The 72089-nt window shown below is 32.9% G+C and overlaps 1 protein-coding gene and 3 pseudogenes across 2 annotated transcripts; 1 reads left to right on the top strand and 3 right to left on the bottom strand.

The window, feature by feature from the left end:
• Positions 1–7668: 7668 nt before the first annotated feature.
• Positions 7669–10178, bottom strand: LOC120115460 (ethylene-responsive transcription factor RAP2-7-like). Of its 2 annotated transcripts, XM_039136180.1 has the most exons (9): positions 9448–10178; positions 9315–9340; positions 9205–9235; positions 9023–9110; positions 8796–8941; positions 8586–8630; positions 8396–8490; positions 8062–8306; positions 7669–7978 (listed from the first exon to the last, which is right to left on the bottom strand). In XM_039136180.1, the coding sequence occupies exons 1-9, from the start codon at positions 9975–9977 to the stop codon at positions 7733–7735; spliced, it is 1452 nt and encodes a 483-aa protein (XP_038992111.1). In that variant the 5' UTR covers positions 9978–10178; the 3' UTR covers positions 7669–7732. The 2 variants fall into 2 exon arrangements, with proteins under 2 accessions (XP_038992111.1, XP_038992112.1); XM_039136181.1 differs by lacking the exon at positions 8586–8630 and having other exon boundaries at positions 7671–7978; positions 9448–10176.
• Positions 10179–34000: 23822 nt separating this feature from the next.
• LOC120115528 lies at positions 34001–36996 on the bottom strand (annotated as a pseudogene).
• Positions 36997–54012: 17016 nt separating this feature from the next.
• LOC120115466 lies at positions 54013–62417 on the top strand (annotated as a pseudogene).
• A 6864-nt stretch (positions 62418–69281) lies between these two features.
• On the bottom strand, positions 69282–71366 carry LOC120115459 (annotated as a pseudogene).
• Between the last annotated feature and the right edge of the window lie 723 nt (positions 71367–72089).

Raw genomic sequence — 72089 nt, 5'->3', positions numbered from 1 at the left:
CCCACAAACAGAAAAATCGTCCATGAAGATCTCCAGAAAATCCTCAACCATATCTGAAAATATAGCTTGCATACAGCGCTGAAACGTTGTCGGGGCATTACAGAGTCCAAAAGGCATCCTCCTAAAGGCAAAAGTGCCATAGAGACAAGTAAATGTAGTATTCTCCTAGTCCTCTGGTGCGATGGCAATTTGATTGTACCCCGAGTACCCATCGAAAAAGCAATAGAATGCTTTGCCGGCCAATCGATCCAACATTTGGTCGATGAAAGGTAGAGGAAAGTGGTCCTTCTTCGTAGCTTTGTTGAGTTTTCTATAGTCCATGCATATCCTCCAGCCGGTAACAGTGCGAGTGGGTAATAGCTCATTATCCTCATTCGTAACCACCGTCGTGCCTCCTTTCTTAGGAACACATTGGACAGGGCTCACCCATGAGCTATTGGAGATAGGGTAGATCACTCCAGCATCAAGTCATTTCAGAATTTCTTTCATCACCACTTGCTTCATAACAGGGTTGAGTCTTCTTTGTGGTTTAATTGAATTGTCGTGGCAATCTTCTAGCAGAATCTTGTGCATGCAGATCGTGGGACTAATGCCTTTCAAATCGGCCATAGTCCAACCAATTGCTTTCTTATGCTGCATCAAACCACTTAACAAACTTTGCTCTTGGTTAGCAGTAAGGTTAGCGGAAATAATCACCGGTAAAGTCTCATCGCTACCTAAGTAAACATATTTAAGATGCCCTGGCAAAGTCTTAAGCTCTAGATTGGGTGCATGCACTAATGAAGGCTTAGGAGAAATGAATTCATCAAAATTCAGAGGTTCAAAATTCATACCTGATCTAACTTGTACTAAGCTAGATTGCTCCTCCAAAATTGGAAAGTCGTCGGACTCCACTAAGCTTTCATCATCCACCCAATATTCATTTTCTGCTAGCTGAATGAAGTTGTTCTGGCAAAGATGTTCAGTCTCTTCTTCAATTACTGAGTTCAATTCAGAAATGCCTTGGCATTCTTCAGTGTCATCAACATATTTGAGCGTTCTAAAAACATTGACAGTCACACACTGATCAGCCACTCTCATGGTGAGTTCACCTTTTTCACAGTCTATCAAGATACGTCCAGTGGCTAGGAAAGGTCTTCCCAGAATGATTGGTGCCTTGGCATCAACTTCGCAGTCCAGAATTAAGAAGTCGACTGGAAACACAAACTTGTCCACCCTTACTATGACATCCTCGACTCTTCCTTCAGGTTTAACATGGGATTTGTTGGCAAGTTGTAAAATAACTGAGGTGGGTCTTGCATCTCCTATGCCAAGCTTCAAGAATATCGATTTCGGAATTAAGTTGACACTTGAACCAAGATCACATAAAGCCTTTCCAACAAAATTAGCTCCAATTGAACAAGGAATAATGAAGCTGCCCGGATCATTTCTCTTTGGCGGCAACTTACTCAATGAAGAACAAAATTCTGTTGCCGTGGCAACAGTCTCTACTTTCCTCTTCTTGGTACAAATATCCTTCAGAAATTTGGCATACATCGGCATCTGTTCAACAGCTTCCAAGAGAGGTATATTGATATGGAGCTGATCAAGAATGTCTACAAACTTCTTGAACTGAACTTCATCATTGTGCTTCTTCAATCTTTGCGGGAAGGGTGGGGGAGGTCTAGCTTCCTTAGCTGTAGGCATAGAGTTTTCTTTTGCCTTGGCATCAGAATCTGGTACCTTGGCAGAATCCTCCTCCTTGTCCTTCTCAGAAACTCTATCATCTTGTAATTCAGCTTCAGTAGTAGGATTAGAATCATCATGCTGTGGCCCACTATCCTTGACTTGTCGATTGATTTGTGTTCCACTCCTAAGAGTTAACACATTGCAGTGCTCTTTTCCAGGCCCTTTAGTGACTTCAGTATCACTTGGCAAACGTCCATGCTGACGCTCTTACAATGTCGTAGCAATCTGACCAACTTGACCTTCCAAAGCTCTCAGAGACGAGCTATGGCTTTGAAGTAAGGCGCCTTGACTATGAAGTAAAGCTCCTTGATTCTTAATTGAAGTAGAATGGTCTTGCAGCATTGTCTTCGTAGTAGATATGAATTCTTGAATTGTAGCTTCTAAGGAACTTATGCTCGCTGAAGATGAAGCTCCTTTGTTAGCATTATGCCATGGCATAGCATTTTGGTAACTTTGAGGTTCATTGTGATTCTGCTGCCTAGTAGGTTGATTAGCATTGTGGGCTCCTTGATTTCCCCATGAAAAATTAGGATGCTGACGCCATCCAGCATTATAAGTGTTTGAGTAAGGATTGTTGCTGCCTCGATTGTAATTACCAACAAAGTTGATGGACTCATGGTTGGTTGGGCATTCACTCTCGTGATGATTGCCTTGGCATAACAGACATGCCAGACTAGTTGTTTTCACTTCCTTCACATCAGTGGAACATTGTAAGTTCTTCAACATATTAGTAATAGCAGAGAGTTGAGCGGACACCGAATCTTTGGCTTCTAACTCGAATGCTCCAGGTGCTCTCCTCCCACTCCCAAGTCTTGAGGAAGGAAATTGATAATCATTGTTAGCAATTCTGTCCAAGATAGCAAACGCCTCCGTAGGTGATTTATCCAGCAATGTCCCATTTGCCGAGGCATCCAGTAACATCCTCGTGGGTGCATTGACTCCATTATAGAACATGACTACTTGAGTCCAATCATGAAAACCATGATTTAAACACTTTCGAAGCAAACTCTTGTAACGATCCCAACACTCATACATGGATTCGTCGTCGCCCTGGCGAAAAGATGATATTTCATTCCTTAGCTGCGTATTCATATTCGGTGGGTTGTACTTCAATAAGAAGCTCTTGCAAAGATCGGCCCATGATTCCATCGAACCAGCTGGTACACCACTCAACCAAGCCCTTGCTCGGTCACGCAATGAATACGGAAAAAGCTTTAATTTCAGAAAATCCTCATGCACTCCTTCTTGGCGGAAAGAATCACAAACTTCCAGAAAATTGCGAATGTGCTGCCTGGCATCTTCAGTTGGCATACCCCCAAACTGCCCAATGGAATTCAACATGTTGAACATGACTGGTTTCAGATCGAAATGTGCAGCTTGAATTTCGGGTGCCACAATCCCAGGATTCAGATCATCCAACATCGGATTTAAATGATCTCGAATAACACGAGGCCTGATAGCAGGTTCAGCATTGTTTAATACCTCGGCATTCTGATTTCCGTCATCTTGACCAATGCCTTGGTTTCCAATCTGATACATATTTCTTTGAGCACGTCTTCTTCTTCTAAAGAGTCTTTCAATCTCAGGTTCTATTGGTTCCAAAGGCTCTTCAGAATTTCTTCTAGGCATACACTAAATAAACCTGAAAAATAAAACAAAAAATATCAAGTAAACTATACAAAAATAAAAATACAAAACAAAATAAAATGCTCTGGCAAAACTAAATAACTTCAGGCTGCCAATCCCCGGCAACGGCGCCAAAAACTTGTTCGTGTGTTGTGAGTACTATAAAATATACGCAAATAATGTGCAAGTATACACAATCGCTCAAGTAATATAATGATGACTGAGTATCGTCTCCACAGGGATTGGGTGAAATCACAAAAGTCTAACCAAAGCAATGCACTAAATTATCTAAGTATAGTTAGTCTTGATATATACAAATGTCACAGCAATGGATATGTGTATGCTGGTGGATGCGGATTGATGGTGTGATGGTGTAGCAAATGAAAATGCAGTGGCAATGATGGATGTTTAATGTTGAGTATGGTGAAATGTTGAGGCAATGAGAATTGGTAAAAACAGTAACTAAAAAGATAAGTAAAATAAGAAGAAAATAATCCTCACGTGACAAGCTTCCAATGAAATGAATGGTAAGGATTGGTCTAAGGTTGCTAAACTTATTTCTCAAGTATATCTAAGCTATCTTGTCTTTACTTACTCGACAGGGCTTTCCTAAGGTGTTCAAAAGAACCTAACAGAATAGGATGCCAAGGCATCTGCTCTCACTCAACGATGTTGGGCAGCCTACCCTATTGATGAAGACACCCTTTTTAGTCGTTGAAATCCTATCCTAGTCTCTTCCGAGATCTAAGGGATTAAGTTATAATATTCCTAGGCCGGTTCAAAACCCCTTGAAAATACCATAACCCATTGCTTATGAGGATCTTATCTTGCGTTTCTTCTGAATACTTACAAGTATTTTTAGTTTAGGATTCTTCCGAATACCTAACCTTCATCTAAGAGATGGACATTTCCATGCCTCTTACAAGCCTAGATGGTGAAGCATTCATAAGCAAAGCAAATAAAGAACCAAAATAAACTTAAATATACCATTAAAAATAAAGTTTAAACAACCATTCAACCAACCACCACCAAATAAGTTAGTTCATGGTGGGGTTCGAAATATCCAAACACAAAGTCATGAAAATTCGTTCCAACAACCCACAAAATAATATAAAGAAATAGCAGCAAAAAGGGAAATGAGAAGAAGCCTTCGACGCGCCACCGGAGGTCTCCTCTCGGCCACCATGAACCACCTAGCTCGCTAGCTCCTTTCGGCGCCTAGCTTGCCACTCCTTGGAGCTTTATCAATGGAGGAATATTCCAAGGAAGAAGAAAGGAAAAAGAGAAAATAAAAATCTGATTTTTCTGCTCTATGCGTGTGCTCACTCTCTCCTCCTCTCTCTCCCATGCGTGTCATATATAATAAATAAAATATCTAGGGGTAATGATGAGTTTGTTGGGTGCAAAATACCCCTCATACCCCTAGGATCACATTTTGTGCATGAACCTTATCCTCCAAATGGCAGTGGTACATTGGCAGCTCTGGCAGGCGGTTACAGCAGTCCTTCACGTGCAGGGACAGCTGTCCAATGCCAGCTATCCTTATGCAGAAATATCTTTTTGTCTTTTTCTGCGCCAAAAATGCCAAGGCATTTCAATCTGCTTTAGCAACGTGTGATGCCGCGGCATTACTTCCCAAAGAATCCTTTTCCTTGCTATTCCCTGCACACCATAGACAAACTGCACCTTTCCCTCAAACAGCACCATTGAGAAATAAAATAGTACAACCACCACAAATGCAACTATATGCAACTACATGATCCTAAAATGACTAAAATAAGCTTTTAAACAAACAATAACTTAAGTGAAAAAGGCTTTAAAAGTAGCCTTTTTAGGAAGTTAACACATACACACACATATATTATATACTTTAAAATATCTTATAATTAAAAAAAACTATATTTTGTTGGAACATATTTAAATAAGGGTAAATTATTAGTCGGAGAATTTTAATTTGTATGTTGATTTTAAACATTCTAATTTTAGCATTGAACTTTTGATATTGTCTTTGTTATTGGTTCTTTAAATCGTTATTGATGTGTTGATGAGACTATTTCTTTCTCATTATTTTGTCCGTTGCTAATTTTCATTCATGATAATATCAGTATCAAAATGTTTATATTTCACTCTTTTTTCTTCTAATTGAAATGATTCTTCACAAAACTCGCTCATTTTTTATTTATAAAAATCCATCTAAATCTTTAACATTCTAATGCTCCAGTCTCTTCCAACAAATACTTAGTGAGGTTAGTTTTCGAGTTATGTTGTTCGTCTTCTCAAAAGAGTGATTCTCACCGTTAATTTGGATTTTTGAACAAACCCCTCAAATAAAAAACCAAAGAAATAGTAGATATTTTTTGGTAAATTATGTCAGTAGTCCCCTTTGTTTTCGGTTTGACCGACTTTAGTCACTTGGTTTTTAATTAAGTATGTTTGATCTCTTACGTTATCGGTCCGTTTAATTTAAGTCACTCGTCCGTTAACTCATTAACAAAAGTCTAAGTTTACAATTAAAAAAAAACTCACGTGTTACAAATAAAAAAAATAAAAAAACACCCACTTCTTCTTCTTCTTAACATAAACACAATGTTTATAAAAATTCTAATAAAGCTAATTTTCCTTTTTGCTTCTTCTTCTTAATCTATAACATAAACGCATTGTTTATAAAAATTCCACCATAGCTAATTTTCTTTTTTGCTTTACATAATTTTCAATTTAAACTTAGAATGATTATATAGTTTTCTAATTTGTGTACATCTTCTCCCATACCGTTTCACAACTTCAAAAAAATGCATCATCAACCCTTCATTTCAACCCCTTCAATCTCCTTCTTCACTTTCTTCTTCATCAACTTACTGTTATTCGCCCAACTCCTCATATCATACACCCAAAATGCAACAAGTATTGTGCAGTGATATGAAAGTTTCCGCTGTGGAATCATACCGAACTTCATCTTTCCATTTTGGAAAGAGGATAGCCCTGAAATCTCTCACAATGAAGGCTTTGGGTTGATCAAATGCGAGAAGGTGGACGATGAGCTGTCATAAAAACCGGCGAGACTGAATTCCGATTGCTTTCCGTCGACCAACTCGGTTATAGAATGACAATCGCTAGAGAAGATTTGTGGGAAGAAATTTGTCGACCAGCTCCATTTTAATTTCTGTTTCAGTTTCCTTTTCTCGATTTTTTATATTTTGGTTTTTGGTATTGAATAGTATTAGCATAGTTAATTTTATGAATTTTAAAGATATATGGGACGATGAAACGAGATCATCAATATTTAAGGTAGTCGCAAAAGACATTAGAGAATAACGATGTTTTACAATGATGGAAAATGGATAAAAAGTGATGAAATAGAATAAAATATAGGGATTTATTCGATTTTGATCATCTAACTATTACTTTTTTATTAGAATCATACGTAATATTACGTTTTTGCTTCATTTTGATTACTCACCGTTAAAAAGTTAGCATATGTACTAACATGACATTTTAAATTTTTCTAATAATGATGTGACATGATCTTATGGTGACACATTAACATTATCATTAATCTTTTAACGTTGAGTGGCCAAAATGAAACCAAAACATAACGTTAGATATGATTTTAAAACAAAAAAATAATTAAATGACCAAAATAGAACAAACATGATAGTTGGAGTATTAAACGTATAGTTTACTCAAAATTCTAATTATTCGGCTTCCACATCAACACAATTAGCTCTAACCTGTCGTGCCATCCAACTATTAATGCTTTAACACAGAGTGATAATAATGAAGATGTAGTTTGAATACTCATTAAAAATGATAATAAGAACTAAAATAAAATAATTTAAGATCTTGTCTTAGTCAAATGTGTATTAAAAAGGTTTTCCTTAGCAACTTTGACGGTAGAGAAATGACAAATACGCATCGTTGCACAATTGCATTAAAAGTCTTTTGTATATTTAAAATTTAATAATTTAAATTTTTACGATATTTAATCCGAATTCCAGCTCTGTAAAAACATTAGTAAGCACATGGAGAGCAGATCATGCTGTTATTGTGCGAAAGAAATAGCATTAGAAATGCATGCATCTCATTCTCGATGTTATGCTCATTCTCTGGCTGGTGAAGATGCCCTCACCGGACTAATCCGAATCGGCTAACCTCGTGATGTTATTCGACTTCCGCAACATCTCATAACATCGAGACCACGAAAATGTTATGAAAGAAAGCTTTTAAGTTTTGCAGCATCAGCAAATGCAATGTATTCTTGTTGTTTTTACACACTTGAAGCAAATGCAAACTCCATGGATTTACTACGATTGTTACAGCTTTCACTCGTCAAACTTATACAATGAGCATTACGGAAAGTTTCAAAAACGTCGTGCTGATTTCAGCTTCTGTAATTGTAGTGATGAGAAGTGTTGTTTGTCGACGTAGCCGGTGTTGCAAGGCAAAGGTTCCGGCCAGAATCGTTAAAAGGGAGAGTAGTCGGTGAAGCAACGCCGGTGGACGAAGAGAATCCTGATGATGCTGCTATACTAAACGCCGGGGTTGGGTTAGTTTTACCATCCCCTTGCATTTGCCATCCCCAGTTCGAGAACGGAACAGCTTCAGCTCTCTTCTGCATTGCCCTTCCCTGTCATATCATCACATCATTCAATCATTACCTCCTACAATTATAAACAACGGGCGAGAAGCCAATCAAACGGACAGAAGTACCTCGTTGTATGGTAAAAGAGCACTGGGGTAAACACCGGACAGTACCGGAGGGTGCTTAGATATAAATATTAGATTGTGTTGAGGTTGTTCTCCCACATATGCAGAAGCAGAACACTCAAACGACAGCCTCTCTACCATGCCAGCACCGCTACGAAAATGGAAACCCCCTGCAGCATGGCTCCCGTTTCTTGCAACAGAAGGTGCCGAAATCCCGAGGCTCAAATCGAGATTGTGATGACAATTGGCTGCATACCGGAAAATTCAACATCAAAACGACCATGAACTCGTTTTAAAACGATAAATAACAATAACAGACTCGAAACTCTGTAAATACCTCCACTGTTTGTAGTCTCCCCTTCATAAGTACTTGGCTCAAAGTTGGTCACAGCTTCACTTCCATTACATTTCATGGCAGCCATATCATAAGCCCTGAAATCGAAAACCGAAAACCGAAAACAATGACAATCACATCCATATTTCATCAAATCAAAGTCTTGAAACATAAAACTATGATCATAAAAGACCTTGCAGCTTCTACTTCGGAGTCGAATAATCCAAGATCCATATACCTGCAAGCAAGGATCATAGATTTCACACCCTATACAATCTTTTCCCTCCTTACCACGACACGATAAGTTCGCAACTAAAAGCTTAATCTCGATCATCTATCGACAGACATACAATTAAAACCAAAAGATCAAACGGAAGAAAGCTATGGTGAATCGGATTCTCACTTCTTTCCGAGGAATTGTCCCATTCGAGCTTCCCATTGACCGCATTTATGCAAAGCTACCCCTCTGTACTTGGAGCTCCCCCTCGAGAATCCGTTGCTTCGTCGACGGAGAGAATGCACGAATTCCCCTTTACTCATGTGCTTCATCTGCAGATCAATACAATTTACAAGCAAAATCAAGCAACAGATTCATAAAAAAAGTTGCAGAGATCATGCTATGTCTTCTACCTGTTTCATGTCTTCCACGTAATCACTCAAAACGAAGTTGATATCGGCATCGACTCCCCGGAACTTGATCGCAGCTCGATCGTATGCTCTAAATAATATCAAATTTATTAAAAATAAGACCTGAATTAAAATTTTAACCAGATATGATACATATAACAACTTATCAGCAAAGAATCTCCCACCTGGCAGCATCATGGGCAGTGTCAAATCCTCCTGCAACACAGAATCCAAAATCAATGAAATTATTCACAACATCTTCAATTTCTCAACAAAAATGAATCATTCAAATTACCTAAATATAATTGCTTCCCGCAATCCCTATTAACAAAGAAACAAGAAAAATTAGAATAATTTTACATTTGAATATTACTAAAACATAAAAATAGCTAAAAACATTAGATAATTTGTATATGAATGAATATTACCATATATGTGATTCCCACCGGCCAGTTCTCCGATAAAATGTGACGCCACGGTACTGTGAGCTCCGGGACCTCGGCCCTCTCCGGTTCTTCCTCGGTGGTGGCTTTATCGGAGCAGTCGTCAGCTTCTCCTCACCGGTGGACTCAACATAAGATAAATTCAACCATTGGGGTCTACTAGCTAAATCTTTTGTTCCGAACTCCAACTCTAGACCCGTTTTTACTCCGGTGACCGGAAAAACCTGTCGAGTAACGAAGTCCGGCGAAGGGTTTTGGACCGTTTTAGCAATGGTGACGTCGTCCTTTTCCTTCTTTAAGATATCGAAAACGAATGCCGGTGAAGCTTCGTTGGAGGAATCCTCATCTTTTGCATTGGATAACGGAACATCTTCGTCGTTGATGATTGAAGATTTTGAAGAACCCGAATCTTCTATTAGAGTTAAATTCTTCTTCTTGTTGTTGTTGTTGATGATGATGATGTTCTCGTCACAGGATGACTCGCTTGAGACCATCTCAAGGTTAAGATCCAACATGGTTTTCTTTTTCTCCCTTGTTTTCTTCTCTTAAAACCAACGCTTCTTTCCCGGAAAATTTACAGAAATTCACGAGGTTTCTTCAAGAAAACAAAACCAAAACAAACTTCAAAAAGATGGGTTTTTCAGCTCTCGGTAACGGTTGATGATACAAGAAAACATCAACAAGACTGCATTGGATAAAGATGGGTTAAATAAGGGTGAAAAGATTTCAAATTTTGAAGGAAAAAATGAAATAGAAAAATGGAGAGAAAATGAAATAGAACTTGATCTCAAGAGAGAGAGCTTGGAGACAAAGAAGAGAAGTAAAAGGGAAAAGGAAGATGAAACAATAAAAATAAATAAAGGAGAAGATAGGAACGTGTTAACAGTGAAGGTAGCATAGTTAACACTTGCCCTTTCCCTTTCCCTTTCCCTTTCCCTTTCGGGTAGGGGTACGCATTTTGTTTATTTTTATTACAGTTTTTTTATATTGAGAGGGGATTTTTTTTGTTTTTGTTTTTTTAAAAGTATTATTATTATTTAATTTACTTATTGGTTAATTAATTAAAATATTATGAAGATCATTATGAGATAATCCTTCTAATTTAATATATTCTATCCATAATGTCAAAATCTAAAGCAATGGTCTTGTACTCTTGCTGAAAAAATCTAAGATTTCATCCATTAAATTAATGGTTGGAATTCTATTTTTAAATTTAATTTATGTTTTAATATATGATTATAGATTTGATCTTATAATATCTACAGTAAAAATTCATTACTTTATTTTAGATGATTATCTATTGTGAATTACCAAAATAGAAAAAAATTGTACGAACTTTGTTAAAAAAAACAAAAAAAACGCATGTAGTATGTATTGAAGATACATTTAACGTACGAATAAGTTTTATGTTTAATAAAGGTTCGTAATTGATTGAGTTTGATCAAACAATTTTGAATTGATTGAGTTGATAAGTATTACAAAAGTTTAAAGGAGTAAAAGAAATTTATATGAAAAAACAATTAATAAAATAATGCAGTTGATGGACCAAATTGAATAAAATATAAATATAATAGATTAAATTAAAATTATTGTTATTAAAAAATTGAAGTTGTATAGTTATTTTATAGTGTTAAATGAATTTTGATTCAAATTTAGTCAAAATTAATAAGAACCCAATGAAATAATAAAATCGTATAGAGCTAAAGAATTAATTTGTAAAAAGAAAATATTATTTCCAAAAAGGAAGAATTAAATTTCATAGGTATTATAAAGTGCTTTAAGATTCTGTAGTTTAAATCTGATTAAAAAGTAGATTTAAAACAAGCAATAGGTTTGATAAATAACAGAATTAATAATTAAATTATAAAATAACCAAATTATTCGGATAAATATAAAAAAGACGTTAATTGAAAATTCAATTTTTTAAATTGATCAAATTTAAACTTAAATTAGTAAATCAAATTATCAAACTATGATATTACTGTCTTTTTATAATCTGATTAAAAAGTAGATTTAAAACAAACAATAGGTTTGATAAAAATTTAACTCATTAAAATAAAAAATATTAAATATTAAATCAAATTATGATATTGCTGTCTTTTTATACTTTTATACGAAATTGAAAAAAAAAATCCAATTATCAAACTCATGTTAAATAATATATATATATATATATATTCACTGTATCTGTAATTATTATTAATTGAATTTTATAAAATAATATTATTTCTTCCGCTCACGTGGTGGTGTGACAAATCTAATTTTTGTACCATTGTACTTTATAATAGTCTTTATACCATATCAGAGATTGCATTTTAAGCCCTCTATTATAAATAAATAAAATTAAATTTATACATTTTATTAAAAAATAAAATCATTTATTTTTTATTCATTGTTGATGTGTGCATTATAAATAAAGTTATATTAATAAATTTAACTACTAAATTATTAAAATGTTAATAAAATGAAAAAGAAATATTCCTAACTACAAATAATGAAATTCACATGAAATTGGCATGAATCATTCATGAATTCAACTAATTAACCCTTGTCGGTACATCATGTGTGAAATCTCGTGAAAAGAATACAAAACCTTCAACCATGCATAGCACATAAATTAACTAAATCAATTTGGCCACCTTCTGCCGGTCCACATGGCGGCCGACCATGGGCGGCCAACGGAGATATCAACAGCCTAATCTCAAAATACAATGTTGACTCTTTATGTGTATATATGTATATATTATTTTACATTAATGTCGTGTGTGATAAAATTTGACTTTAGGCATCTCGTTCAAATTTATATAATCTGTTATATTTACCCTAATAAAAAGAATTATCACTCTACTCGACAAAACTCAAATCAAACTTTCGATCTTTTATGGGTTCAACTCACAATCTCCAACGTCTGGTCATCGTAGAATCGAGGTATATTATTTTTCTCATCCTTTTTATCTCCTCGTTTTTCAAGTTTAAAAACAAATATTACAACCCTAATAAATAAAAGGAAGTCCGAAAAATAAGAGTTTAAGTCTAAAGATTCATTAGCTTTTGCATAAATATAGCCAAAAAGAATTAATGGCATTAGACACTCAATCAAGTGATAAAATGAAATTCAGAAATTAAGTGACAAAACCAAAATTTTGAAAGCTTGATGACCAAGATATAAAGAAAGTGAAAGATGAGTTACTAAGTGCAAAGTGCACCATAATTTTATAGCTTGGTCCTTGTATAATTATCTTTCAATTTTATCAATATAGAATGAACCCACACCACAAAAATAAAAATTCTGGTTTGATCGAATAAGATATTATATATTTAAAGTTGATGTTATAACAATAAAAGAAGAAATAAACGTATAGATTTTATATAAAAAATTATTTCGGTAATATTTTGGATATAAGAGAAAAAAATTAATAGGTCGATGATAAAATACAACGGAGATTGTAAGAGATGCACAATAAACATACATGTATTATAAGGCGTATGAAATTCGAGTCTATTTTTATTTTTTTCCACCAAGAAATCGCATCTTGAGTTTTTCAGACTATTAAAATTAAATCATAATAAATATGAAAACAATCCAGATTTAATCATGTCAAATCATTAATAATTAAATAGTAAACGCAAAAGCATGTCTAAATTAATTGATATGTTGAAATCCTTCGGTATTTCTTTGGTTGAGATATTTCAATAAGATATGTTTTTTAACAAGATAAAAGTGATACAAGCTAACATATTTCTTTAGGACCACTACCTCTTTATATTTGAGTATTATGTCAATCTTTTAAGTATTTATAATTTCGTCTCTCACTAAATTATAAATACAAATTATGCCATGATACTTTAATACATATGATACATATAATATAATTGGTCACTTAATTTAATGTCATAAATTATGATAATATTATACATATGTGCACACATCCAACACGGACCGGACCATAACAGGATTCAAATAACAATCTCAAATACAAAATAAGAGTGGGATTAAAATTAAGGTATCAAAATTGAGTCTTACAAGTTTTATTTTTATCTAATTCGAATATAATATAGTTAAAACTCAAATGATTATCATAAATACCAAGGTTTTGAGGAAAATTCTAAAATCTTAAACAAATGAAGTAATATATATATATATATATATATATATATTGGAAATTATTTTTAATAATATTATTTTTAAAATTTTAAACTAATTTTTTCTTTAATTTATAATACATCTTATTATTATAACCAATGCTTATAAATTAAAATCAGCATTATTATTGTTATTAATTTGTTGAGTGAACTTTCAATTTTTCTTCAAAAAGATAAAAAAAATCATTTGTTGAGCAATCGGTCGTTAACGTATTAATTAGTTTGATATTGTTTTTTATGAGTTTGAACCGTTATCTTATTTTTGAGAAATATTGGTTTTAAAATCATTTTAGGGTTCATACGTGTGGCAATGAGTATTCCACTCAATTGATACATATTTTAAATCTCTTTTTAAGGAAAGTCGAACGCGTTGGGCGTTATTAAATTAAAAAAAAACTCCAATTAATTAATTTTTTAACAGCAACCCTCTTCTATTTGTTAGAAAAAATAACCTTCAGCTGTCCACGTAGAACTACTCCGCGTCCTACAAAACGTGTGGTAATGTCACGCGTCTTACAAGGCACGAGATACGTCCACGTGGATGCACTTTTCGTATAATGCTAATTAATATTGGTATTAATGACCTCACGTTGATCTACGTTTACGAGAATCGAATTGTCGCGATGGAATTTATTACGAGCGGTATTCCACGTACCTCGCATATTGAAAAACACGAGGTATGTTGTTCGCCAGCCCAATTCACAAGTTCTTATAGGCATGTTCGAGTGGTATTTTCGGGTATTTAATCTCATTTTTTTTTGTAATTTATAAGATTACAGGTGTAATATTGGAATTTATCTTTCAGTTGAGGCCAATATCGAAACATACGAGATATTGTAAGTTGGTTAAAAATCACGTTGAAAATGGTTCCAAAGCTTGTTTTGTGCATGAAGAAAATGCTAAAATGGTTTGATCGGCATATTCGAGAGGGGTTTCTAGTGTTTAATCTGAAAATTTTCATAATTTATAAGATTAGAGGCGTAGTATTGTAACTTATCTTTCAATTGAGAGTAAATATGGCACATACAAGACATTGTAAGCAGGGTAAAAATTGCATTCAAAATGGTTCCAAAACTTGGTTTCCTACATGAAAAATAAACTAATATGGCTTCATAGGCATATTCGGGGTGGGATAAAAATCATATTGTTAGAGGATAACTTAAAACAAATTAATAATTACAACTTAATTAATAATTTAAACAAATTTTAACATTATATTTGATTTGATGATATATAAATTAATCGATACGAGGGCTTGATCGATTAGGACATTTGTTCTTCGAGTGACCGGGATTCCTTCAAATACTGCATAGCTTCGGTTGTCTAGTTTTTTCTCGATGTTCGACCAAATCCTCGTCACAATAAATCCTTGTTGATCATGGACGACCCTTTCTCTCGTGTCGTAGTACAAAATATGGCCTTATTGTAAGTTCATCATCAACTTCATATGGATCCCTTTCATTTCCAATGGGAGGAAACTCATACTGATAAATATTGAATATGGTTTCAAGTAAGTATATGGGATCAACGAATTGCATGTAGCCAACCCGTACAGAAGAACAATAAGTAATGACGTGCGAACACAAATATTTGAATGTTTGGAATACTCCACAATTGCAGGTTTTGTCACGTAGATTGACGATGTATGCATTGTGATGTATGCCTTTCAATGGCCTCGAATATTTCGAAACACGAAATTTATTTTTTTCGCGAGAGACGTATGTCGCATTCATCCTGTTTGAGTGCTGCATAAATGTTTGCAATCTTCTGTGGAGGTCTGGGTGGATTTTATAACCACTTACAATCAAGTTAATTGCTTGCCTTTATAAGGTTGCAAACAGGGTTGCAAACCGATAATATATCGCTTTGACAACAGAAGTGATAGGCAAATGTCACACTCCCTTCAATGACAAATTGATCGTCTTAGCCAAGTTCGTTGTCATATGACCATATCATTTACCCACATCAAATAATAAAATTTATTTCTCCCTCGGGATATTAGAAAGGTAGTTGTAGCCTTGTTGATTCTTGAGTCTCAATTCTTGACATAGCTCTTTGTTAGGTATGACTAATATACCAGTTGAAGGACAAATGCTAGAGCGGAGTGAGTGAAGCGAACAAAATTATTTTGGTAATTGTATTGGGGTTGTTTTATATTATAAAATTGTAACCTAAGTGTTATTATTATTGTTAATAATAATAAAATAGTCACTCATCACTCTCGAGGAATTAGGCACTTTACCAAACCTCATTAAATCATATGTTCTTTATTTTCTTTACTGTTCGTTTATTTCTTGTGTTACGTAGCCTGATTTCCCAACACTCTTCAACCTCGCGTACGGAATGCTAATGGCCTAGCCATTAAAAATGTAATAGTTAATTATAAATAATAAATTAAAAGATATCTAAATCTCAAAAGAGTGAAAGATGTATCCATTCAAAGCATCATTACGTGTTCATTTCCGTTCCTAAACTTTTACAAATAATTTACAGCAATGTGGCTTAAACAGTACTGATGATAAATATGAGGGGGTTGCCAAGTCAGTCTCATATGCTTTATTGTGTATTTAATCCTTGTGCCTCTGTCATAATATCCCACTAGAACGCTCACACAAAACATGTGATAAAACATATTTGTGCAAGTACTTAAGGAAGAATTCCCAAGACTTTATGTTTTCCTTTTCGACTATTGTGAAGGCAATGAGAATAGTTTTTCTATTACTGTCTTGTGCAACCGCCAACAATAGTATTTATGTGTATCTGTCGTACAACAAAGTGTCATCGATCTGAACCATAGACTTGTAGTGGAAAAATGCATTAACACACTATGAAAATGTCCAAAATAGCGTGTGGAATTGGCCTTGTACAACACAATCATTTTGTACGCCAACACAGTTTGAAGTTTCACAACCGTTCCCGATATGTGTAGAATGTGATCATCATTCGCTCTCTTTGGCATGTCAATGTCATCTGGTTCTTCAATGAATGGTCATACCTCATCACCATCTAGACCAATATCCCTTATCGATTCCTTGTTAGAAATATCTCTGTCAAACTAGAATAGTTCAGCGTCATCGATTATGGGGATAATATGAGTAATAGTTATGAGTCGATCACGAGAATGCTCGTGAACATTACTACCAAGATCAAAGTCGATATCACCAACATAAGAATGTCTCCTCATAGATGTTGAGAAATTGTCGAATGGGTTAAACGTTTCATGTTCTTGCAACCTCATTTCCCGATGAGAAGATGATGCACCCACGCCATTACTATATGGATTATACGTTGAAAGTTGACATATTCATGTTAAAGTTAGCTAGCGGCGCAAAAATGCTGACATCGAAAACGATGATGCACCCAATTCATTACCCCAACTTTGTGTACTTATTAAGTTGAAGTGATTACGTAAATTAGCTATCAGAATATGAACATTATGATCAAAGTCAAAATATGCCCGTCTCTAATTTGAGACACTTACAACATCATTAGCATCAGAAAATTTTGCATATAGCTCAAGTGGCCCTCCTAATGAATATTTCATGTGACAATCGAACATCATGTCCATATCACCATCGTCCTCAATGTTGTATATTGAGTAGGTTAGTGGTTTTAACAACGTCGGTAGTCGATACTTCAACAGTTCCAGCTTTTTCCCACGACCATGTGGAGCATTGTTCTTGACTTCTTTCATAAACCTTTTATAAGTTAATTTCTTCAAAAAAGTTATCGTCATAGTATGTGCGAACTGAAAGACGGTGCCGGGAGATTCATCACGCATCATTTTGCCATCATAGTATACCAAAGTAGTAACACATTCTCTTCTCGACATGTTTTGAAAATATCTGCGATCATACAAAGAGATAACAAATATGAGTGAAATTATAATTACTTCAAATTGTGTAATAATTGAGAAGAGTCAAATAAACTTGCTTGAAATAAGAATTCGAATGGAAGTCTTATTTTTTGTAGAATATATTCTCGACGTGATGATGAAGGAACATGGGCCTGCAAAGAATAAGAATATATTCTTGAAGTCATCTGGAATGAAACTTGCGTTTAAAAAATGTGAGTTCTGTAGATATTCCTGATGTGGCAGCTGCTGATTAGAATTGAAAGTTTAATGTGTGAGATGACTAGTACCTCATTAAACCTTCTTCTTCTGGATAACTTCTATATTAAAAATGCACTCTCTTCCAATGGAATCGTTTAAAGAAACACCACAAATGATTTATCCTTTCTCGAAACACTTCTAGTTTAAAAATACACTCTCTTTTAGTGGCATCATTTTTGTCTCCCACGCTAAGAAATACACCATAAGTGCTTTGACAACATCAAATATATCGAAATATTGTTCGTCGTCAAGGAGAACCTACATGACGCGAGGTTCTTCCATTAGAAACGCTGTTGAGCTTTTGCTTTTGTATTTTATACCGACGGTGCCAAGAACACAAGGCATCCTCTTCTGGTGGCATCTAGATTTCCGCTTAGGCCTCTCGAGAAACTTCTTGCTCCATCAATTAGGTCCAAGCGAACACCTTTTGAAACACGATTTTGAGCTTTTTTCTTTGCATTTTGTACTGACGGTACCAAGAACACAAGTCTAAAACGATAATTTTTGGAGTTGTTTAAGCCGATATAAGTTATTTACAAAAAATATATGTACGTTAGTTTTCAATTTCTTTTCGTTTGAAAGCATTTTAAACGTAATTTGTACATCGCTTACAATTTCTCATGTGTCCATATCGATTTCAATTAAAAGATAATAATGTATTTAAGCTTAAACATTTCATAAATGTTTTAAAATAATAACATTATTTTACAAATTAATTTATTGGGTTCTTTTTAAAATAAATGTTTTTATTATACGAATTATGACCTTGCGTTTTGCATAGAGTGAGGTCTATTATGTCACGTTTATTTGATTCAAATTTAACGTACCTCACGTCCTGTGTCATGAGAGTTGCTTTCTGATACGTTGGATATTGTTTGACTTAAAGGGTCATGCCTTTTCAATATACCTCGCGTCCTGGGTAACGCGAGTTCCATATATGTCTCACTTCGGTACGAGTGAGAGGACGATTATAAACTGGGACCACTTTGGATGGATTCCTAAACCTACTTCAATGCAAAATGACAAAGAAAATATATTCTAATATTTTCGAATTATTTCCTAGAGAAGTATGATAAAAAAATCTTGTGCATGTGCTTCTAATTCTATAGTCGATTTCGTTAACATGCAACTGAGTTGCAAGAGTTTTTGTGAAGTTGCAAATTAGAATTACATTTTTCATAATGTTTCTATGAAAAATTTCCGCGTTATGTCGTGGAATCAAGCCGAGAACGTTTCACGAAAGATGTCTTGCTGCTAATAATCATGAAGCTTTATATAGAGAATACAAGTATAATTATTTTAGTGGAAGAAATTTAGAGTTCGTTCTACATTGTTTGAAGGAAGCAACAGATAAAGGTAATATCAACGTTATATATGTCTATGGCCTTATTCTAATTTGTTCTGTGGGCGAATTAAGGGATGAAAGACTTCAAATCGTAAGAGCTCTCAATCTCGTGAAAATAAATTTAGAAGTTATTCATCCAGAAATGAATCCATTTTTAGGCTTAATGTCGTGGAGTCGTCACAACATTGCCTTCCCAAGACAAATCGAAGCTTGCAATTGTCCTACCAACTATTCGTTTAATTCATAGCACCAACTTTGCCAAATGGACTATAACATATGTGTTTCTTATGCTTTATGTTTTTGGAACCATGAAGCAATTTTGTTTTGTAACATTTTACATAGAGCTCATCTTTATAATTAGTATTATCTATTTATAACAAACTAGTTTTTATGTTATTTTATTAAATATTATGTTCAGATATTGCATGACATATCGAACAATATACCTTATGTTTTCCAATACGCGAGGTACGCGGAATACTACCCGCAATAAATTCTGTCACAACGGTTCGATATCTCGTAAACCCTGCGTTCTGCGTAAGGCAAGATCATTACTACCAATATTAAATAATATTCTGTGAAACGTCTTGTATGACGTTGTCATTACCATGTGTTTTGTAGGATGTGAGGTAGTTTTACATGGGCAGTTTGGGGGTTATTTTTCTAACAAATCTGAGAATGCGGTTATTGTTTAAAAAAATAATTAATGAGGTTCTTTATTTAATAACGCCAACATATTGCATATATAATTTTGATATAATTTCGGGAAAAAAATTGATATTAAATTAAATAATCATTTTGATCTTTATTATTTTTAAAATATTTTGATCTTAACATTTCATTTTAAAATAAAAAGAGCCTTAAATGGATTGAAATCATTAGTAAATGATTAACGCTCCAAAATATGTACGTTTTATCTTAAAATAAAACATCAAGAGTCAAAATGATAAAAAGAAGAATATAATTTTTTAAAAATAATACAGAATTATTACTAAATAGTATTTACTCGTAATCATTATTAACAATTAATAAAGTCTTATAAATTTATGTTCAAATTCAATACCTAAAGAAATAATATTTTTAACCGCTTAATTCATAGATATTTTATCAATGAGACTGACTCTTAATTTAATATATTCCTCAACTTTAATGAACAATAAATAAAGGCAATACCTTGATTAAGGAACAAAACCTTATAAATGAATTCAAATGAAATGGTGGGGCAGTTGGGAATGATTTAGGTCTCCCCACCACCATTATTTTATGCAGCTTCTTTTCAAGCCGTCCAACCATTGGTCGGTAAGGTATAGAGGCCAGAACAATCAATGAAACAAGATATTTTTCTATTAAATTATATTTTATTATAAAATATCTTATCTTCCATCACCCACATATAAAATTTAAATAAAAATATTACTTATTTTATTATTATATATTAAAAATACCTATAAAATTAATATAATAAAAACGACGTGATAATTTATCAATATACTAATAAACAATTTAAAAAAAAACTCAAAATAAAATCAGGAAATATGAGAAAATGATTTGAACTTGAATATTTGATATAATTTTAATTCAGGTAGTTTTATATTAGTCTTGAATATATGCAAAGTAGTATTATTCAAATACTTTCAATTATTTAGCAATAAAACTCATATACTTTTGAATATGTGATTTCCAACTCGATACCTCAAGAGTGATATTAAATGTATTTTATTTAAAAAATTTGATTTATAAATTACAAAAGTTAAATATTATTTAAAAATAATACATTAAAAAATTATACTCAAATTATTAATTTATCATTATTTTTAAAAAGTTATAAAAACATTAAATTATTATAAATTTCATAATTATGGAGAAAATAAAAAAACCATGATGTGGAATATATATATATATATCAAAATATGAAATTGCCAATTTGGTATTCCCAACAAAGGGTATTTTAGTAATTTTGATGCAAAAAAGCCCACTACCAAATGTGTGGAGAGAAAATGAGTGAAACCTTAATGGAGGCAAAAGAGAGGTCTTATCAATTGTCACAATAAAATAAATTGGAGAAAACAACAAATCAAGCTTCGTCGCCAAAAAGGAAAGAATACCATGATGGACAAATCAAGGCCGTCCATTTTCCTTATTTGGAAAAGAAAACAGTACGATGATTTGATATAGGAGCACTTAGAATCTTTCTTTCCTCTTCAGTTGTTTCATACAATCCAATGTTGGAACCTTTCCTTTTAGGGTAAAATAGTACCTTAAAACATATATATTACTTTGTTTTTGGTTCCATTTTAATATTTAGGGCAATGAGGCAATCCCTCTACTTGACTTTGATTTGGGGTAATAATAAGTGAAAAATAAATTATTTGTTGGTTGTGAGATCACACCTTCTCAATAAAGCTCAATATGACCAAGTAGGACATCACCCCATTTTATAAGATTAATTTTTCTTTTTAATTTAAATTTAGATGATAAATATTCCATTCAACCAAACTTATAATGAAATAATTATTATTTTTATATATTTATAAATAATTATAAGAATACTCCTTTATCGATATTTGTTTTCAATCAAATCTCTATTTTTAGATCAAAAAATAAGATTTGTTTTTATTTGTGTGGGGTTAGTATGGGTTTTATCCAAAAAAAAATGGATCAAATTTTAGTTTAGTGTGGTCTCCTTAAACCCAAGTCATGACTAAAAAGATAGAGAATACTCGGGTCGAGTTTGGACAGTAAAAAATTTTGACCCCATCCAACCCATGTGCATTCCTAACTTAAATGATCATTCAAAGTTATAAAATGATCATTGAATTTAATTGAATTGTTATTAAACTATAATTAAATTTTATCAAATTACTAAAAAAGTTCATTAAATTTATAGTTAGTGGTAAAAGAGATTGTTATTCTCATCAGATATCTTAAGTTCAAGTAGTTACGTCTTTAGGGTATGTGTGAGTTGTCAATAAGTTAAAGAAATTTTGAACAAATAGTATTTTATAATCACCCCAGACTATTAAAAAAAATTCTAAAATTCAATGATAAAAATGATAATTTGAATATAGTTCACTGATCACTAATGCATTTTACCCTTATTTTCAAATTTAGTTGGTATGCGTATTTATCTTCTTATTTTTCATAATCAAAATAGTAAAATTTTTAAAACGGTCTTAGTCTAAGATCGAATTAAATTTGATTAATTATTGAACTTTTAGTCTAAAGTCTGTCTTGGTCCGTAAGGATTAAAAAACTCGTTTTACTAAAATTTATTTTAGTTATTAGTTCAAATTTATTATAATTATTAGTCCGATAGGTAAATATAACGATTGATTAAGATTATAGTTGTTCGAGTACTAAAATTTATAATATTCAAAATGTAACTGATGCATGATGAAGTTTAATCTGTCCTTATCTTCAAACTGTATTTTGATAGCGTAAATAGTCATTCCACATTTCATCAAGATAGATATGATAAGATTTTGTTACTTTATAAGCTAACAATATTCTTATTTAAGAATTATTTTGAGTGGCTTTTTAAATGATTTAAAATTTGATTTGGAGATGAATCGTTAAATATTTTATATAAACAATTAGAGTTTGAATATTAAATTTATAAATGAAAAAATTGGTTGAAAATAATTTTATCAATTCAACATTAGTTTAGTGGCACTGTCGTCGTTGCAACATCTAGAGGTAGTGCGTTCAAGTGTGTTATGCGTAATTTCATCTGATTAAGGAACTGAAGTTATAAGTAGTTACACGTAACTACTGATTTCGGTGATTAAAGATTTATTATTTTTTCTTGAGGTATCGGATTGAAACATTGTATATGTGAGATATATATGAACGTGTATTATCAAATAATTAAGAATATTTCGAACATATACTACTTTATATTTAACCAAGACTGATAAGAAAAAAAGGTGTGGATAATTTAGCCACGCTATTATTTGTACTAGTGTAACTTACTAATTACACTCAAATGAAATTACTAGGAAATTTAATTATTTTTACATATTTAGCAAGCATAATATAATTGCATCTTAATTTTTCATTCCAGGTTTAGTCGAATAAATTATAATTAAATAGTTAATATTATAAAATCTTAACGTATAGTTATAATAATAACAATTAATATTTTAAAAAGAAAACAATATATATAATTAATATTATATTATATATACTTACAGAAAATTATTTTTATTTATTTTAAAAGCTAGCAACATCGACAACAATATTCATAAAAATAAAGAGTGAAATTAAATGAGTATCTTTCTATATCGGGAATAAACAATGGAAAACCCAATATCAAGCAATCAATTCTGATCCAAAGGCAGCCAATGATTTGCTGGCATTCCTATGTCAAAAACACTATGGAAGAGGAGGATAAGAAGGTCCTGTCAATGGAAATTTGTCAGTCGCACGCGCCATGAAGCCCGTAACATTTAAAACGCTATTCAGCGTTTGGCCGTACGTCTCCGTGTGAACCACGCGGGCTGCAAAGAAGACGTCATTGCTTATATCACAATCTCTTTTAGTTCTTAATATTTTTATCTGTTTTTAAAGAAAATAAATAAAATTCTAACGTGGAATGATGGAAAGGTTGCATAATGAAATAGTTAATAGTAATTATAAAATTATAAATAAATCATATTTCCTAATACTATTATTATTATTATCATCATATTATCATTTAATTTGTTTTTTACTTTAAAAGCAAAATTTCTGTTTGATACAAATATTATAATTTTTATCAGCATTAGCTATAATTAGAGAAGAGAAAATTATACTTTATAAAATTTGATTCAATTCTATATTATTGAGTTTTTATAAAATTAAATTCATATTTCGAGAGAAATCACTTATAAATAACTAAAAATATATTTTTATGTATTTACATATCATTAATTAAGTTTCATAAAAGTATATGTAAAAAACATATAAGATATCATTAATTGGTAAAGTCGTCTTCATTTTTCAGTTATTTATCAAAACCATGTGCAATTAGCCAATTACCGACAACTTTGGTGACAGATAATATTCAGAATGAAATAAATAAAACAACATGTACCAATCAGTAAAATAAAAATTATAAAAGGGAAACATGCCCTCTTCCGTGTCACAAACACGAACCAAAATTTTAGGCCTTAATTTTAATCAGTCAATGAGAGAAAATATAAACACTTATAAATTAAAAACATCAATATATAACTAATGTAACATTTATCTTTTTATATCACTAAGAATATAGCACGTATGTTTATGGATTAGAGTTATTTTTCATTTCTTTCATTTTATCATTAATAAAATTTATTACTGAAGCCATAGTTATGCTTAATCTGGATATTATTTTTTTACCATAACATAAAATAAATCTAATAAAATTATTAAAGGCAAAAAATAATTTTATCGATTATCATCTAAAATATTATTACTTTCATCTTGTTTATATTGCCTATTGTTGATTTTTCACGTAGTTTAAAAAAATAATGTATAAAAGATATGTTGTAAAAAAATTAAAATGACAATTTTATCTTAAAAAATTAAAATTTATTTTATTGGGAAATTACGAAAAAAGTTAAAAAGAAAAAATATTGATTTTTTTAAAGAGACAATCTAAATGAGATAAATTTAAAACATAAAATAGACAAATTTAATGAGACCTAATGAATCTATTATTTTAAATGAAAATTATTTTTTTATGTTTTAATTTTTTTCTTGACAAAATTCATACAAACTCTTTTGACAAAAATATGAAAAAGTATTATATAGAATGAATAAAAAACTGCGTTACTTCACTAAAAAAAGCATTACTTCAAGCAATGAATAAAAAATTATATCTCACGACAACACATTGAATAAAAATGAATAAATAAATAAATAATATAATATAATTTATAACAAACTAATGGAGTGAGCGTACTTTGTCGGCAAGGGTACGAGGTAAAAACGCAGTTGGGTGACGTGGCTTCTTGCCCTCCTTTCGTACCAAGTCTTCGCCCAAATTCTCATGTTAGCGGTCACACATTTCCTCATAGTTACAGAATTGCCATTACCTCTACTGTTTTTTTTACCGCACGTGTTGTGATAAAGGGGGGAGCAAACCGTCCGTCACTCACTGTTTGTTTGATGGCTTTCTTTAATGATGAAAATAGAAATAACATGTTGTAATGAGGATTCTTTTTCCTAGAAAAGGCAATCTTTTGTTCTTTTATCTATTTTCTTTAAATTAAGAAACAAACAAATTACTTGGGTGATGAGTTCAAAATTGTTTAGTTTTGAAAAAAAATATTGTGAAAATTTTATGGAAACGCCTATACTTGAATTATATAAGGATTTAGAGTATTTTTATCATAATTATTAAATTTTGTATGATATCGACGATCTTGATAAAATATTTTTTAGACATTGGTTATGATTTATTCGCATGTTAAAAAAATTAAAGTCAAAGTCATCTATATCTACCGATGACTTTTAAATAAACTATAAAAATCCCCCTCTCTCTCTATATATATATAATAGAAAAAAAGAAAAGGTTTACAGCATTCGACGAATATTCTGAGCACCGTTAAGTATTATTAATTTAATTTTTAAAAAATAAAGTTTTAAATGACTCAATGTATAATTATGAATTAGTTAAAAATTTAAAGGTAATTTATTTAAAATAAAATATTAATTACATTATCTCTATAAATTTTTAACAATTTTGTTGGTATTTTTTAAACTAATTTTGTTATTTTTTTAAAAATATAAAAATAATGTAATTAATATTTTCTTTTAAATAATTTATCTTTAGATTTTTAACTAATTTATAATTATATATTGAGTTCTTTATAATTTTAAATTTTTTTTATAAATTAAATTAATAATATTTAACGACATTCATCGTCAAAGGTACCCAACGATGTTTGAGTGATAGAATCGTCCTAAAAAATATAACGTAAAATCCATGAAAATTCAAAATAAGAGTCGAATAAAGAAATCGGGACTTAAGGGTACACGAAACCCTTAAACTTAAAAAAAAATCATTGCATCCTTAATTCTTTTTACAATTATTAAATTTTTATATTTTAAAATTTCATTAATTCAATAACTCAATCAATGTTAACTATTATAGTAAACTTTTTGACGTAATTTATATCACGAGTCACATCAAATTATTATTAAGTGATATTTTTTAAAATATTACATTTAAATAATTTTTATAACTATTAGTATATAGTTTTAACAGTTTTTAAAGATTTATTTTTTCAAAAATCTTAAACTTCACATGACGAATTATAATATGTTACGTGACAATAATATCTAAAAGGGTACAAATAATTAATGATCAAAATTAATAATAAGAAATAATTAATTTAATTTCTTAATTGAAAGATTTAATTAATATAATTTCTCAATCTGAGAGGTTAATAATTTAATTATTATTTTAAAAGTTTGAAGGTTTATGCACCATAAAACCAATAGTTAGACAACTTGATGATATATGATTTGGATAAATTAACAACTTAATTGATATATGCATGATCATAAAAGTAGTTCTATAATTATTTAGAGTATTTTTGAAAATATTTTTTAATATTGAGATGATTATAAGATAATATATATTTAAATTTTTTCTTAATTATTTATATCGTACACACTGTACAAACATAATTATTTAAGGGGCTGTTTGTTTGCCTCTTAATGGAACCATTCAGCGTTGAATGCTGAACCATTTAGCATTCAGCGCGTTTGTTTTGCACCTCTGAATGATTCAGTGCTGGCTGAATGATTCAGCACAGAAGTGCATTCTGAATGATTCAACACAGAAGTACATTCTGAATGATTCAGAGCCATTATCAAACAACATGTCACATTCAGAGTTAATTCATACAGAGCCTCTGAATCATTCAACATTTGAATCATTCAGCGCTTAATCATTATGAAGTAAACAAACATCTCCTAAATCTAATATCTATAAGAAAAAACATATCCTACTTAACCATTAAAACCACTGATGATGAGTTCTAAAAAATAAAAAATTTAATCTTCATAATTTTGTATAATGTAATAATTTCTTTAGCAGACCTACAAAGCTCCCATAATTAAAGAATAAAGCAAATAAAATAATTTTAGGTTTTTTTTTCTTGTTGTAAACGAGTCAAATAAAACCTTTTGACTAAAGATTATAAAATAAACAAAAAAAATTCTTTGAACAGCTACCGTGGAAGACAATGGAAACAGCAGGGTTCTCTTTTTGTTAAAGCGTTTACCAAAAGGGGATGGGAGAATCCTTCTCGACCTAGGGAAAACCAACGCATCAAACCAGTACTTTCCTTCTTTAGCTTATCCTGTTAAAACTTTTCCCATTAATTCTACCAAATTCAATTTTGAGTGAACAAATACTTAAATTATATATATTTTTAAAAAAAGTATCTGGAGGTTTTGTTTTGAGCAGTGATAGTAATGTACGTATTTTTTTTTAAATATTTTAAAAATTATAAATATATATTATTTTATAATCACGTTAAATTATTAAAAAAATAATCTTTTAATAAACTTGTAAATTGTTTTTTAATGAATATTATGAGACATTAAGTCATTGTAAATAGATAAAATTAAGCTAGAAGAATCAACTCTATAATATATATTTATAATAATCAATCTAAATTAACCGATTAATAAATTAAATATTTGATAATTATACTAAAAATAAACCTAAGAAAGAATATATATATATATATATATTATTAGCTCTGTGTGCTCCAATTCAATAGGTGACGTCAGACCTACTATTTTTTTATTATAAATTTGTATGCTCTCGCAAGGGAAATGGAGAACCAAATTCCCACGCACCAAACTTTGTTTCTTGCCTTTTCTTTTCATGAAATTATTATTATTTCCTTTTTCCTCATGTGGCATTAATGTAACCCCCAATTAAAAGGGTTAATGTTAGGTTAGTGGATATTTAATTTAAATTATATATTTTTTCAAGGGGATTTATTTTATTAAAAATTACTTTAAAAACAACTTAAAATACTTGACTTTGAATTTAAAAATATTGTTTTGAAAATAATCATATAAATTAATCTAATTAAATCTTAAATTTAAAATCAAAAGTGATGACGTGATATACGTTACGTCACAATTATATATATATATAATATCACATCAATAATATAGATAGCATTAGTCAAACCAACTATTTTTATATAACAAAATTTGTTTTAAACAATAATTAAAACATTGAAGAATTAAAACCCTATAAATGAAATGATAATGTAAACGTTGAAAAATAATTTTTATATTATGTCATAAAAAAATTTCATTTTCCCCTAATCCGTATAATAGATGCGCAAAAGAGCACATAGCAGCACAACATGCCTACATTGGTATCTTCGTCTTTTGTCCAGTTTTTAAGCTGGATGTGACTTTGGTTTCAAGCCTACATTTCACTTGTCAGAGTCAAATGGAGTAAACTCATAGCCCTAACGAAGGCTACAAGGACAAAGAGCCCAAGTCCATGCCAAGAGGGTTGGAAACAAGATAGGCAAAAACCCTAAAATAAGTCGACCAAAAGTGTATTATTTATGAGTTTGTTTTCAAATCAAAACTGATGGCCATATATTATGGACCGTACGATACTTCAATTCGATGAGTTTTTGGTATGATCCTAACTTATAAGTTGAGATGTTTTAAGTTTTAGTTTAAATTGAATTTTTTGAAAGATAAAATTATGTTTGGCCCGATCCAAACTTATGTTAAGAGTAAATAATTCTTGACATAACTCAACTCAAGATAATAATATAATCATATTTTATATATTTAAGGATAAATATAATAATATTCTTCTTTATATATATTTTTTAATTTGGTTCCTATTTTATTAAACACTATTTTATTAAACAAGAATGAGATATATATATATATATATATATATGGAGAGTGTTCAATTACATCGTGTAAAACTCTTTTAGTTTTACACATTTTTAGGACCATCATATGAGATAAATTAAATGTTGAAATTAACAATAGAAAATGAGAATATATTTAATGGAAAAAAATTAAGGAGTTGATTTTAGCTTTTAATTTCTCTCAATCCAACAATCCTAAAAAGATATAAACTAAAAGAGTTTTACACCGTGTAAGTGGATTATAACTATAAATATACGTGTGTGTTTGATCAAGTTGGATGTGAATGTGGATTTTTATCCAAAAATGGAGCTGGGTAAAGGCTTCCTAAAGTTAAGTCAAGCCGAATGACAAATAAGATGTGTAATACTTGGATCAAGTTCAACTCATTTTATTACCATCCTGATTAGGTCTCGATGGATTAGACATTAGATAAAAAATATAAATGACCTTATTTATGTCCATTAAAAAATAAATAATTTAACAAACCAAAAATAAAAAAAAATTAATTCACTTATGTGCATAATATTAATAATTAAGACACTTTGATTGTTTCGGTTTTATATATCGAATAAATTAGTTAAAGGTAAACTACATATTTAGCCCTAAATTATTATTTTTGATCAATTTTAGTACTTAAATTTTTAATTTTTTTCAAAACCATACATAACATTTAGTTTTTCTTTCATTTTAGTAACTCTTCAGTAAAATCTTAACGCGTTTAGTATCTAAACTATCAATTTTGGTCCGTTTTAATACCTAGACTTTCGATTTTTTCAAAAATTAGCGTTAAATTTTGAACAAGGTACTAAAATGAAATAAAACTAAACATTAGGTATGATTTTTAAAAACTCAAAAGTTTATGTATTAAAATAGAGCAAAACTGATAGTTTAAGTACTAAATGCATTATTTAGTAATTTACCCTTTAATTAAATAAAAAATTAAATAAATTGAATTGATTTTACAGTCAAAACTTAAAATCCCCTAACCGTGGGATCTACTCTAAAAGGTCCAGATCATGAAAATGAACGGTCAAGATCACACTTTTTTTATTTCTGAAGTTTGAATCAACTATCAGAGGGCCAGATCATGAAAATGAACGGGAAGATCATATTTTACTGTTCAATGGATCCCACATTCACTAGAATTTGTTTTTTTATCGTTTTATTAATTTACTGCCCCAATCCCCTGTTTGGTTCTTAATTTTCTACGCCTTTGGTGGAAGTTGTTATGGTGGCGGTGCCGGCGGAGAATCTCATTTGGTAGTGCTGACGTGGAACGATTTGATAGGCCTGTGAAATTTAGGAGGGATGTTGGTGACGAGACAAGAGGATGTTTCGGAGATTTTTTTGTTAGTAGAATTTATGCCAACGTAGAAATATAAGAGAGAGAGAGATAGAGTTTCTGTTATTGGATGTTTGGATGGATGGAAAATTAGAGGGAGAGAGAGGAGAGTTAGGCATGTAAACGAACCGATCGCACACGAACGGTGTTATGTTCATGTTCGTTCATTTAATAAATAAATGAACATAAACAAACACGAACATAAACGAATAATTTTTTTTGTTCATGTTCGTTTATTAAGGAATATAACTTGTTAATGTTCGTTCATTTAATAAATAAACGAACATAAACACGCACGAACATAAACTTATTCTCCCCATCTTCTTTATATAAGTTACTAACCCCGAGCTGCTTGTTTGCTACTGATGTGGGATTGCATAACTTTTCTCCACTTTCTTTCTTCCTATCTCCTTCAACAACAGTCGAGATGAACACAAATTGTGTTTCATGTGATTGCCGACCTTAATCCTTGGGGATCAAACAAACATGTCCTTAGTTTCGTGCTATGTAGAAGTTGAAATTTGGGAGATGAGAGAAGTAGGTTGGCTAAACTTCTATATCCGGATGGCGCACAAAATTTGTTTGATGAAACGCGTTAAAGAACTTCTCAACCTATGGAATAAGACCTTACTATTATTGGGTTCTTTAGTACAAAGTAAGCTGACTTGAGTTGCTGGTTGATCACAATTTACTTGCAAATTCGAATACTCCATTATATATAAAAGAAAAGAAGATTATTTGAGTAGAAGAAATGGTGTTTAATACTTAACCTCCCTTCCGGAATCCATCACCTTTGGACTTGGTTTCGAAAGCAACCGGTTCTGGGACTCCTCTTTGCTCATCGGATAACCAGCTGGTGGCGCAGTCACATAGGGTTCCGGCACAATGGATGTTGACGGTGCTAGGTATGCAGCTTATGGATCGTTCAAAAAGAACTAAACCATGTTAATATTGTTGGGTTTTTCAATAAAATTGGGTTAATTATGAGTTGGTCATCAGAATATCATATAATTAATATTTTTAAGATGCTTACAAATTTGTCACCAAAATTGATTTAAGAAGATTGAGTTAAACATAAATGAATGAACATAAACGAACATAACCGAACGAACATAAACGAACATAACCGTACGAACATAACTAAACGTTCACGAACGTAAATGAACGAACGAGACCTATGTTCATGTTCGTTCATTTAATTAAACGAACACAAAATCTTGTTCATGTTCGTTCATTTAATAAATAAACGCACATAAACGAACTTCCTACCGCACGGTTCATGAATGGTTCGCTGAACGTTCAGTTCATTTACAGGCCTAAGGAGAGTGGAAAATGCAAAAGGACGACAAATTAATTAGAGATGTTAGAGAGAGAAACTCATGATTGTGTCGAACAATTTCTTTGAATAGTAAAATTTTAAATATATTTTATATGTGTAAGGTTTTTGGTAAATATATTTTGGTATCTAAAGTTAGATTCACGATGCAATTTAGTACCTAAACTTTTTTCTAATCAGATACATGAACTTTTTAAAGGTTCAGTCTGATGCTTAAAGTTTATTTTGATTCAATTAGGTACATGAACTTGATTTGTTGTCTCAAATTGATACTTGAACTTCATTTTTTGGTCAAAATATATACTTTTGGTGAGTGTCTTATTTGAATCAATTTGAATCTTGAAGCAAAGTTTAGGTACCAATTTGAACCCAACAAACAAATTTAAGTACTTAATTGGAAAAGTTTAAGTACCAAATTGTACGTGGAAGTCAAGTTCAGTACCAAAATATATACAAATAAATTACAATAGAGGTCACTAAACTTCATACATTACGTGGACACGTATTGACAATGTGAACGGCCTCCTGATTGCTAAGGTGTTCCCATAGACCATCTGATGCAAAAATAAGAAAATGATCTTCAGGGTCAATTTTATGCACTAATATTGACGGATCAGCTCTAAGGATTGGTTTATCGAATGATTCGGGAACTCTAAACTTCGGCAATAGAGGTTCTCTGTTAAACTCCGCATTCTTTAGATAAGCATCACCAATGGATCTGGAAATCTGTCACAAATTAAAACTTTGGTTAACAAACTACAAGTATGCTGGAACCTCGAAATAAAAATGGCCAACACTCGTATTGGTATTTTCGGAAACTTCATATTCAACAGTCATAACATGGATACCTCAATCAAAATGAAGAGCCAGAGCAATATAGGTGAAAACAACAAAATATCAAAAGAATTAGAGAAATATCCCACAAACACAATGGACTACCTGTATGATACCCTTCACACCCCATACTGTGTGCTTTAGGATCACAATCTGCGGATCATAGGGATGTAATGATCGCAACTCTTCCCGCACAGATTCGAGACTTGAATTGTGTTCGGATGATAGCTGAACTCCCTTGACCTCTTTAAAGTCGTTATCCAGTTTCCCTAAGACCACACGAGAATCTCCTGCATTCGCAATGTATAGCACTCCTCTACAGATTATTCTTCCAAGCAACATGAACCGACAGAAGCCATCTGCGGGTCATTTAGCCAGTGCTTCCTGACAAGAGCAAGAAATTCCTCCTCGGTCGCCAAAAACGCTTTGTTGATTACATCCGCCGACATTCCGTTATTCTCGGTTGTAAACTCTGCACCATGATAGGTGTCAAGTCAGTAAACACGGCATCATTCAAGATGCATGGTCTGGTGTTTTATGTATTATGACTAATGAATACAAAGTTTCCGAGACAACCGGCTGAAATGAGGCAAGATGCCACTCATCTAACATCAAACTCTATTCAAATTAAAGTGGACAACATAGCAAATATTGATGAAATTCGGCATAGAGTAGAAAGAATAGCATACTCCTGATATAGCTGAAAATGTGTTCATTTATAGCAAACAACTTTTACTCGTCTTTCTCCTTTTTTTTAGCAAACAACTGCAAACCATTCTCTTTCCTTTTGAAAATTACTTTGAATTTCTTCCTCTCTCTCTCTCTCTCTCTTTTCTTTCATTTTCATGGTTTGGGCATCTAATTGAACGCGACATGTGTCTAGTTTTGTTATTTTAATCACAAAAATTAATAGATTTATGAATATAAATGAATAAGGGTTGGTTAAATTATTCTTGAACCATTTATTTATTTATATTTATCTATTAAGTTAAATAAAAATATATGTTTATTAATTCGTTTATAAGTTAATTTATCTATACGGTTAATATTTTTCCTTTTAATTTTGGGTGAACTACACACAAATAATTATTTATCATTAAGTATTGATGATTTGATTATTAATGCTATAGATTTATAACAAATCGATCCCTTAACGTTAAGGGACGATATTGAGATAACAAAATATTGATAAGAACTATTACGTGAACTGACTTAACTACCTAACGGTCAAAACATCTAACAATAGTTGAGTTACTTCGCATTATTTTTATGATTTAAACTGAAAATTGCTAAAACAATAATTTTATTTTGATCTAATTTCAACGACATTATTTCATGTGGTATGACTTTATAACAATGAAAGAACACCAAGTAAAATTACTTCAATTAAACCGGCCGGTCCAAGTAAAATTTCATCTGGTTTTATGAGATGAAAACCAACTACACATACTTTGTATGACTTTCAATCTATAACAGAATCAAACCATCCCTTTCTCACTTCTTTCCTCACCCAACACTTCAATCAATGAAAACAAAGAAAAAGCACCTAAAAGAACACAAATTCAAAAGTATAAAACATGTATAAAGCTATGAACAATATGTTCAGCCACCCCATGAAACCGAAACCGAGCTCTTCACCGGTCATTCAAGGAGGAATTTGCGACTCAAATCCGGGCTGCCAAGAAGGTTAAACGTTTTGTTGTGGCTTAAGGCATCTTTCAAGATGGTAATTTGGCCTTCCTTTAAAAGTACATCCTCATCCAAAGCTTCTATCTTTTTTTTCAATACGACGACCTCCGAGTTTAATAGCATGTTCTTCTCATTATTATTGCTTCACCTCTTCCCACATCAAATCTCTTTCTTCGGAAACCTTTGGTAATATCCCCCTCAAGATCGTTAGTTCCTTGACCGATTCTTGCAAATCGTTCTGAAGACGGCTTATGTTATCTTCTTTCTTTAGCATCTGTACATATCGAAAGCAAATAATTAGCCAAATATGTTCTATAAGCTTTCATAAGGGTGTCTAATTGCCTTATTGTGAAGGGTAAGGCAACACTGCAATGGCACAGAAACTGGAGTGTACCTCAAGCATCAAGCAGCTACATGTATGCACTTAAATCAAACTCTAAGAAGCATTGTCCTGTGCTTGTCACAAAAATAATTCGATTTCCAGACACATCCCTCCCGATTTTAGTAATTTCGTTCACACACATGATATTCACATGCAAGATAAGAAGAAAGATTCCATACACGCATACGACAAACATAACATTCAAAGATCAAAAGCTACCTGCAGTTCAAGATCCTTCAATCTGTGGGTGAGGCAGGAAATGTTGTCCATTGCATTTTGTACTTCGCATCTAAGGATGTCGTTACCTCTTAAAGATGATCCCACCTCAGCTTGCAACCGTTCGACTTCAAGCTCTTTGAATATAGCTTTTTCTCAACAAATTTGTCAGCAATGTTTCTGATTTAAGCTCTGTTCTTAGAACCTCCTAAAAGGAGTACAGTGTCAAAATGCAGTGAGTATGAACTTAAAAGATCATAATAGATCCACGATTGAAATGTAAGAACATGTTTGATGAATGAACATACTTGAAAAGGTAACGAGCATTGAAAAATGATTCAATCTATATTGGCTTAAACTGTAGATTTAAGCAAAAACTTACCTCAGAAGATTGATTGTCGGATTTCATAGATTCCGAGTGAACCTCTGAGGCAACTGTTGTGGATTTCTCATGCAGCAAAGTGGATATTATCTGCAAACTCCTTGTTAAGCTTTCAATTCCACGTCTAAAGCATTGTACCTTTATTTCGGATTCAATAATGAATTGATCATCTAGACCCTGCTGAGTTTCTTGAAGCTGACTAGCTTTTCCTTTGATGAACTCCATTAACTTGGAAGATAAGTGGATGATCTCATTAAGCATAGACAGTCCTTGGTCCTGCAAACAGCTTACACGATTCTTCATTTCCTTGTCAATCTTGAAAGTTAAGGCTCCAACGTCTTTTCGATTACCTTTTAAGCGGTTCAGTAAATCTATGTTCTCATGTCGAAGAGAATCAACTTCATGTCTACAAGACTCCACTTCCCTTCTTAATGACAATTCTACTCCAGTTAACCTAATTTGCTCCATTTGAAAAAAATTCACCTGATTTTCATTTTTTTCCATGGAATGCTCCTGATCATATCCTTCTCGCAACCCTTCAATTGTTTTCTCTTGCTCAATGCATGTTCGGAATAATCTGGCAATGGACTTCTGCAACTCCTTGCACTCCTTATCTTTCTCTTCAAAATTTCTTCTAATGCAATCAGTATCTTCTATTACTGCTTGATGCTTCTCTTGCAATTGGGAGAGATTTTGCCTGAGATCTTCATTCTCATCATTCAGTGTTTCGACCCTTCTAGTCAACTCGTTAAGTTGTTCTGCGGAATAAGTCATCATGCTTCTGTTTTCAGATTCCTTTTCATTCAAAGAAGATACTTCTCTCTGAAGAGAGACATTTTGTTCCGCAAGCTCTCTAACTCGTTCGCGAAGCCTTTGCTCTTCTAACCGATACTTCTCGAGCTTAGATGACCAATCGCTCGACCTTCTATCCAACTCCTTTTCCAATCCCAACTGTATCTCATGTTTCTCTGTCTCGAGTTTTTTTGTCTGAGACTCCAGTTCTTCCCTTGTCATTCTCGTTTCTTCCCTAGCACGGTCTCCCTCTACCATTCTAGACTGTAGAAGTTCCGAAACCTCAAGTGCCAGGTCTATTTTGTCCTCTGAAAGACGTCTAATCGTCTCAACGAGAGACGAAACATTAAACCCAATGTTACGAAGAAAGCTTTCCTGCTCAAGAGCTTCAGAAAGAATCAAAACTCTCTCCTCTGCTTCTTTAGATCTTCTTTGTAACTCCACATCTGTATCCTTTTCTGTTTCGGAAGAGTTCAAACCATTAGAACTTTCTTCAAAGAAACAATGTTTCTTGTCCAAGCCAGAGATATCCTCATGATATCCAATGTCATTCTCATAAGGATCGTCCATTATATCCAATTTGGACATCGGGCATCTATTCATGTATCCACCATATACATCTTCAGTGGTGATCGGAATATGAAGATCGAATTCCTCAGAACTTGATCTCGGGACATGAGTCTGCGAAAGCCTCTCAATCACATTCTTTGCGATCATCCGAGACGACTCATGCCCGAATCCATTTTCCACCCGGTCTCTAGACGAGAACTGAAGACGGGTGCCTTTAGCTTCCCTAAATGAATGGAATTTGTTTCTCTCTTTGACACTATATGTAGGAGACGGAGGAGCTGTATATTGAACTCGTGGAGGAAGCCTCCCACCACCATTTCTGAGATTATTTATTTTAGAACCGTTCTTGGACTTACTGCTTTCCAGCAGCTGTTCTCCATCGATATATCGGTCCACAACTTTACTTGACACATTGCTAGAGCAAGAGGAAGAGCTTCCTGATGAACCATTCCGCATCCTTGAAGAACTAGTTCTCCTGGAATAAACCATGAGAACAAAGGTGGACCTTCAGATTGATACAAGTAAAAAATGAGGTATAATCAATCATTTTTATACTCCGAACAAACACATCAAATGCAGGAATTCCTTACCGAGATGATTGAACATACCGATGATTGGGAGTACTATTAGGAGACCTATTTGATCATTTGAGGAGGAAAAATCTTCTTGTCCCAGACCATCAAAAAGAAAGGCTGCTGATGACAAAGAACAACTCCTTCGAGGCCGGCCGGGCTGTTACTAAAGCTAGGGCTGTCCAGTATTTGCTTTTGAGATTTTCCAAAGAAACGTCTAGGACTGAGAAAACTGTATTCATCCTTGTCACCACGTTGATCATTGAACCCACTTTCCAATGTGTTTCCCCAGAAAACTTGCTGGTCTGCTGATGGTGAAGGAACAACGGCGTTGGCGTTTCCACTGCTAGTGGAAGATTTGAAGAAGAAAAACAGCTTCTTCATCTATATATCATCAACAAGGACAACAACCTTTGAAAGAATGTGGACTCAAAGAACCTGGAGATATAATAGACAAGCCATAGAAGTTAGTTAAAAGAGAGAGGAAAAAAGACATCAAACACACAAAAACATCATCAAAATCACTAGAGAATATGGGGACAATCTATAAAGCAAATACCAGAGAAATAAATATTGGTTAAGAAAACAAGTGCACAAAATACAACTCTTATGAAATCAGAACTGGAATTTATATATCAGATAGAAAGAAAAGAAAGCATATGCATCACTGAGATACCAATCATGAAATAAAAAGTTTTTACACCGATCAGGAAATGAAAGTATATGCAAATATGAATACATACATACATACACATCTATGCATAAAATCTACATATTAACTATATTACTTTATTTATATAAAATTCGCATCTTTTAGTTGCTTACTAAAGTTGTTCCCCCTTTTTTAAACATTAAACAACAAAAGTACTTTTATAAAACAGATATGTCAGAGCTGAGATTGAGATTCAATCTAAAAGTATCTAATTCATTATTCACTACACCACTAACCACATCAAGGTAAATTTGCCAAAAAGACCAAATTACTCGACTCACCATTTTCAAGTTCTTAAAAAACCTACCCAGAAATGAAAATAAGTCCATAAAATTCTGATAAAATAAGGATATCAAAGTGATCACCAATAAATTTTATATTGTGGATGAAGTAAAAATAGAGAGAGTGAATCCGAAGTATAAAAGAATAAAAACTGAAAGCAATCTGTTGGAAATTGACTTACAAGAAAAAGATTTGAACCTAAGAAACAGATCATGAGAAAACAATCAGTCAAAACATTAGTTTTCCACTTTCCTTAAACTTTCTCAACAAACAACATGATCCATTTGAAAAAAATCCCCAACTCAGATTCCTCTTCAAACGGTCAAAAACAGCGGAAAATCCCAAAGCATACAAAATTTGAATTTAAATCAATACAATAATTCAACGCAAACAAATAATTAACCTTAAAAATACAAAAAAAAATCAGATTAAATCTTTGCATTTAATTACTTACCATTACTTAAAAAATACTTACCATTAAATGGGTGATACGGTATTGTTTTTCCTCTCACGAAAATTCAAATTCGAAAACTGAAAAAGAGGAAGAACAAAATCCCCCGGAATTTAATGGTTTTAAACAAGATTACCAAAAGACAAAGTGAAAGTAAGTGCAAAAGCAAGAGATTTACAAAAGGCGAGGAGTCACGGCGTTAACGGTCGGATTTAAGGAATAGACGGAATCCAGAGCTAACAGCGACGGCAGGCGTCGGCCGATCAGAATTTAGAGAGAGAGAAAATGATGAGAAGGAAATTAAGAGAGAGATGGCCTTTTCTCATAGGGCGGGAAACATGGTAAAGGTTGAGGGTATTTTTGTCATTTGGACCTTTTGAACGTTTGAGGGAGCGGGGCGGGTTTTTGATTGTGTGAAGCCGGGTGTAGGGGAGATTTGAGTTGGGTCCCACGGTGGAAGCCAAAGCTTGCATTACTAAATTAAAAAATCTAACTTATACTAAAGTAACTAAACAGTTATTAGTTGATTTATTCAAAAACAAATATTGAAAGCATATAATAATTTCATTTAGGTATTCAAATATTTTTATTAAATAAATATTAAAATATTATATTTAAACCATCGTTATTATGTTTATATAAAGTATTTAAATTTTAATAAATATTTAAATTATATAAACTCTCTATTACATGAGATGTTAATTAGGTGCACTGGATTTATGCACTCTATTTATGGTGCCTTCAGAATTATTGAAGAATTATAAAATTTGAAGATGATAATAAGTATGAAAAATGTTATGTTTAGTAATGACGAAATCAAAAGATGTCAACGTTATTTGAAAAGAATATGACTTTAATGATAACATAACATATTAATCACATTGAAACCGAAATGAAATTTTAATATATATAAGTTTTAAAAGTTTGATGATCAAAATATAAACACCTTAAAATGTAATATTAGATATATTACTTTTTAAAAAATATGAATGATTAAAATAAAATCATAATAATAAATGAATGATTAAATACGTAATTTAATATATTGCATTATCTCATTTGGCTATATAATTGTTAAAATAGTATTTTTCAACATGTTATATGACCTAATAATTTTTAATGATATTAGGGACCATATTTGAATATTTTATTATGAAAACAATAAACCAAATACAAAAAAATAAACAGTAAAATAACTAAAATATCAACAAAAATAATAATGCATTTTTTTCATTTAACTGGTCAATATATATCTCAATTGCATCACAATCTCAAGAAAATTCCAATCGTACTATAAAATAACATTTGGATCAAAATCTATGTAATTTTCTTTTCATACAAGGAAAATTCCGGAACTTACAAGGGACTACTTCCAGAGAACAATTCTTGCAAGCTGATAAACAACATATTTATAAAAAAAATATTATTATTTTTGAAATAAAACTCGAACTTGACCCTAAATAACATATTTATAAAAACTATTATTATTTTCAATAAAAAATAAGAATTTAATTGAAAATATATATATAGAGGAATCTTATTGCAATTGCCCCTAAATATATATGTAAAATTATATTTTTAGGGTTAGGTATGGTAAGATATTTTTCACCATAAACCTGAACCTAACCCGACTTGATCCAAACTTAATTTTTTTTAAAAATCTGACCCGATAGGATCAGGTCGAATCAAAACCTTCAAGATTCGAGTCTTGTGCTCATCCTTAACTAGGAATGAGGGTTATAGTGGTCATTATATATCTCTTACTTGTAATTTAATAGCTCATAAGTTAGTTTCGTGGGCACTTAGTTCCAGTCGAGCTATGTTTTTGATTTAATTTACCCCGAAATGCTTGCTATTGATGTATTGAATGATTATTCTCCTTGGTAATATATTCGTTGTAAGTATACTTTTTCTCTCGTAGATTTAGAATTTTTTTTAATAAGGTCCGTTTCTTTAAAAAAAATCACACCTAACTCAACCTGACAGAATCATCTCTAAATATATATAGTTCAATTATATTTTTAATTTCAAACTAAATTTAAATTTAAAATAAAAATTATCCGACACAATCTATTCTTAAAAAATATACATGATCTGACATGAACTCAAATTAAAAAAAATCCCAACCTTATAAGATGGAGCCAATGGAAATCGATGCCCTTCCACAATGATTCCACTGCCACAACCACCGTCGAAATCTCCATAACGACAATTGCATCCATCAATTCATCGCATCAAACACGGGGATTTTTTCAGGAAAGGCGGGTTAATATACGGCGTTATCAGATACATTATAATATATTTGCAATATTCGGTTTAGCGTTACCGGAAATGTTGAGTAATAATAATGTAGTAGGTCTAAATCATGAAGAAATATTAAAAAATTTGGCAACCGGCAAACTTAGCTTGTCGGTTTGTGTCGATACAAATGAAAAATGTATCGCTCCATAGCATATTACACTTACAAATATGACAAAACCGGTCCCAAAATGACAAAACCGATAAAACGCTAGGATATGTTGAAAGTGTCGATAATTTAATAAGTATCGAAACTTTCTGAATTTAAAGAGAAGAAGTTATAGCGCCTATAAAGTGTCGATACTTTAAAAAAATATCGATCCATAACAATATAACATGTAAAAATATGATAAAACATGTATCAAAAATGACAAAACCGGAAAAAAGATACCGGATATGTTGAAAGTGTTGATAATTTAATATAAATATCGACACTTTATGAATTTAAAAGAGAAGAAGTTATAGCGCATAAAAAGTGTCGACACTTTATGAAAATGTATCGATCTATAACGATATAACACTAAAATATGATAAAACCGGTCTCAACAATGAAAAAACCGGTAAAACGATACTGGATATGTTGAAAGTGTCGATACTTTAATATAACTATAGACACTTTTGGAATTTAAAAGAGAAGAAGTTATAGCGCCTATAAAGTATCGATACTTTAAAAAATGTATCCATAACAATAACATGTAAAAATATGATAAAACATGTCTCAAAATTGACAAAACCAGTAAAACGCTACGGGTATGTTGAAAGTGTCGATAATTTAATATAAGTATCGACACTTTATGAATTTAAAAGAGAAGAAGTTATAGCGCCTATAAAGTGTCGATACTTTTAAAAATGTATCGATCCATAACAATATAACATGTAAAAATATGATAAAACTGGTCTCAAAATGACAAAACCGGTAAAGCGTTACCGGATATGTTGAAAGTATTGATACTAATAAGTACGCGTAATAATTATCGATACTTTCAAAGAAATAGGTAAATATCCTATCGAAAGTATCGACACTTGACATAAAAGTATCGACACTTAGATAGTTGTATCGATTAAATATAAATAACATATCCGGTGTAAATAAAAGCTAAATTTCCTTTGAAGATAGATAAGTTTTTGAAATCGAAGCGTATTGTTGTTGCATTTCAGAAGGCGTTTCTACGTGAAGTTTTGTTTGTTTGTTGCTGCAGTCGAATCGAAAGGTACATTGTTGAAACTCTAATTTTTTATTATTACAGTAATAGGAAATAGGGTTTTTATATGTTGTTGTTTAGGGTTTTCGAAGTAAAGAAGCATTTGGGACCGAATCGATACTTTTATTTAATATTTATAGGTAAAAATGATATTATAGGTAGAAAATGATATTTTAGGTTGTATAAATGTGTCGACACTTGTTGTAGTGGCCATTCAAATTCTTTTGAAGACCAATCATTTTACCACAAAGAGTGGTTATTGATTTTTGTATATTGAATAAAGTGTATGTAAGCAGTATTTGATTTGATTTGCGCAGACTGATATATGAAGGAAAAATGAAGTCAATGGGAGGAAAGCAACCAAAGGGTGGATATATGTACTTCTAGTAAGTATCAGTCTTTTTGTTATTATTGTTGAAATGGTAATTGGATTAAAGTATTTAAGGAAGATGGCACACACAGCGGTTCGGTATGTAAAATGAAATTGACATTGAGTATTATTTAGCGTTAATGTATTAATTAAGAAACGTTTATGCTTAATATTAGGTGACAAAAGATGTGAGGTCGAAATGGAATTCGATGAGAGATGCTGAAAAGGAACTTTACATCACTCAGTCAAGGAATGATAGTAAAGAATACAAAGAACGGATGAAAGCACATGAAAAGAAGGTATTCATTAAACTTGTAAATACGTTGATACAAGATATATAAGAACAATAACATTATAAATTGTTAAAAAATGTAGGAAGTGTCGACAAGGTGCAACATAAAAAGGGTGAATTCATTAATTGAACACCTTAAAGAGAAGGATTAGTTGAATGTGCTGAGGGAAATGGGGTTTGGATCATTGATAGGAGTAGGGGATCGACCAATTCGGAGGGAATTGTGTCGATCCTTGATAGAGCAATTTGATGTCAAACAATGTAATGCTAAATATGGTGATTATTCATTCCCTCTGGGGGTATCGACTGCTGCAGCAGTCTTGGGGGTACAAAACAAAGGTAAAAGTGTTGTAGAAGTCTGTAGGAGTAAGAACTGAAAAGCACTTGCCTCCAAATATGGTTTAAATCAGAAGGTGGCATATGCTGAAGTTGAAGAGGATATCAAAAGTGGATCTTACGGGGGGATGACCTGAAGGCCCGAGTTCTATTGTACTTTGTCGAGATCTTTCTTTGTCCAACGGGTGATACGTCAATGAACAAGGACGATATGAAGCTCATTTGCGATGAAGGCTTGAAGGGTGAATTCAATTAGGCTGAATATGTCCATTCGAGATTGATTGAATCAATAAGCACCTTTCAAAAGGGCAACCAGAGATACCTCAAAGGGTGCATAGCTATCTTAGAGGTAACTGAGTTGAAGAATATTTTTGTTTTTTTTATATAAAATGATAGTATAGTTATTATATAAAATGATAACTTTTATTATAAATGCAGGTTGCACTGTTCGATATTTGGTCGAGCTGTGATAGTTTGTCGGCTTATATTTTAAAAAGTCAGGCCGGACGATTGGCTACATTCCATATCACTTAGCGGTGAGTTAATTAATAAATGTTGAAAAGTAATGTTATAGACGATAAATAATAATGATTGTCACGTAATTGCAGAATCAGCGTTGGACAATGCCTGTAATGTGAGGGTATTGCGAGTTTTTTGGGTACCATGTTGCATAACTATGTGAAATTCACCAAGTGTGAGAAGGTAAGACACCATACGAATAGGCATAAATGATGTTTTTGGATATATGATGTTAAATTTTGTTAAATTGGTGTGAAATTTGTTACAGATCATGATCACAATAAACCACAATACTCACATTGGTATCTGTTGGTGTTGGATATGGTAGACCGTGTTGCAACTGTATATGATAGTTGTTTTACATCTGAAGCAGCTAAACAGAGGTGAATGATGCTAGAGATTGGTATTTATAAAAGGAAATTATGTCAATTATAATGCATAATTTGTTTAGATCATAACTTCATATTTTTTAATGCAGATGAAAATTTATATATATAATAAGAAACGCATTTGGGTAAGCATGTGATCTCTAGGAAATTTCCCCTTGCAAGATTCAAATTCGCGGAGCATAAGATGAACGAGAATCGAATGGACATGATTGCGTCATTTTGTGATGATGTGGATGGAATCAATTGGTTCTAGAGGGCTACTTGTAATTTTGTAAGTAGAATTAAAATTTGTTTGCGGTTAAATTGTTAAAAGTCATAGATTGAATGCTATGGTCTACAATACTTAACGTACTGACAATTTGAATATAGGTTGTTGGAGGATGAGATCATATGCGAATATTAAACGATCTCGTAAGCCACAATCAAAATCAACTAAGTGAGAAGATGACAAAAGATGCCATGCTACACAGAATAACAAAAGGAATGAATGATGTAATGCATGGTTAATTTTGTACGATTTTTAATTTTGTATAAGATTTATAATTTTGTATGTGAATGTAATTATGTATGAGATGAGAAAAGTTATCCAAATGTTTTTTGTACATGTTCTTATATACAGTATGAGTCATTTTTTTGTCTGCATTATTCCAAATGCCACTAACATAATTGTCATCATGTGCGAGACTGAATGGCCATTCCATATTTAGGTATGTTCAATAACTACAAAATGCAATAACTTTAAAGTAATATGTAAATTTACAATGTAGGTGACAAAATAAATAATGACAAAATTAATAAACACAAAGATTTGATTTCAACATTTTGTCCAATTTGGGAACTTAATAGGTAAAATACCGGTTAATGAGAGAATAGGTACACTTATGTGTCGATACAATTATAACAAGTGTCGATCCCAAAACATCGAAAACTATAATTATAATGTAATAGGTGAATTAGCATATAACCGGTCTAAATATACCGGTTTTTGAGAAAAACATGTGTCCAAAAAGTATCGACACAAATCAAACAAGTGTTGATACTTTTGGTCCAAAATGTATTTCAAAACCAAGTGCACTAAAAGTGTCGATACATTTATAACAAGTGTTGATCCAAAAACATCGAAAACCATAATTATAATGTAATAGGTAAATTAGCAATATAACTGGTCTAAATATACCGGTTTTTGAGAAAACATGTGTACAAAAAGTATCGACACAAATCAACAAGTGTTGATACTTGGTTCAAATGTATTTCAAGTGCACTAAAAGTGTCGATACATTTATAACAAGTGTCAATCCCAAAAACATCGAACCCATAATGATAATGTAATAGGTAAATTAGCAATATAACAGGTCTAAATATACCGATTTTTTAGAAAACAGGTGTACAAAAAGTATCAACACAAATCAAACAGTGTCGATACTTTTGGTCCAGATGTATTTCAAAAACCAAGTGTACTAAAAGTGTCGATACATTTATAAAAGTATCGATCCCAAAACATCGAAACCCATAATGATAATGTAATAGGTAAATTAGCAATATAACCGTCTAAATATACCGGTTTTTGAGAAAACAGGTGTACAAAAAGTATCGACACAAATCAAACAAGTGTCGATACTTTTGGTCCAGAATGTATCTCAAAACCAAGTGTACTAAAAAGTGTCGATCCCAAAAATATCGAAAACCATAATTATAATGTAATATGTAAATTAGCAATATAACCGGTCTAAATATATCAGTTTTTGAAAACATGTTTACAAAAAGTATCGACACAAATCAAACAAGTGTCGATACTTTTGGTCCAGAATGTATTTCAAAACCAAGTGCACTAAAAAGTGTCGATCCCAAAAACATCGAAACCCATAATAATAATGTAATAGGTAAATTAGCAATATAAACGGTCTAAATATACCGGTTTTGAGAAAACATGTGTACAAAAAGTATCGACACAAATCAAACAAGTGTCGATACTTTTGGTCCAGAATGTATTTCAAAACCAAGTGCACTAAAAAGTGTCGATACATTATAACAAGTGTCGATCTCAAAAACATCGAAACCCATAATGATAATTAATAGGTAAATTAGCAATATAATCGGTCTAAATATACCAGTTTTTGAGAAAACATGTGTACAAAAACTATCGACACAAATCAAACAAGTGTCGATACTTTTGGTCCAGAATGTATTTCAAAACCAGTGCACTAAAAAGTGTTGATGCATTTATAACAAGTGTCGATCCCAAAAATATCGAAACCCATAATTATAATGTAATAGGTAGCAATGTAACGGTCTAAGTGTACCGCTTAATTTGAAAAGTTTACCATAATGTATCGACACATTATTAACTTGTGTCAATACCTTTTTAAATTACTTGTTTTTTTCATTCATTTAAATATGATACAAACTCCAAATCGAAAAACCCTAAACCTAAAGGTAGAAAAGAAACTCATCAACTCGATGAATACCATCGTTCATAACTGTCACGATAGATATTCAGGTAGATTTTTTTGATATTTTGCCATAAATTAGGTTTGTTTGATTTACAGATTGGTCTGTTTTTCCCTTAATGTGTTTTTTTCCAATGTAACAACATCCACCTAAAATGGCTCCAAAACGTCAGTGTCAGAAGCAGAGTCTTTCTCAAATCTCTTCTCAACCCCTCTTCCCAACCCAGCTCTCTTAACCATAACCTCTTCTCAAACAATCCCCCCTTTTGAGGAAATCAGGTCGTTTGAAACTAACAACTTTAGATCCGATGCGGAGAAAGAAAGATGGCAAAGGAGTTTTAAAGTAAGGAAGATTCGTCCCGAACGTCTCATTGACTTGGTTTCTTGTTCGATGATAAATATGCTTTTAGTTTTAAATCTACGTTTACATCTTGGGGTTAGCTTGAATTCCTTGGTGTAGAACCAAAATATTACCCCAACCTAGTTAGAGTCTTCTACAACAATGCTTCCTTCGAGTATGAGCTAATAGAGTAATATAATAAGAATTAATACTCTGTCATGGGAAGGATATATATATATCTCTGGAAACTATTGCGAAGGGTTTAGGTGTAGCGAATAAAGGGGATTCAGATGAAAATGATGTAGATTGGTCTACAATTAAACGTGTTGCTAGAAATAGCCCAATTCACCTAGATCTAGAGTCCAGAGTGTTTCACAAAATGCTGACTTGGTTTATTCGCCTAGTGGGGGAAAACTTTCAATGATTTGAGACAACGATTATTGGTGGATAGTAAAGTATAAATCCAAACCCAAAACGGCTCCAAACATTGCTAAATTGATTTTTAATACAATTGTATATATAGTCACAAAGGGAACATCAATTTCAACTTCACTACCATATGATGTGTCATCACCCATCTATTGAATAAGAAAGAAGTTGATTTTGTTTCACTCCCCTGTTCGATTAACCCGCAAGATTGACATGTTATTTGTTAAAAAACGGGATATGATTTTGTTGAAAAGTCGGTTGGAAGCATGTCAAGGATGTCGGATTAGATCTAGAGAGGGAGGATAATGAAGATGACCAACTAATGGGAGACACAATAATGGAAGAAGCTGCAGAACCTCCAGAAGCTCAAGTTGGACAGGATGTCACAACTACGACAGTGATGGAATACATGGTCAATTTTCGGGAGCATATTGATTCCTTTGTGAGCGGCATGCAAGCCGATATTCATCATTGCGCGATGAAGTCTCCATGTTGAGTGAGAATTACGGCAACGACATCAAACGAGTTAGGTAATTAATTATTTATGTTTCTAAATATTTACACGTTCTGAAATGTATTTTATTTCTTTTAACAGATGTGGACAACCAAGCGGTCAATGAAGATGACGATGAAGATGATAATGATGATGATGATGATAATGATGATGATGATGATGATCCAAACAAGTATATCGTGTCTGCAATGCCGCCTGCAAGAAAACTAGTAATTTTTTATGTCAATGGTGTCCTTGCCTACATCCTAAGACATCCAGAAGGGTTCAATTCTGCTAATTTATGTCCATTATTTTAACATATATGCGTACAACTTTAATATCATTTTCTTCATGTTGCAGATGTTATCCTCAGAAATGAATTATATGAATTTATGCAATTTTGTTGTTGCCATTTGGTCATCCAAGATGAGGTTAGAACTATTGAGCAATTCAAATTACTATAACCAAAATCGTTAATATACAATTAAATGTTAACATTCAAACTTGATTACAATCTCAGGCATAACATGGACCGTGTACTTGATAAACTACTTTTGTTCTCTGACTACTTTCTATTTGTTTGGGTAAGATGATTGTCATTACACTTTGCTAACTTTAATTTCTCTAAGATTCCTACATATTTATGTTCGACTATTTGTAAGCAGGATCAAAGTAAGTGCAAACAGAAGATAAGTTTACCTACTGTAAAGATCTCAATGATGTTGGAATGAGTTTACTAATTTTAACGCCCTAAATACACTGTTGGTCGATGATTCACCGCGAAAAATGATTCATAATATGGTAAGTTACATTCATGCCATATTTTCATAGTTAAACAGTTTTTCATAGATTGATTGATTAACAATTTATGTTTTTTATTAGATAAACAATTACATATGTCCATATTCTTTCTACGCTGCTTCCCATTCGGAAGACGATGCTCTAAGTAGGACACAAGTTTATTCCTGATTATGCTCATTTAGTTTCTTGTTCCTTATAAAAAAATGTAGTTTCTTGTTAGTAAAATTGCACCTGATTAGTTTGATAATTGAAATTATTTATTTATGTCCTCAGTAAAAGGTGGTAAAATACGCGAGTATTTGGAAAATTTGTTGAAGGTGCCTAATGTTCTGGACTTCGTTAGCGATAACCCTTTTCCATCGGATTATTTTTGTTGTAGGTACATTATTTGAACATTGTTATCTATAAATTTATTGTGTATGTATGTTTTGGTTTGATTACATTGTGTTATATTTCATTCCATTAAAAAAAACTAAATCATATAACACAGTATGAATCAATTATGCAATTTCATGTTCAATTTAACATGACATTTCATTTTATTTCATTTATAATTAGAGTTTGAATTTAAATGTAAATTTTAGTCCTAAACCGAAATTCCATCCATCCAAAAAACAACTTACTCAATGAATGCATCAGGAGAAAACATCAAATTCCATTTCTAAGGTAACAACTTACCTTTTTCAAATATCAACACTAGTGATAATGTGAATAATGAATTTGTCCATAATGTATTTCTAAGGTAACAACTTACATTTTTCAAATATACCGGTTTTTGAGAAAACATATGTACAAAAAGTATCAACACAAATAAAAAAAAGTGTCGATACATCTTGTCCAGATTGTATTTTAAAAACCAAGTGCATAACAAAGTATCGATACATTTAAAACAAATGTCGATCCCGAAAACATCGAAAAACATAATTATAACGTAATAGGTAAATTATTAATGTAACCGGTCTAAATATACCGGTTTTTGAGAAAACAGGTGTACAAAAAGTATCGACACAAATAAAAAAAAGTGTCGATACATCTTGTCCAGATTGTATTTTAAAAACCAAGTGCACAAAAAAGTGTCGATACATTTAAAACAGTGTCGATCCCGAAAACATCGAAAAACATAATTATAATGTAATAGGTAAATTATTAATGTAACCGGTCTAAATATACCGGTTTTTGAGAAAATAGGTGTACAAAAAGTATCGACAGAAATAAAAAAAAGTATCGATACTTGTCCAGATTGTATTTTTAAAAAACCAAGTGCACAACAAAGTGTCGATACATTTAAAACAAATGTCGATCCCGAAAACATCGAAAAACATAATTATAATGTAATAGGTAAATTATTAATGTAACCGGTCTAAATATACCGGTTTTGAGAAAACAGGTGTACAAAAAGTATCGACACAAATAAAAAGTGTCGATACATCTTGTCCAGATTGTATTTTAAAAACCAAGTGCACAAAAAAGTGTCGATACATTTAAAACAAGTGTCGATCCCAAAAACATCGAAAAACATAATTATAATGTAATAGGTAAATTATTAATGTAACCGGTCTAAATATACCAGTTTTTGAGAAAATAGGTGTACAAAAAGTATCGACAGAAATAAAAAAAGTATCGATACATCTTGTCCAGATTGTATTTTTAAAAAACCAAGTGCACAACAAAGTGTCGATCCCGAAAACATCGAAAAACATAATTATAATGTAATAGGTAAATTATTAATGTAACGGTCTAAATATACCGGTTTTTGAAACATGTGTACAAAAAGTATCGACAGAAATAAAAAAAAGTGTCGATACATCTTGTCCAGATTGTATTTTAAAAACCAAGTGCACAACAAAGTGTTGATACATTTATAACAAGTATCGATCCCGAAAACATCGAAAAACATAATTATAACTAAATGTCTCTAACATCATGTGCTGGACTGAATAATCATTCTATTTCGTCTTCAAAAAAATCAGTTGAAGTAGACTGCGTGCTTGTATTCAAACCCAGCTTGCTTGAGGACATGTTAGTTTGTTATGTACCTCACCGTTGCAGAACCCACATCACCTAATCTTCTCGACCTTGTTCTTTGTTACTCTTTTCGATTGCGTTGTTTCCTGAGGGTCGCGAACGTTGTTTAATACACTGCTCCGATTGACAAAATCATTCAAACCAAACGAGTTCTCAAATTCTTCTGTTAGTCTTTTCATCTCATCTTGCGGTTTGAAAGACGCGTCTGTCTTTGATGCAGCGTAGCATAACATACTTACTGTTGCAGTAGAGAAGCAAACCTTGCCATTTGCATTATTTCTTGAGGCATATTCAAATCAATAAAACTGGGTGCAGAAGCCTTCGCATCCTTAGTCCACCTACTTGAATCAAGACCCAGGCAAATATATGTAATCCAAGTGCTTCAAAACGTGAAGTTGATGGCGACATGGAAGTCCAACGGTCTCGAATTTTCTGCATGAGCAATTTAGAGTTTCGTACGAGAATCAAAACTAATTTCAAATGCCCTATTTTTTTCTTTGTACTTTTCAAATAAAAATATTGACATTCATCTGATAATGACTGAATCTCTTCCTGAATCTGGTACAATGTCTCCCGTTGAAGTTCTTCTTGGAACGCATGAAAAGATTTGCGCGTAAAAATCTCAGAATCATGACTTTCAAATTCAACCAGTTTTGTGATATGGAAGGGCTTCGTTTGGGAACTTAAGTAATCCGCTTTAACTCATTCAGACGCATTCTACTAATTCCCTTCAATTACACAAACAACATCTAAATAAGTCTTCTTGTATTTTAGTACAATTACGAGTGAAGCATTCATAGACTCGTACCTTTGTGTTAAGCGAATATTAGCAAAAAAATGACCGATTAGATATGCTTGTGCCCATATGTGCCGAGTATTTCCCTTCTCAATCACCATGGATGCTTTTCGATGTTGAATTTGAAACAACTAACGCCATTGAATATCAAATTCGTCATTGTCCACTAGGAAGCCATGCATTTTGAGAATGCTGCTGTAAATTTTGGGTCACCAATGTTAGCTTGTGTATTACGAGAAAGATGCCAAGAACATAATATATGCTTAGCATTAGGGATAACATATTTGATAGCCCTCTGCATTGCCCTATCCCTATCGGTGACAACTGAAATAGGCGATTTGTTCATCATGGCTTCTAAAAAATTATGTAGCACCTACTCGAAAGATTGAGACGTCTCGTCAGCGATTATGGCCGTAGCAAACACAATTGTGTTATGGTGATGATTGACACCGATGATAGGCATAATTGGTCGACCATACAAATTATCTTTGTACGTTGTGTCGAACGCAATTACATCACCGAAGCATATGTAATCTGATCTCGATGTAGAATCCGACCAAATAAGATTATGCAATGCCCTGATTCATCTACCGAGTATGTCACAAAAAATTCGGGATCATCATGTTTCTTATAATCAAAGTAAGCAATAAGCGCATTCACATCCCTATCGACGATTTCCTTTACTTTACCTTTTGAAGTGCATTGTAGAGGTCTTTATGTGTAAATCCAACATTATGATAGCCCCCTGCCTGCTGCGTTGAATAGTTCATTACTTGTGATGTACCAACACCGACCTCTTTCAATGATGTTACCTCATCGATATCAGCCTTACTTACAGCTCTATTAGAACATAAATGGTGTCATAATAGGTGTGCACAATGCATGATTATGTTTCTGATAAGACTTATTTATAACCACTGATCGTTGTATTTGTTGTTGTAACTATGACTCTAGCCTTGCATCATGTTCTTGTGATGGCGTATGAGCACGTTGACGATCAACGGTATTGACTTTTGATTCTCGAAACCCTTTCGAACAACAAAATTCTTGTGTCTTCACATTCCCTTCTATGTCAAGCCGTGTTGTTCCCCGACGTGCACTAAACCCATATTCCTGTGTGAATCCCTTGTAAAAGTACCAAGCTTGATCACGTGAAGAGAAGAGCTTACCAACCAATATGTCAAATTCATCAACATTATGTACTTCATGGCATTCATCAATTGGCTTAACATTGTCTTGCATCAGTATGATCTATGGCAAAAATTTTGTTGTGCAATTTCAGTGGTCCCAACAGGAGTTGATGGAGATGTAAGTAAAGGTTCATTGAACAACATGTTTTCAGTGGTGCTTCAATAGGATGGTATTGGTAGTGGTAGTTGAAGGGTGGGTACAACATTAAATTTGCAGGACATATTCAGGTATGTACAATAACTACAACATTTAATAACTTTAAAGTAATAGGTAAATTACAATGTAGGTGGTAAAAATATATTTTTTTAATAACAAAATTAGTAAACACAAAGATTTGTTTCGATACATATGTAAGCATATGTCGACATTTTCCAAAAGTATCGACCCCAAAAACATCGAAACAAATAATTATAATGTAATAGGTAAATTAACAATGTAATCATATACATATACTAGTTAATTATAAAACAGGTCAACATAACGTATGACACTATTATAATTGTGTCGATCCTTATTGTCTACAATGAATGGCCAAACGACAGGCACGCATAAAGTGTCGATACATTTACAATGTAACCGGTAGAAATATACCGGGTTAATGAGAGAATAGGTCAACATAAAGTATGACACTTTTTAAATTTGTGTCGATACTTTTTTCCAAAAGAAAGCACAAACAAGTTCACGCATAAAGTGTCGATAAATTTAAAATTGTATCGATCCCAAAAACATCGAAACCGGTAATTATAATGTAATAGGTCAATTTACAATGTAACCGGTTGAAATTTACCGGTTTTATGAGAAAATAGGTCAATATAAGCGTACATATTACATTATATAAGCGCTACCTAATATGTTATTGTACTTGATAATATTTCGTTAAATGCCTATTTTATTATATAAGCGCTACCTAATATGTTATTGTACTTGATAATATTTATGGTTAAATGCCTATTTTATTATATAAGCTACTTAATATGTTATTGTGCTTGATAATATTTCCGGTTAAATGATATAACATAACTGGCCTAAATTTTAACCGGTCACTCTTTAACTGGTCAAGCCGTTTTTTAGCCCTTTTTTAGGCGCCACACAGCAGAATCACCCATCAAACACGACTCTCTCATCCACATTGGGTTGAGCTAACTGAATAATTACACTGTCAAAAACAACAACTGTCGTTAACCTAGAGCTAGAGATGATAATTTTTGAATGTTTGTATGCGAAAGGAGCACTAAAAGGTCAAAATCTTGGATAAAATTTTATTACTTCAAATGAATTTTAAAGGAAAAGGAATAAAATTGTGGAGGAAGAGAAAAATTAACATTTTAATACCAATTTTATCTCATATGACGGTAGACAACGATCGAACAATTTTTTTCTAAAAAAAAACTTTAATTAAAATTTGTTAGTGTCTTAGATGAAACCTTTTATAGTTTAGTAACCAAAACGAGATAACTACTACGTTCAGTGGCTAATGGTGTAGTTTAACAAAAAGAATATAAATTGTCTGACCCGACCCAATTAATAAACACATAGATTTACAACCCTCTTTTCCTTTCCTCATCCGGAAATTGTTATTTTCCTCTCCGGTCTTCTAATGGAAATCGATCCCCTTCCAAACGGCACCGGTTCTGCTGCCACAACAACCACCGAACCACCATAACGACAGCCGAAACCATGCCGCATCAAACACGGCTCCCTCGTCCAAACCGAGCCAGCTGACGGAATCGTTGAAATTAGAGCATCAATTCCTGCGTGTTCCCTTCGAACATTTAAAGAAAACGATCCGAGCAAATCATCGAACCGTTGAGAAAGAAGTCTCTGCCGTTGTTTCAATCGTCGCTGACAGTAACGAACTCTCCAGGACGACGCGGTTTTGAGTCTTTCTTCCCTTGTTCTCGTTTGCAAGGCCTAAAGCGCAAGGTATAAGAAGAGACTTTTGCAATATATTTTTCCTTAGTTAGGTTTATTATTTCTGAGTTAAGTGAGTGTGATATAGACTGGATTGAAGTTAGCAAAGCAGACTCGGTTTTCAACTTCCTCGAGATCTAACTGTTAAGATTTTGGGTAATTTTGTTGAGAAAGTAGATGAAGTTTAAATGATTTAGGATCAATGTACATAAAAAGAAACAGAATAAGTAATTCGATTTGAAATGCTTAAATTTCTGAAAAATGAAAAGTTCAGAATTTACTTCAATTTGATAATACGAGTATCCTATATGTTTCTTGTCTTTCAGTTGGAAGAGGGGAATCGAACAGAGAACTTACAGGCACAGAGGTGTCGGGCTCGTCTTGATCACTTGGAATCTGTGGACGTTGAGAACCTGTCAGAATGGAATAACGTGAGATTAAAGCGTATCCTTGTGGACTACATGTTGCGTATGTCATATTATGACTGCTATGAAGCTGGCCCAAAGTGGCTATATATAGGTAATTTTACATGATTGTTTAATCTGATATGGAGTTGTTACAGGTGTCATTCTTTAAATAGTGGAGGTTTTCACTTTATATTTTGGTTATTGGAGAATTTGGAAGGGCTGTCATGTAGTATTACCTTGAATCAGAGTGGTTCATCTTCTTTTGTCCATAATAATATTCACAATAAGCACATTTCAACTTTCTGGATTAGAAGGCGCTGCCATTCATCTGTGTTTCAAGTGGCTTTTTCTTTCACTTCAAATGCTTGAAAACATTGTTGTCATCTGTTTTTATATCTTGACAATAGTCCAGTTTCATTCCTCATAATAACTTGAGGTCCAATGGAACTTTATGCTCATTGTAGCAATTACAACACAATCGAAGTTGCACTGCATGGATTCACATCACGTGTCACCATTCTTGGGAAAATCTGGTTTTACCTTTATTTTGCAATGGCTCTGCTGTTGTTTGAAGCAAATATGTCTTACATAAGAATAACTAATTAAGTTATGTGGTATTGTCTGCCTACAGATAGCCCCTGCAATTTAATTGAATTTTATGTTCCAGGAACTTGTCGATATTGAAGTTTTCCAAGAAGCTAAGAAAGTCATTGAGGCCCTTAGAAATCAGCATGTGGGTCCTGCCCTTGCCTGGTGTGCAGATAACAAATCACGGTTGAAGAAGTCCAACGTATGCTCTCATTTTGTGTTCTGAATTATGATGATCATTGCGCTCTTTGAGTTTCACTTGATGTGATTTTAACCTTTTTTTTCAAGGCCATGATTCTTTAAGAGTTAAATATAATTGAGCCTTCATGATGCTGTTTAATTACTCTTAATTGCATTCGTTAGACTCGGATGATCTTTACTCTTTACTAATCTGTCAAGAATTTGTGGGTATCCCAGCTTGTATTAGAACTGTGATTTTAGATTGTATCTGGGACTGGGAATGTGTTCATATTGAATCATTTTGGTTGATTTCGATCAGAGCAAATTCGAATTCCAGTTGAGACTTCAGGAGTTCATTGAGTTGGTACGAGCTGAAAACTACATGCGTGCTATTTTGTATGCTCGAAGGTACCTTGCACCATGGTGAGCTGCTCATTTGAAAGAATTGCAGCAAGTCATGACAACATTGGCCTTTAGAAGTAATACCGAATGTGCAAAGTACAAGGTAAATATTACGCCTCTTTTCATTAGCCTATTGTTACAGGTTACTTAATTGTTTGATGCTTAGTTGAATGTCTGGTTGATGAATGAATAGGCAGTAACGGGAGCAAAGGCAAAATCAACAACTGTCTTGCTCAGTTTATTTAATAGGCCAATTGTTTGTTTTAGATGATTGATGGCATTATAAATATGGAGCATACTTTAAATTAATGTAGAAATAGAGAAATGATCTTTTGCATTGACACATTTTTTTATATTTGGATAAGCTGGCTGAAATTGTATTATTAAAACATTACATCTTCTTCTGTGTAAATTTTGTCCCAACGCTGATCAATCATAATGCTTCCTTTTTGCTATGGCCTTAGCTATACGACTCTATACCATCTTGTAGGATTTAATAGCTCGGGTTTGGCCAATGCTCACCCTATTTGTTTATGATACATTTCCAGGTTTTGTTTGATCCAAAGCAGGGGACTTCCTGGTGGATCAGTTTAAACAGGAATTCTACAGTTTATATGGCATGACCCCGGAGCCATTGCTGAATATTTATCTACAAGCAGGTTTGTCCGCATTGAAAACTCCGTCCTCATAGAAGCTACCATTATCTGCCGTTTAGAAGCTCCAGTGATGTTAGCAAAGCATTTAACTGATGATCTTTAGCAGTCCTTGAGTTGGCATTCTGGGTTACATGAAGTTGTAAGAATCTTACATTGCATGTGTGTTGACATACATGTTTGCATGCATGTCTTTAACAAGTACATCTAAATTCCTGAACGACCAAGTCCTGTCATAAGCTTTGATATTTCTGCATTTCCCTTGACATAATTAGATACTGTTATGAAGATGACTGCACCAAGGAGGACCCATTGTCACAGGACAACTTCCGGAAGTTAGCAATACCATTGCCCTACTCGAAGCAGCATCATTCAAAGTTTGTTTGCTGCATAACCAAAGAGTTAATGGATACAGAGAACCCACCTCAAGTCTTACCAAATGGCTATGTCTACAGACCAAGGTTCACAACAAACTTTCAATTTTTTGTTTCCATTGGATTCAGTCAAGTGATTAAAGAATGGGTAAACTATGCATTTAGTACCTTAACTATCGGTTTTGGTCAGTTTTAGTACCTAAACTTTCATTTTTTTAAAACCATACCTAACGTTTAGTTTTCATTTCATTTTAGTACCTGTTAAAAACTTAACATTAAGTTTTGAATTTTTTTAAAGTTTAGATACTAAAACGGGCCAAAACTAATAGTTTAGGTGCTAAATGTGTAAAGTTTTTAATGGCGGGGTATTAAAATTAAACAGATATGGTTTTGAAAAAATTGAAAGTTTAGGTACTAAAATGGAAAAAAACTGATAATTTAAGTGCTAAAATCGTAGTTTACCCTAAACAATTAGAGCAGACGGGCCGGTCTGACCAGTTGAACCAAGAACTGGTTGTCCTTGCTGTGCATCATTATTTGTAAAACCAGGTTTTCTTTGAACCGGTAGGAAGTTGGCATTTATATTTAACATTTAAAATCACTTTTTATATACTTAAAGCTATTTTGATCCAACTGGGTGGACTTTTGCCTTTTGGAAAACCGAAAACGTCGATATGGCACGATCCTATAGCATCAAACGATAGGTCCGACCTGTTGATCTCTAGTCCAGTTTTTTTAAAACCTTGGTTAAGTCTTTTGTTTGCTTGTGTAACACCCCGATTTAGGGGTTAAATTTAAGAAAATATAAATTGGTGGATTTAATTGGTATTTGGAAGAAATTGGGGATTAAATTGTAAAATTTCAAAGTTGGTAGACCATTTTAAGAAGTGCAGGAAGTTCAGTGAAACTCATGGTTTACCCATTTTTATTATGGGATGAATTATAAATCTCAATTGCCGTGCCCAATTTCCAGTTTATTTCCCAGTTTCCTCATGGTTAACCAACTTTGATCTCCGATCTACTCATCGTCCGACATCTGATCGACGAGTCGAAACCATCATCGTGTTCGTTGTTAACCGAGGAACAAAACCCTTCAAACCTTTCGTCATGAATCGTCGCCGTTCTTCGTTAATTTCAGTCGGAAGTATCGTCGGTAATAACCCGATTTCAGTTGGTTTTTCATCGATTCACGACGATCCGATGATCCGTTTACGACACCTCCCGCACCATCGTGTTCCTTGCATCGTTCCGAGTACGCCGGTGTCATCCTTGGTCCGTCGACGACGGCGCGTGAGGAGGTAAAGCGGTCAAAATTTCTGATTCGTTGAAATCGAGCTCTCCGCCGTTCAAAATTGTGAACCGAGCTTTGTAAGTATCTCGAAATCGCTCAAAATAATTTTAGGAATCTTTCCAGGAATTTAGCACTGTTCACGCGCCGCCACTGCGCGTGGGGAAGAAAAAAATGACCGGTTTTGCTCCTATTTTGACCGGTTTGACCGTTCAAACCGACCCGACCCGTTTACCAGAACCGTTGACCCGTTGACCGTCGTTGACCACTGTTGACCAAAACTTTGACGGGCTTTGACCGGGCATTAAACGACCTTTGTTTTTGACTGAGTATACCTATCCTGACATTTTTTTGATGTTCCAAATCCGATTCCGCAATCGTTTTTCGAAATTCTGACCTAAAGGCCTTGAAATTGCCGGTCAACTCGTTGACTTTGATTTTGACCGAAAATTTCAATTTTCGAAAAGTCATATTTTATGCTTTCGATCCCGAATCCGAATCTGAAGTCCATTTCGCCAAATTCGAACCCGTAAGCTGTCTTTCACTGATTTATCACCCGATTCGATCCGTATCGCAATTAAGCTCCGTTTCTGATATAATTTATGTTGATATGTGTCTGAGGAATTATTGGAAGTTGAATTGAAGATCAAAGGCGTTCGAATGGAATTTTTATGGTCGATCAGTATTGCACGAAAATCGAGGTAATACTTTACTACCTCTTTATGCTTTATGTAACATGTTTATATTGATAAATGCATGAACAAGATAATTGGTCACTTTGGTGGAGTTGAATAATTTATACACTCGATATGATGTGGTAGAAATTCTGTAAATAATTATGGGATCGAATGACTAATATAAGAGATTGAGGAATTGTTAGATTAATTACAAGTTTGTGATTAGTGATAAAGAAATCAACCCTGTATCTGCAACTTATAATTTATTTCATAAATGTTAAATGTTAAAGGTACTTGGATGAGAAATTATGGAATACTCTGGTAGGGTAAAATTACAAAAAATACCCTTATGTTATAAAAAGACAAGATTCGAGGATTTTACAAACATATTGATCTGATAAAAATATTGACGTGCATAAGAATATTGTTTTATTTGAAAATTATGGATAACCAGTTTTAATCTTATGAGAGTTTGTAAAGGATACTAAAGTTTGTTAAGAGAACCGTTTCAAGATCAGAGAGTGTTCAAGAAAGCAATTAATCATAGGATCTCTAAATTTATTATTTTCGTTAAGAGCTAATATCGAAATTATCTGGTTAAGAAATTACGAAAATACCCTTAAGAGGTAGAATAGTCTGAGTTGACTATGAATGAGAAAATACTTAGGGGATTCGTACTTAACTCGATCAAGTACTGATTTAATTGTTAAGATCCTGACTTAGTGCAGGAAAATTCCTGATATTGTTTGTAAATTGAGAAGGCACTTGACCCAGAAATATCCGAATTATGAGTAAATACCTGAAGAACAATTTGTCGGGGTTGTTCTGTTGTCAAAATTGTTCGAAATGACTGAAATAAATGATAAGATTGAATTTAATAGTAAGATCAGACGGAAGGAAATGATTAAAGTACACTGAATTACAATGACCAAGAATACCACCAAGCTCAAGAATGATTGTTATCCTCGAGGTCTGAAATGAATGGAATAAAACTGAACACCAAAATTACCAAAATACCCTTATGGCCTATATTAAGTAAATGTCTTGGATTAATTAAGAATCCAAATAAGCATAGGTGTTGGACTACCTTTAAAAGTTATAGAACAAAACTTAAGTGAGTAGATCAACCCTAAAGCTATGTCAATACTGAACGACATAAATATTACTGGAATGCGTGTTCGTCTTTTCAAGTTTATCTCGATGATAAATTTGGAAGTATTCAGCTCAACTCAACTCTCTAGATCATATTCAGTACTAAGAATTGATATGTGTTCGACAAATCAACCACGGACTGAACTGAACGAAAGTACAATATGTATCCGAAATTCAGAAAATGTCTGATTTACTCTGGAAAACTCTTAAGTAACCGGGATAGACTTGACTGTTAAATGAAATAAGTAACCTCAATGACTGATGATTAAATAAGTGATTTGGATGAGTCTGGAAACGTTAACGAACAAATAATGAAATGTTTTTATGGGTCATGAACTATAAATCAAGCACGTCAGCATTTCATGATACTGTGAAAACGTGAAAATGAAATAAAGAGCATTGAAATATCTATGGATAAGAATGTTAGGTATAAAATAAATAAATACCCTGGAAGGACAAAGAATTGACCAGTCGATGAGCATTAGTTATGGGAATTATTCATATCGAGTAACTCGTTAATGATCAATCAACAAAGATTGTAAAATTTCTGAATCGTTCTCCCTTATCAGCTCAAATTAGTTAGGTTATATCTGAAAATATAAGTAGCTCAGATGTAAAAGATTCTGAATACCCTTTTGATTATGTAGAGTTTTCAAAAAAAAAAATGTATGAATAAGATATGATCTCGATAAGTCTCAATCTGAATAACTTATGATTCCATCAGTTATTGAACTCTTCCAATAGTGATTATAAATCCCAACATTCTATCGGTATATTGAAGATCCGTGTTTTCTGTCTGATAAGATTATTCTGTACTTATGAATAATATCTGTAAACTCTGGTGTGTTCCTACCCACATGAATATTTTATCTAATTTTCGATTGAATTCTGATCTGATACTTGACATGAATTTTGATCTGATATCTGACATGGATTCTGATCTGATACTTGATTTGGATTATGATATGATACTTGACTTGGATTCTGATATGATACTTGACCTGGATTTTGATATGATACTTGACATGAATTATGTTTTGATTTTTGATATATCCGTTTACGGACGAAACATGTTTTATTTGGGGTATTGTTGGAGGTTATATATGCAGGTTCCTCGATTTTATGCTCGGGGCCTTACTTGGTGTTGGTGGGTGTACGGTTTGGGGAACCTACACATTATGGTGTTGGTGGGGTGTATGGTTCTCGGAAACCTACACATTATGGTGTGTTCGGTTGGAGGGATTACTATGGTTTTTGATAAATGTTTTATGGGAGGGTGTTGTTGGAGGAAGTTATCGTTACCGTTACTGCAGGCTCCTCTGCTTTGTGCTCAGGGCCTTACTTGGTGTGTTGGTGGTGTATGGTTCTGGGGAACTTACACATTATGTGTGTTTGGTTGGATGGATTAATATGGTTTTTGAATAAAAATATGTTGTGAATTGCCACTGTTTAAAAGAAAAGATATCTTTTCACAGGTTTTGCGGGAACACACTAGATAACCTATTCTGATCTCTGAACTCAGTCATCCGAAATATTTGTCTGAACTGAAAGCTCATTGTCCGTTACCATGAAATATCAGTAGGATCTCTGCATAAAAATCTGTAAATGTTCGAAAATAATAAGGATATGTATGTTTATCTGTATCTGCACGTTCTTTAGCATCATCTGGTAGTTCTGTATTACTGAGCTTTTCGAAACTCACTTTATTACTCATCTTTTCAGGATAAAAGAATTGTATCAGTGCATCTATCGACTTCAGTAAGGGAGTTCTTCCGGCGTTGTTGCAGAGTATGGTACATATGATTAGTGGCATGTAATTGTATTTTGATTTATATACGAGTCTAGAAATCTGTTTTATTTTTAAATAGTGACAACTGATTTATTAGTTTACATGTACTGATAAAAGTTTAAAATTTCAGCTATTTTTAAAGTGGGTCGCTCCGGTGGCCCAAATGTGACACCCCGGATCGAATCTGGTTACCCTTATCAGTCTGTGGGGGTTACAGCTTGTCTTGTGTGGTAGGCTCTCAAAGAAATGGCCGAGAAAAACAACGGGAAAATTACATGTCCAAGGACGGGTCTGGTCTGCAATTATTCTGAACTGGTTAAGGCCTATATCTCATAAATCTAGCACAATCAAGACTGCAAAGTGCAAAGGTAACAAAAATGAACTCTTCTTGAACTGTTTCCTCGTGTTACTGGTAATCCTCTGCATCATCTGTAGATATTCCCAGCTGCTTTCGAAATTTCCAAAACATCGATTTAAGAACTTAACACCGTAATTCTTCTTGCACCTTAAACTTGTTAGGGTATAATAATTTACCTCATGTAAATATGCATCTGAAAGTCGCATCGGTTTAACTTTTGACCCGGTTTTTTTTTACTAATTTCATGTAGATTATCATTGTAGGAGTAGAGATATCTCGAGTCACTTTAGGAACAAGGAAAGAGGATAGCATTGTCTTGGCAAAGAACAAAATCCCTTTGATATGAGTTGGGCAACTTTAAATTAGGTCAAATTCTGTAAAATGTCCCCTTCTTATTTGTTTTATGGATTTGGTCCTTCTACTATAATCTGATCATTTCATTTTTTATTTAGGGATAATTAGATCCTTTGTACTTTCTATATTTTGGAAGTTGAGGCTAATTTTTCATTAATTTCGTGAAATAATTTTTTCTGATTATTTTTTAAAAATTATATGATGTGGCATACTTATCAGGTTAGAGGTGTATTCAGCCTTCAAAATATCCCCTTTTCTCGTTAACTATCAGTATCCGATCATTGATCGTTTAATCCTGATCGACTATTACAAAGATCTATTATGAAAGCGATTGACTATGGGTACCTTTCAAAAAAACATTGGTTTTTATTTTAAAATATTAAAAATATTACAAAACAAATATTAAATTAGTACAATTTTAAGAAAATAAAAAGTAATATCAAATTTTAAAATATATCAACACTAATATAAAAATATGGTAAAAATTCATAAATGATCATTTAAAATGATTTCATTTGTCATTGAATTTTTAAAAGTTATAAAATAGATATTAAACCTTAAATTTTATTAAAAAATAGGTAACAGTTGTGAAAATTTTTAAAGGAGTGTGAAGTTACTGCTAAATTAATAAGATATATCTATTTGACCCTTCGGTCATGATTAAATTTTATTTAATATTGTTTTCAATATTTTTTTGTAATAATTTAAAAAATAAATAAAAAATTTAGAATTCTTTAAATATATATATAAATAAAAACAGTTCATTTTAAAGATTTAAAATTAAAATTTTAAAAATTTTCATTCATCAGATTATTTTATAACTAATTATTTATTATCTTGATTGTATTTGTAAAATTAAAAATTTATAATTTTTGATATCCAAAAAATTGAATTATCAAATAATGTAATTACTTTTTATTAAATGATATGATTCAATCACTTGACTGTCTTTAAGAAGTTTAAATATAATTTTAAAAATACATCAAAAAAATTATAGTATCACATTAATAAGAAAGATACATCCAAACTTAAATAAAAATAATCGAAACAATCCTCAACTTTTAATAATGTACCAAATAATTTAGGGTAAACTACGTAAATGGTCATTGATGTTTGGGTAAGTTTTCGTTTTCACCACTAATGTTTCAAAAGTTACAAATCGGACACTAACGTTATCGTTTGTGACAAATTGGTCACTCGCCGTTAAGAGGCGTCACAGAACACATGTGGACCGTTAGTTGCTTACTTGGATGGTTTGACCACCATAGTGGAGAACCTTACTTCTCCCTATGACCGATGCTTTACCAAAAATTTTAAAAAAAAAAATTAAACAATTGAGCAAATTTCATGAATGAAACTAAAGCCCTCAGTTACCACAATTTTACCCAAATCTTATTCTTCTTCTTATTCTTCTTCTTCGTCAGTTCTAATGGAAACCCAATCTTCCTCTTTCTCTAATGTACAATCATACCTCCATGCCTTGACCCATACCCCTCATCGCTTTGCTCGTCGTGCACCCTTTATTTCTTCCTCCTACGAAGAACTCATCCAGTAAAGGCCTGTTCCAACTCCGACATGCGTAAAACCCTTCGTTGGTTCGATTTTGTAACACTCCCAATCCGTACCCGACCCGGATACGAGTCCGAGGTGTCACATTGACCAGTCAAAGCATATACTTTATAAAAGAAACTATAGAAAATTTAAAATTTCTATTCTATAAGAAATTCTTTTACATAAACGTGTCAAAAACCTTAACAGACTCCATCAGAGCATACATATTTAGTGACTTAGTTACATGCCAACATACTAAATTATATGACACGACGTACTTTACAAAAATATTTCTGATCTGAACTTTACACGGAGATATGCTGCTTTACGGATCCCAAGCTTGATCTTTTTATTGATCCACACCTACATGTAAGACACTTACACGCTAAGTCATAGACTTAGTGAGACATGTAAATATATAAGGTAAACTAACAATTGCATGAACATCTTATGTAATACACATTATACTTATACACCTATTGAACTAATCACTAACATGTTTATCCTTACTTATTTCCTTGTCATTAATTTCATTCCATTATATGAGCATATATTGAACATAAATATATAATATAACTTAAACACACAACAATACATGAGTAAGTACTATGATCATACCATGCATAGCCATATAACATCTTGTATCACCATTACACATATGCGCTTGTTACCATTACTATCATATAATCCTAACTTATTACTTATACATATCAAATATCACATATATCTTTTCATGAGAAACACACATATCATTATATCAAATTATATTTCTTTTCAAAGCCCCATGCACTATTGAGAACTTATGTGAGTACATAGAGGTTGTGCACAATGTTGTCACCACAGCTCGTATAAATCCCACTAGGGGCGCGTAGAATTTGTCCCGTAGGACCACTATGTCCCGAAGGACCACTGTGTCCCGAAGGACCATTATGTCCCGAAGGACCACTATGTCCCGAATGACCATTATGTCCCAAAAGACCACGTAGACCCTCGACTCTTGGCATGCCAACTATACCTATAGCTATCTTATTATATAACATGGGCATTATTATTCATCTTTTTATATATTCACGTAGGCACATAGTTCTCTTTCACATAACATATTTCCATGGAATTCACATTCACTTATCACATAGCTTTTCACTTTTTCTTGTATTCCTTTTCACATAGTTCATAGCTATGATTCTTATCTCACAACACATGTTCGCATATACATGTTATCATACAACCCCTTCATTCAATTATAACATCTAATCTATCTTATTATACTAACATGTATTCATCATTCATTTCACATACATAACATATCATATAACCTTCTAATAGAGACACATAGAGTATTATTTTCACATATATTTTATCATATATCTCATGATCACATGACCTTATCATACATATATCATTTATATAGTTCACACATAAAGATACATTCAACAATTAACAAGTTATATGCATTACATAGTTCACACATAAAGATACATTCAACAATTAGGACATATGCATTTACTCATATAGCATACATCTAACACATATCACTACATGTTTATGCTTTAGTACTTATATCTATATATCAGAATTAGACTCATCACAAGTCTTAATTCCTTAACAAACGTACACTTACTATCATGTACTCACCTGGTCTCAATGAACACTCTTAAGCTCTTGTTTTCTTTGCGTATCTTACTCTGCAGACCTATTCGAACTTTGCTTTTGATCGATGTCTACACATATATTAGTCTTCCATTTCCTATTATACTGAAGATAGTTCATTCTATTGAAGTGCATATCATATCATCGATGCATCCCTTAACATGTGCATCGATGCACTACCCATGCATCGGTACCAATCACATTCGATGTCATTTTTAAGGGGGTGCATCGATGCACTAATGGCATTCGATGTTTATTATTGAGAGTGCATCGGTACACATTGAATATGTATCGATGCACACCCAGAAATTACATCTTGAGCACAAAAATGTCTATTTGACCCAAATTCTACTTATTAATCCCTCCTTGTACCTTAAAACTTATCTATACATATAAAACCTTTTATGACACTATAACACTTTACCATCTCCATAATCCACCATAATTCTTGAATTAAAGAATTTCATTAAATTTTTCATGTGTTCTAAATTCAATTCTATCACCTCTAACTTCTTAATTACCCTTTGACAAGTCAAATTCTTCTTGGAACTTCAAAAACCTTTTTATAACAAAGTTCATTTCTTAACTCTTATAGAAATTTCTTTCTATTCTTTCCTCTGGTGTTTAAGCTTATATAAGCTTTCCTTAAGCTATATAACATCAAAGAATAAACACAACTCAGATATTCAAGAATAACCATCAAAATTAAAACTCACCTTTGAGGCTTAAGCATGAAACACGGGAAGAAAAGAAAGAAAGAAGAAAAAGAAGAGTTCCAGATAAACTCTCCAAACCCACGTCATTCTTATAAAGGAAGAAAATATCTTTTAAGCTAACTTTACCATAATGCCCTTAAAACCTTTCATATTTACCATTTCATCCAATAATGAAATATCCCTATTAAAATTTTTGAACTTTCAATTTTTCCTAAATTGATCCCCAAATTTTAAAAATTCTCATTTTTGTCACTAACCCTAATTTCATGATGTTACAGATTTAGTTGGCCAAGGAATCGGAGGTATGGTCGGAGCCAGTGTGTTCATCACCACCGGCAGAGTTACTTGCCTCTACGCCGGCCCTGCTGTTGTTATCTCTTACGCCATTTCCGAACTCTGTGCCTCATCTCCGCCTTCTGCTACACCGAGTTCACCGGTGATATAAGATTAGCGATGCTCACTAAATGTAGCTGGAGGGTGCTAAATCAACATACAATTCATGGAACCTACATGACTGTTGATATAAGATTTTGGCAAAATTGGTGGGCGGGACACAAACCCATCATTAAAGATCATCCAAATCTAGTTCTACAAAACAGTAATGTTAAAGTGGCGCACTACTTATCAGACAACAATTCATGGAACCTACAAGAACTACAAAATGTCTTAAGTGAATCAACTATAAACCAGATTAAGAGTATTCAGATAAGAACCGCAGAAGGAAACCAGGAAACATACAAACCTTTATGGGAAAATTTGAAAGATGGACGATTCTCAATTGGCACGACTTATAAGACCATTATGGATTTCTCAAACATGGAAGACTAGGCAAAGCATGTCAATTGGATCTGGAAGATGGAAACAATTGAGCGTATTAGATGGTTTATGTGGTTGTGCCTTTTAAACAAGATTAACACTACTGAAATCAGAGCCAAGAAAAATTTGATATAAGATGCAAACTGTATAAAATGTCAAAATACCTTAGAAACAATCGAACATGTGATGAGATTTTGTCCTACAACAGTGTCAGTTTGAGAGAAGAATCAAGCTAGAATTTACAATCATCAGTATAATGAAGCTCCATTCCTTGAATGGATGAAAGAAAATAGTAAGTCAAAGAAAATCTATGTCGAAGGAATAAACTAGGAAAGATCTTTATGACCACCATTTGGTATGGAAGAACATAAATACCTTAGTCTTCAGAAATAAGGAAGAGAATATTAATATGGTGATGAAGTACAACCTCTCTTTTGCAAAAGATATCAAACTAGCCAAAGAATCTAAAGCTAGGAATAACATAATAGAGCCTCTCTGGATTAATTGGAGAACGCCTTTGGGTACCTGGATTCTCAACACCGACGAGACGCAGAACTGATTTAGGAAATTGAGAACATGTGAGTTAATTAGGGATGCGAACGAAGAATGGATTGGAGGATTTATGATAAAATTGGAAGAATCAACCTGCGAAAATGCTGAACTTTGGGGGGATTAAGCAAAGGATCCGGTTAGCAAAACGTTTGGGTATCATCAAACTCATCGTGGAGGTAGATGTGAAGTAGGTAGTGGAAGAATTTGAAGAACAAACTGGTTTTGCCAACTATGACCGATGTTTTACCAACTTCTTTGATGGGTGGCGAGGGTGATCGGAGTGGGGGCGAGCTTTGGGATAGTGACGTTCTTATTGGTGGCAATGCTGGGACAGGCTCGGTACATGTGGCGGTCAAACCATCTAGGTAAGCAGCTAACGGTCCACGTGTGTTTTCTGTGATGCCTCTTAACAACTGTTAACGACGAGTGACCAATTTTTCATAAACGATAACATTAGTGACCGATTTGTAACTTTTGAAACATTAGTGGTGAAAATGAAAACTTACCCAAACATCAGTGACCATTGGCGTAGTTTACCCAATAATATATATGGTATAAATTCAATATTTATATATGAAAAGTAAAAAATAATATTTAATTTATTTACATCCATTTTATTTTTTCATTTAACGAATATAATAAAAATATTTTAATTAAAATTAATAATAAAATAAAATTTTAATTACGGAGAAATAAGATTTTTTTATTAATTTTGCTTATGACATCACCTCTTCTTTAATGATATATAATAGTGTTAAACTCATTTTGTAACAAAATCTTAATGATAAATAATAGTGTTAAACTCATTTTGTAATAAAATCTATAATTTAAGGCCTATTATATAACTTTTTATAACATTTGATAAATTCTGTCACATAAAATTAGTGATAGAGATCAATGTTTACATCCAAAAAATATCTCATATTGGCATTGCTCAAAAACAAAATGAATAGTTTACAAGAAAAGAGAGACTATTTTCAAGAGTGGAGTTTTCTTTCTTCGTTTAATATCTCTTATGATTCTTTTAAAAAATTTAATTTAATAATTTTTACATCCAATTAGTCCAAAGTTTGACAAAAGCAGAAATCAAGCCTAGACAATGTACGAGGATCTCGACACATATCTAGTCTAGACGAACATAAAATATCATGCATAAACCCAACCCCAAGCTATCCATGAACACACCAATACAACAACTGCAATAAAAGAAAAAGAATGAGGTAAGGCAAATAACAAAACTAGAAAACACCATTCCTTAGCTGATTCAGACACCGGATCCATCTGTGACTACAACAGTCAAATGACGAAATGTTTTTATCACAGTACCAAAGGCAAAATAATACAGAACAATAAATCTTAAAGAATTATCAATCCACAATAATAAAAACTCAAGTTCCTGCAAACTGAGATTCCTCACCAAAACATACCAATTCAAACCACCATCGATTAATTTGATTCACTGCATCTAGGAGAAGCATGATTATCCTCATCGTCATAAATAGGGCTCCGGTCATCCCTAAGGGCTAGGGCTACGGCTCTGGCTGTTCTCTTTCTCTTTTGGAGAGCTCTTATAAGCCCTGTCCTCAGTACCAACTTCACCATTTGTGCTTCTGTTTCTTCCCCTCGGACTTGCACTGTAATCTGAACCATTGTCGTTCCTGCCCCTACCGTCCCTTGGGGATGGGCTACCTTTCTCTTGTGGTGGGCTTCTTTCATCGGGCACCGGACTACGCTTCTTCCCCCCGGAAGGTGATGCAGATCCCCTATAGCGCTTAGGGCTCCTTGATGATCTCTATCGTCATGGTCCAAACTCCTTTCTCTCTTTGCAGATGATCTCGATCTACTGCATAAGGTTAAGATTGAGCTCAAAGAAGACTGAGCCCCATAAATAACAAAATAAAACAATTCTATCAATTAAATCTCCCAGTTATCTTGACCTACATGGGCTGGCAGGGTAATGGACAATCGAATAAAAAAAAACGTACATTTTAATTTTTGTTGCCGAAAGTAATACAACAAAGTGAATTCACATAAGACTCAATAATTTCAAGGTACTAAAGTAGAAAAGCCATCTATATTTCAGAACTGAAATCCTGTTGCAGGAAAGTTGACAAACCTGGCACTGTGCCTTGCATGATAATTGCGGCTTCTGCTTCTACCACGACGGGGACTAGGTGAGCATGAGTAACTACGGGGTCTACGGCTGCACCAACAGAGTAGTCTCACAACTAAATGATATGGAAGCTAATGATACAATAATATAACACATCCATTCAAACCAAACTGATCAAGATAAGAAGAATAGCAATATAGGACCTTAGTTTCTTAGGACTGTTCTGACAATTTCTTTCTATGTGGCTTCGTTCTCCACAACGATAACACTTATTTTTCCAATCCCCAGCTTTGCAATCACGGGCCCAGTGGCCATCAATTCCACAGTTGAAGTAGCGTTCTGACCCATGAGTAGGACCTCTTCCAGGGTAATCACGAGCCCCACCAGGGCCACGAGGTACCTAAGTTACAAGTTAAATCAGATTCAGTGATCTAGAAGTATTGACCAACAAACGTCACAATGAATACCAGGACAACAATTAGAACAAGGATTGGGAAACAAATGAAAAAAATGATGCAGTGCCTATCCCACACTCATCAACATCCAATATACTCTTTAACAAGAGCTAACTATACTTGATTTTTTTTAAAACAATTAATTATATTAAAAACTGAAAATATTGAAACCAGTTCAGAGTGTATAGGAGAAACCAAATTGCGCCATACTTAGACAACATTCCCATCCATATTTTTCTCTACCCTCCAAATTTCACCATCTCTCTCTGCCTTCCAAATTTCACCATTCATTTGCATATACAAACCGGTTGACTAAAATGTGGAAATTTTATTAGATACATTATAGGGTATCACACAACAGGCCAACATACTCGGTAAAATACTCACACGTGTCGCATCAAATGAACATGCAATGAGTGCACATGCAAATAAAACGAAGGTCAACGAGCCATGCTGCAAGGCTGAACTGAAAATGAGGATTTTATGGTTCACATCACCCAGTCCCAAAGATTTGAAGGAACTAGATATGAATTCATTGTAAAGTTAAACCGGTGAAAGATTAAACTAGTCAAGGGCTTACATGTAAAATTAGTTCCTTTTTGATATTATTGAGGTATTAATGTCTGACAAACAACAAAACTTACCCCCTTGGAAAATTCAACAATGATACGGCATCCATCTAAGTCTCGACCATTCATTGAATATCTTGCATCATCAGCATCTCTAGGGTCACTGAATTCCTGATATCCAGAAGAAAAAAACACACACAAAGGAAAAATTATCCAAGCAATATCCAAGCAACATGATCATATTTACAACATATGCTGAAGAAATTTAGCGATAAGAAAAGTTGCTTTGATTTAAATTAAGAGAGTCAAGAAATACATACAACAAATGCATAGTCGCGCTTCATATCCACATCACGTATTCTGCGCAAACGGGTGCCAGAAACAGTAAGGCCATCAAGACACAATTATAGAAGGGTTGATAGTTCGCGCCTCACAGTTGAACCAAAAACACCACTTTTGAGTTTATTCCATTTCGATAAAAACACGCAATAACACTACAGAAAAATTCGCCAAATCCACCATGGCACCCTCTCACCATAGACCTCCAGTTAGGCAAAAGCCAAGAGACCTTCAACAAGATTATTCGAGTTAAACCACACAGACACGTGGAGGGGTGCAACATTCTCACTCATATTTTATAAGGAAGACCATATGTCAAGCACTACCACAAGGGCTTGGCAAGTGCTCTATTTTCTCCCACATCATCATCACTACACCCAGAACCTATCCTAATGGCCACCCATGCAAAAGAATAAAACAATCATGAACACCCAAATAGATAAAAATTGAACACTTGAAACGTGAACTTAGCAAAAGAAACTATAAAACCACTCAACTAATTGTAACAATTAGTCAATTACAAAGTTTACAAATTCTTAAAATAAAAAGAGATTATTATTGACTTTGAATTAAAGGAGTTAGAGAGAAGCTCCCACTTCTCTCTAGAAGGTTAGGAGTTTTTGGGGATCCCATTAGTTCTCAGGTGTGCATTCCGTCGTCCGTCGACGCTAATCATCGTTGACCGCAGTCCGCCGCAATACTTCGACCATTTTTCGCCGCCGTTTTCCTCAGGGAAGTTCATC

This window comes from Hibiscus syriacus, unplaced genomic scaffold (genome assembly GCF_006381635.1).
Source record: "Hibiscus syriacus cultivar Baekdansim isolate YM2019G1 unplaced genomic scaffold, ASM638163v2 tig00110264_pilon, whole genome shotgun sequence".
In the NCBI taxonomy this organism is placed as follows: domain Eukaryota; kingdom Viridiplantae; phylum Streptophyta; class Magnoliopsida; order Malvales; family Malvaceae; genus Hibiscus; species Hibiscus syriacus.
This window is presented reverse-complemented; position numbering and strand designations above follow the sequence as displayed.

What these genes read in the sequence shown, in the direction of transcription:
- LOC120115460 (XM_039136180.1), bottom strand. Translation starts at nt 9,977, where the DNA reads ATGTTGGATCTTAACCTTGAGATGGTCTCAAGCGAGTCATCCTGTGAC. An exon ending in ACTGCCCATGATGCTGCCAG is followed by an intron (nt 9,111 to 9,204) that starts GTGGGAGATTCT and finishes GATATTATTTAG; the next exon opens with AGCATACGATCGAGCTGCGA. An exon ending in CTCTTTTACCATACAACGAG is followed by an intron (nt 7,979 to 8,061) that starts GTACTTCTGTCC and finishes ATGATATGACAG; the next exon opens with GGAAGGGCAATGCAGAAGAG.